Here is a 71,645-nt window from a genome sequence, read left to right as displayed (position 1 = left end):
TTTGAGACAGGGTTTCTCTGTGTAGCCCTGGAACTCACTCTGTAGACCAGGCTGTCCTTGAACTCAGAAATCTGCCTGCCTCTGCCTCCTACCTCCAAGTGTTGGGATTAAAGGCATGTGCCACCACCGCCTGATTTATACCCCTTGTTCTTAATAGAAGGTCCCAGTGTTCTGAGGCTTCCTGGGTAGGCTCTAGCCCCGTCTCACCTGGCAAGTATAATACTATAAATAGCCCTGTTGTAGTTTGTATATCTGAATGCTTGGACCTCAAGTGGTAGAACTGTTTGGGAAGGATTAGGAGGTGTGGCCTTGTTAGAGGAGATGTATCCTGGGCCTGGCCTTTGGGGTTTTTGTTTAGTTTAGTTTTTTTTGGGACAGGATTTCTCAGTGTAGCCATGGCTGTCCTGGAACTCACTTTGTAGACCAGGCTGGCCTCAAACTCAGAAATCTGCCTGCTTCTGCCTCCCAAGTGCTGGGACTAAAGGTGTGCGCCACCACCGCCCTGCTTGGGCTTTGAGGTTTTAATAGCCCACACCATTCCTAGTTAGTTAGCTCTTACTTTCTTTTCTTTCTTTCTTTTTTTTTTTTTTTAAGATTTATTTATTATTATAAATAAGTACTCTGTAGCTGTCTTCAGATGCACCAGAAGAGGGCATCTGATCTCATTATGGGTGGTTGTGAGCCATCATGTGGTTGCTGGGATTTGAACTCAGGACCTTCGGAAGAGCAGTCAGTGCTCTTACCCGCTGAGCCATCTCACCAGCCGCAGCTCTTACTTTCTATTTGCTGATATGTGAGCTCTCAACTGTTCCTATCAACCATGCCTTTGCCCCACCTCCATCATGAACCCTCTGAAACCATAAGCCCAATTACATGATTTCTTTTATAAGCTGCCTTGGTCATGGTATTTTGTCACAGCAATAGAAAATGATCTATGACAGACTCTTAAATGAGAAGGAATGCCATTTTTAAGTTTTTAGAATTAAAAACGTTTCTTTACTCATAAAATGATGATGATAACACATGGTCATTATTTAGCTGCCTGTCATCTGAAAACTGAACAAGCAAGCAAAAATATTGCAATGGAATTCTTGCTGTTTGAGAGAGAAGAGACCAGTTCCATATCACTTATTTTCCTCCATGAGAATTTTATGGAGCAGAGAGTTGCTAGATCTCTCTCTCTCTCTCTCTCTCTCTCTCTCTCTCTCTCTCTCTCTCTCTCCTCCCTACTTACTCCCCTCCCTCCATCCCTCCCTTTTTTTCCTTGTTTTAGAGACAGGGTCTCTGTACCTAGCCAGGCTTGTTCTGAACTCATTAGCTAGACCAGGCTGGCCTGCTTTTAACTCCTTTCATTCTTTCTATATCTCCTTTTCTTGAGGAGTGGGGGTTGGGGGGGTTGTTAATTAAATAATTTAAAAGTCTGGAGACCACTGTTAGACGCAAAAGGGGGGTAGTTCTATGAAAATTTTCTCATTTTTATTTATTTTTTTAACCTGTACAGTGAGAGAAAGAAAAGGATGTATTTATCATGTACAGCATGCTATTTTGAAGCATATAAATTGTGAAATAACTAAATCCAGCTAATTCATAGGATGGTCGTCCCTCACAAGTTAGAACTCTGTGATATGAGTACTTTGTCTCTTCGAGAATCTTTCCGACTACAATGTATTATTAACTATAGTTACCATGTTGCAAGCAGGCCCCCTTGGACTTAACACCTGCCATCTAACTGACATTTTGTATCCTTTCTTCAGTATCTCTACTGCCTTGTTAGCTCCTACCCCTACCCCTGCAGCTCTCCTCTTCCATCAACTCAAGTCTTTTTTCGTTAGTTTCCAGGGATGAGTGAAAATGAACAGCGTTTGTTCTTTCTGGGCTTTAATTATTATGTGACTTAATGCCTTCCCTGTTCATCTGTGTTCTGTCTGCCAAAGGTAGAATTATTTCACACACACAAACACTAAGATGAACATACTATATATGTATGTGCGTATGTATATATGTATCAAATTTTCCTTATCCATTTGTTCTTTCATGGACATTTATGTTCCTTCATATCTTACCATAAAAATGATAACTACACAAGCCAACATGTGCATTACTTAGCTAGCTTTAGTCATTGTACAGTGTATGTGCTTCAAAATATGTTGTACAAGGGCAGTGATGGCTCAGCTGGTGGTTGGGCCTGTGGCTAATAGGCCCATTATCAGCCTTCTTTTACTAAGCTGTGGGCTGGTTTTGTGTTGAGTGACAGGTAGGCAAATAAAAGATGAAAGACGGAAGAGGATGAAGGTTTAACTTCACATCTCCAGTGTTTTCACATAGCATACTTGCCTGCATGGGTGGGAGGTTTTAATAGCTTTGAAGAGCCAGTGCTCAGCTCCATCTGAGGTGACCTCCTCTGCCATCAGGCATCACCATACATGTGGCCCACAAGAGCCCTTTTGATATTAAAAGACAAGAGCAGAAAAAGAGGCAAGGGGAGAGTTCCATGTTTAGTGTGAGATATGTGTCTTTACTGCAAAAGCCCAAAGCAAACAGCTCAGCCCTGCTCTCTGTTAGCTTGACTGGGTGTTTTATGTTGAGGTCTCCTTCTGGCTTCTCCGGCCCACCTAACTTCTTGTGACAGGAGAACAAATAATAGACTATCCTCTGTAGATCAGAAGTGTAGAAGTGACTCCTCAGATGCCTCTGAGGCCACAGGCAGATTGAGTGCATTCTCCTCTTGCCACGTGTGGCAGTAGGGAGGTGTCCCACCCCAGAATCCACACACAGCAGACCTCTGAATGATAAGCTTATTTAACCCTACTGCGTCTTTAACCTGAACATTTGGACAGGAAAGAATGCTTAAGCAAGACTTTAGTGAGAACCTTAGTTTGAAACTTCCCTCTCAAAGCTTCTTGGTACTGTATTAACAAATACTTCCTTTTAAGTGTAAAAATGCTCAAAGTATGAGTGTGTGTCTACAGTTCAAAGTGGACCTTCAGGGAAGGCCCTAGATGGTTTCTGTGAATCTTTCTTTCCTTGGTAGTGCCATACTGACTGACCATCTAAAAGCTCCTGGCTGGTCAGTCTGCCTCCTTCAGAAGTAACCTTCCTGCCCTGTGTGGTGATATTCACCTCAGTGAGTTGGTGTAGCAGTGTCCTTGGCGTGTAGCTTACATTGAATGCTAAATCACCCACAGCAGACAACAAATAGCAACAGTGGGCCACACATGGCTAGGGGATAATGGTGGGCTCCCAGTGTGCCCTGGCTAGGGGATAATGGTGGGCTCTCAGTGTGCCCTGGCTAGGGGATAATGGTGGGCTCCCAGTGTGCCCTGGCTAGGGGCAACGGTGGGCTCTCAGTCTGTCCCCGTTATGTGTTTAAGCTTTGAAATTGAGCTGTAAGACAGTTGTCAAGGGAGGGCTCTTACCAGTACATTTTCTGTTCCGGTTCAAGTTCAGCTCTGACTCATATTTTTTCTAGTTCAATCCAATTTTGGGTAGATTTAAAATAAATTATTTTATTTTTGTATTAGAAAAATGTCACTTTCATCTAGAGATTGAGAATCAGAAAAGATAGTAGTGATGATCTGATGCTACTTTTGACTCAAGGGGAAAAAATAACAGAATCCTCATAGAGTGTTGTAGGATTCAAGGTGTTTTTTATAACTAGGCAGAGGAAAGGAAACTCCACGTCTGAGACTTACTGTAGGAAAACATAAAGGGGAGGAAGAGAATCTCTATAGAATTTCCATACATGGTCGTGGGAGGGTAGCAGGTAGCTTCTGGACTTCCCCAAATGTTTCCCTTGTCACTAAAACAGCCCTGTGAACTGGCTTGTGATTGATGTCTGAGTGGGAAACCACTGGAACGTCCAACCTGACTGTGAGTGGCCGTCTTCACATAGAACCCACAGGTGTCTGTGCTCATCCCGGGAAAGAGCATGATGTGACTTTGCAGGGCTGGCTCGCACAGTCCCAGAATATAATTAAAAGTCCATGCGATTAGCAGTAAACACTGAGGTTTGTGCTGGGTTTGTACAAGGCTGTGGCAGAAACTAAAAGCACATTCTAGTGGCTTAGGCCCTCCCTCTGCCCCTCCTTTTCTCTCTCCCTCCTTCTTTTGTCTTTTCCTTCACTCCCTTTTTCTTTCTTCCTTCTTCTTTGGAATGAAAAGGAAACTCCAGGTCCCAACAGTTTTCTCTCCTTTTTAATGTGTGTGTATGAGGTGTATGTATGCATGTTCATGTGCACATGAATGTTTGTGTATGTGAACAGAGTTACATCCATGGGGTCCTTCTCTTCCACCTAGTTGAGGCAGGGACTCCTGTTCATGCTGTGTGCCAGGCTAACTGGCCCACAGGCCTCTGGTGTGCTCTTCCCCCAGCCTTGAGCTGGCTAAATAGACATTAAGTGCTTGCCACAGTTGGACCTTAATGACCCAAGTGGAGTCAACTTCCTACAGGAGTAGACTGCCCACTGAGCTTGCTTTGCAAGTCAATCCAGCTGAAACAAAGGATGGGTCTGTGGGCTCCCCTTATATAAACAGAGTGCTGAATATTAAACTTTGAGCCTTGATCAGAAACTGTTGTCTTGGCTTCATCCTTCTCTCGCACCCCTTCATTTTTCATTCCCAGCCTCTCTTCCAGGAACCCAGTTCATCCATGGCTGCTGGACAGCTATAGTCTTGGGTCTCTCTCCGGCCCCTTCATCATGTGGAGGTGTGCAAGGCTGCAAACTAAGTACACCTGGCTTGTCTGTGGACTCGGGGCCCAAACGCCAGCCCTACACGTGCAGACTTTGGCTACCGCCCAACCCTATTCTTTTTTTAAACTGGATATTTTTAGTCTGTTCATAGATTCATTTTCATTTATATTTTTCTCAGACAGTACTTGAGATTGTACTACATGATTCTTTATTTCATCCTTCAAATAAGTTCTTGTAAGTGAAGATGTCTTCTGTCACCTTTTCATTACGTCAAACAGATGGGAAGTTGTGTGGATGGTAACTCTGGGGAAGGACCTGAGGGAATGTGCTTTAGGTCAGTAACTGCTGCTCTATATAGAGCCAAATGCTCAGATAACCCACTGTGCTGCCTAAAGAATTTCTTATTTAAATCTAGTCCCTATCTCTAAACTGCAATGTATACCTCTTTTAAATTTAGTAGACTGGTTTTTGGGCTACAGATGAGATAGCCTTTGTTTGCAAAAATAATCATAAAAGGTAAATTGTAAATTTAACTTGTAATATTGGGACACAGACACACAAGCATACCCACCACACACACACACACACACACACACACATATACACACACATACACACACACACAGAGAACACTATAGCCTTCCTTCTGACAATGAAGAATTCTTACATAAGTCTCCAGCTGTTTATTTATATTGTTGGAACTTAAAGTGAATAATTTTCTGAAGTAATTTTCTGTACTTTTCATTTATTCCCATTTCTCATATATATTCTCAAGAATAAAACATAAATGGCCCTCTTCTTGAGCCAACTTGTAAACTTGGAGGTTCCCACTATTAAACTTGAGCCTGGTCATTCCTTCCCAGATACGGTGCTGTAGGAGGCAGAGTCTTGTGCAGTCATCTGATAGCTTGATTTCAATTGTGAAAAGAATCTGGCAGCAGCACTCGGAGCTTCCTTGAAGATGGTTGTGCTCAGTGTCTGGCTCTGCGTCTGGTGATGGGCGTGGTCTTCAGTTTCCAAAGTGCTTTATTTCTCTTTTCTTATGTCAGCCTGAGATGTGACTTTCTGCTTTTGAGAGTTTGTGTTTCTTATGTCTTCCTTCTAACTTAAAAACTGCATGTCATCCTCCTCTGACCTCAGAGAAACAAGGAAAAGTATTTTCTATGGATTGTGTATTTGGGATTTCATTTTTCTTGTTAATAAGTCTTCAAAATTGAACAGGGTATGTAGAGCATTGTCAGTATGCCTAAAAGTCCACAATGATTCTGATGAGCTTCCCCATTTCAGACAGACAGATACCTGCTGTTGCTATGAGACCAGTTCCTGCATTGACCCCAACTCACCAACTGTGACCTGGGAAAGTAGGTGCTGAAGGCATGACTTTTGGTGACTCCTAGAGTCACCCCTGTTCCACTCTCCGAGTTAAGTTACTGCCTTCTGGCTCTGACTGTAGGTCATTGTGAGATGTGCTTTATGGGAATTGTAATACAGTGATACACAGATTTAATTTTAAAATACATTTATATATTTTCATTTCTGTTGATTAAGGTAGTCTAGAACTTGTCTTGGAGTTCCTCACCAAACTGCTTGAGTTTCAGAGATATTAAAAACCGTCTCTGGCTAACAGTAGTTTTGTTTTCATAACCCAGCATTTTTTTTTCCTGAAAACTGAAGTGAAAATTGGCAGAAGATGCAGAGGAACCATATTATACTGACTCTCACAGATTTGTATTACCCAAGAGTCCATATGAAAGCCCTCACCATGAGATGGATTTTCCTTCTCGGCCATTTCTCTTATGTGTTATCTGCCTGGCTTCTCCCTTCTTGAATGAGTATATAAATGTTTTGATGCAGTTTTTAAGTATTGCGTCGTCCTGCCAGAAAGTTTTGATTTCTCAAATATGTGTCTCCTTCTTTAGCCAAAAGATGGTGTCAGAGCAGCTGGCCTGGCTGCTGCCTCAGTGGAGCATTTTCCCCCAGGAAAGGTGGGGTTCTCTCTGGTCACAGAGATGTTGATTACACGGGCGTTTCTCTTGGTGTTGCTGAGTCAGAGTCTCTCTCACTTCATTTTGTTATTTGTGCTCACGATAGCTCCTTTCCTGTAAAGAAGGAGTAATCAAACAGCTTATCAAAGAGGGTCCATATAATTAGTCAGGAGAAAGGAACACAGATGTACTGCCAAGAGACTGGCAAAGAGATGGTAGGACTGGGTCCCCTGATGGGAGGTCTTAGTGTAATGAGAGTGACAGTTCTGTATGATGCTTTTCCTGTTATGCATTAGATGTGACAATATAGGTTCTTTATATCTAAAAAAAATTGAATATAGAGGTTTTCAATCAGAAATTTCTTTTGTTTCTTTCCCCCTCCTCTCTTCTTCCCTCCCTCTCTTTCCACAGTCTTGGTACTTAGCCCAGGCTAGCTCCAAACTCTAATTCCTCCTGTGATTTGGTAGTGCTGGGATTATGGGTGCTTTTATTCAGCTCACTCTGGGACTTTGTAATCTTCCCTGATATTTATTCTAATAGCAATTTGGGTGTTTAATTTTAGTTTCCTGTGAATTGCACTGAGCTTTTAGATTTCCAGAGGAGACCTCATCTGAGTGCATTGCATGGTGGCACCGGGCATAACGCTTTCAGGTCCTTAGCCAGGTTTGGAGAGTCACGTGTGGCTGTTCAAAACCAAGGTGGAGAAGAAAGGACTAGTGATTCTTGGATACTTGAAGCCAGAGAAGGCTCCCATCATGAAGGTGTCTGGTGTGTGAGTGCTGTTCTCTCCAATGGAGAATTAAGTCACCGATTACACTAATGTGCTTTCCTTTACTTCTTTTTATAAATTGAAAAATAATATAAAGTAAAATCTGACAAAGACAGACTTTTCAGAAGAGGAAGGGTTATATTGCATTTGTACAACTTTGTATCAGTAGCCAATATTCATGTCAAAAAGGAAACTCTCATTTTGAAATTCATCTTAATTGCAACTTTCTTTTTTCCAGACAGACAGTTGAGAGCTCACCCAGTAATAAGTGCTTCTAAAACAGACATGAGGATTCAACTAGTTGAGCTTGTTTTGCCAGCCCTCTCATGTTAGTACATGGTTTTAAGCAAGATACTTACCTGAATTTGCCTTTCCTCTTGTCTTCAGTGGAGATAATACCCCTGGTGCAGGTTCCTTAGTTAGCTGGTTGGCTGGTTTTGAGAATGGTGAGGGGTGTTAAGGACTTATTACACTGCCTGGCACTAAGAGCTGTTGGGAAGTACTAATGGTTTTTAAAAGTATATAAAACCTATTCTTTGAGAATAGGTTTTATAAAATAAATAAATTTAAATATATCCTCTGAGAATTTTATTTACAAATATACTGTATTTGATTGTATCTATGCCCCTCCTCTCTTCCACCTCATCCCTTCTGTTCTTCTCCCAACTTTATGACCTCTTTTTATTTTTTAACTCCAAATCTTTTTATTTTGAGGAGTATGAAAATCCAATGCTTTCTATTTCTTTCATATACATTTTATTTTATATTAATCTTTGAAAATCCAGAGAATCATAAGGGGATATTAATAAATAACTTTCTTTTTAATAGAGTATGATTTTAATATTTCCAACTGTTAGTATTCAACAGACAGAATAATTATCTTAAGATATATTTTGTTGATATATCTCCCTTTTCTTGTTAATTTGGATACTGTCTCTGTGCCCTCTGGTTAATCTGACTAAGGGTTTATCTATCTTGTTGATTTTCTCAAAGAACCAGCTCCTGGTTTTGTTGATTCTTTGTATAATTCTTTTTGTTTCTACTTGGTTGATTTCAGCCCTGAGTTTGATTATTTCCTGCCGTCTACTCCTCTTGGGTGTAATTACTTCTAGAGCTTTCAGGTGTGCTGTCAAGCTGCTAGTGTAAGCTCTCTTCAGTTTCTTTTTGGAGACACTTAGAGCTATGAGTTTGCTTCTTAGGACTGCTTTCATTGTGTCCCATAAGTTTTAGGATGATGTGTATTTATTTTCATTCAATTCTAAAAGGTCTTTAATTTCTTTCTTTCTTTTTTCCTTATAAATAAAAAGTTATCATTTAGTAGAGCATTGTTCAGCTTCCATGTGTATGTGTGCTTTCCGTTGTTTTTGTTGGTATTTGTATTTAAGACCAGCCTTAGTCCATGGTGATCTGATAGAGTGCATGGGATTATTTCAGTCTTCTTGTATCTGATGAGGCCTGTTTTGTGATCAATTATATGGTCAATTTTGGAGAGGATACCATGAGGTGCTAAGAAGAAGGGATATTCTTTTGCTTTAGGATGAAATGTTCTATAAATATCTGTTAGATCCATTTGGTTCATAATTTGTATTAGTTTCACTGTGTCTCTGTTTAGTTTCTGTTTCCATGATCTGTCTATTGCTGAGAGTGGAGTGTTGAAGTCTCCCACTATTACTGTGTGGGGTGGTGTGATGTGTGCTTTGAGCTTTAGTAAAGTTTCTTTTATGAATGTGGGTGCCCTTGCATTTGGAGCATAGATGTTCAGAATCGAGAGTTCATCTTGGTAGACTTTTCCTTTGACCAGTACGAAATGTGCTTCTTTATCTTCTTTGATAACTTTTGGTTGAAAGTTAATTTTATTTCATATTAGAATGGCTACTCCAGCTTGTTTCTTGGGACCATTTGCTTGGAAAATTCTTTTCTAACCTTCTACTCTGAGGTCTTTGTCACCGAGGTGCGTTTCCTGTATGCAGCAAAATATTGGGTCTTGTTTACGTATCCAGTCTGTTAGTCTATGTCTTTTTATTGGGGAACTGAGTCCATTGATGTTAAGAGATATTAAGGAAAAGTGATTGTTACTTCCTGTTGTTTTTGTTGTTAGAGGTGGAATTATGTTTGTGTGGCTATCTTCTTTTGAGTTTGTTGAAAGATTCCTTTCTTGCTTTTCTCTAGGGTGTAGTTTCCGTCCTTATGTTTTCCAATTATTATCCTTTGTAGGGCTGGATTTATAGAAAGATATTGTATAAATTTGGTTTTGTCATGGAATATCTTGTTTTCTCCATCTATGGTAATTGAGAGTTTTGCTGGGTATAGTAGCCTGGGCTGGCATTTGTGTTCTCTTAGGGTCTGTATGACATCTGCCCAGGATCTTCTAGCTTTCATAGTCTCTGGTGAGAAGTCTGGTATAATTCTGATAGTCTGCCTTGGTATGTTACTAGACCTTTTTTCCTTACTGCTTTTAATATTCTTTCTTTGTTTAATGCATTTGGTGTTTTGATTATTATGTGACAGGAGGAATTTCTTTTCTGGTCCAGTCTATTTGGAGTTCTGTAGCTTTCTTGTATGTTAATGGACATCTCTTTCTTTCGGTTAGGGAAGTTTTCTTTTATAATTTTGTTGAAGATGTTTACTGGCCCTTTAAGATGGGAATCTTTGCTCTCTTCTATACCTATTATCCTTAGGTGTCGCCTTCTCATTGTGTACTGGATTTCCTGGATGTTTGGGGTTAGGAGCTTTTTGCTTTTTGCATTTTCTTTGACTGTTGTGTCAATGTTTTCTATGGTATCCTCTGCACCTGAGATTCTCTCTTCTATCTCTTGTATTCTGGTGGTAATGCTTGCATCTATGACTCCTGATCTCTTTCCTAGGTTTTCTAACTCCAGGTTTGTCTCCCTTTGTGATTTCTTTATTGTTTCTATTTCCATTTTTAGATCTTGGATGGTTTTATTCATTTCCTCCGCCTGTTTGACTGTGTTTTCCTGTAATTCTTTAAGGGATTTTTGTGTTTCCTCTTTAAGGGCTTCTAGCTGTTTACCTGTGTTGTCCTGTATTTCTTTAAGGGATTTATGTCCTTCTTAATGTCCTCTATCATCATCATGAGAAGTGATTTTTGAGCCGAATCTTGATTTTCCTGTGTGATGGTATATCCAAGTCTTGCTGTGGGGGGAGAATTGGGTTCTGATGATGCCAAGTAATCTTTGTTTCTGTTGCTATGTTCTTATGCTTGCCTCCCGCCATCTGATTATCTCTAGTGCTGTCTGCCCTTACTCTAACTGGGGCCTGTTCTTCCTGTGATCCTGGCTGTATCAGAACTCCTGAGAGTTCAGTTGTCTCTGTGATCATGTGATCCTGTGATTCTGGGATCCTGAGATCCTGGGATCCTGGGCATGTTAAAGCACCTGGGAGCTTCCTCTGGGTGTTGTGGGACTGGCTGCAGAGTTCGCATTCAAGGTCTGCTCAGGGCACCGGCCCAGACTAGAAGGAACCTGTGCCAGTGGTCAGGCAGAGTTCCTGGGTACCTAGGTCCTGCTTGTCCAGTTACTTCCAGTGTTGGGGCAGATGTTGTGTCCTCCCTTTATGACCTCTTATTTAAAGTTTTTCTTTTTCATAACCTACAGAGTCAAAGTAGTACTACTTGTTTGCACATGAATTCATTAGAGCCTGAGCAGCCTTCCAGGGGATATACCACTGAGGAGAACGATTCTCCCTACCCTAGTGCTAGCAACTGCTGGTAGCTCTTAGCTAGGAGTGGGCCTCATGAGCCACTCTCCCATCCAAGCTGGCTTCTTGAGTAGCTTGATCTTTGCAGGCAGCCACACTGCTATGAGTAGCTTGATCTTTGCAGGCAGCCACACTGCTATGAGTAGCTTGATCTTTGCAGGCAGCCACACTGCTATGAGTAGCTTGATCTTTGCAGGTAGCCACATAGCCACACTGCTGTGAGTTTGAGTGCAATGGCCCTGTTATGTACTTCTTAGCAATCTTTCCCAACCTCTGGCTCTGAAAGTCGTTATGCCCACTCGTTTGCTTAGCCTTTGGGAAAGAGGGGGTGATAAAGATGTCCCATTTATGGCTGAGCACTCCATAGTCTCTTATTGTCTCTGTATTAACCACTGTCCACTGGTGGGGGTGGGAGGGAGGAAGCTTCCCTGATCGGGGCTGAGAGTTGCATCAGCATATGCTATAGTTTTGTGTCAGTGTGACACAAGCTACAGTCACTGGAGAAGAGAGAAACTCAATTGAGAATTTGTCTCATAAGAACCTGCTGTAGGGCATTTTCTTAATTAGTACTTGATCAGGATGGCCCAGCCCATTGTGGGTGGTAACAACCTTGGTCTGGTGGTCTTGGGTTTTATAAGAAAGCAGCCTTTAGTTCCAGCCTGGTCTATAGAGTGAGTTCCAGGACTGCTAAGGCTACACAGAGAAACCCTGTCCCAAAAAAAAACAAACACAAAGAGCAGGAGAGAGAGAGAGAGAGAGAGCACAAATTAGTTAGCAGTATCCCTCCATACTCTCTGCATCAGGGTGTTCTTTCCTTGTTTGAATTCCTGTCCTGGCTTTTTAAAATAATGACTACAATGTAGGAGTATAAGCCCAATAAGTTTTCTATCCCAACTTGTTTTTTGTTTCATTACAACAATAGAAATCCTTAGCTAAGACATATGGGTATAAAGATAAGTACTTAGAAAGTAGTTGGATATTAAACTATAATATTAGCAAAATAGTAGAATTTTCTCTCTTAGGGCCTATAAGCTATAAATACCCATGAGGCTTTTTGCCAGGTTTATAAGACCAGGCATAAATTCCCTCCTGTGGAGTACACTACTCCAATCAGCAGTAGGCTGGTTACCCCGTAGCATCTGTGCCACTGTTACACCGATGGGCATATCATGTCGGGACAGTTACTGTTGTAGCTCACAGTGTTTATGGCTGGACAAGATGGCTGATGACTTCTCTTCCAGCAAGCACTAGTGGTTTTTAATAATGATGGTCTATCCCATTATAGCTGAGTTGCGAGGTCTCAAGAGACAGTCTTGAGAGCTATTATTTGATTCCATTCTGCAGGGTGATCTAATCTGAAGCTCATCTTATTTGTACAATATGTGCCCTAGCCATCCTGAACTGACTTCAGCTGGAGCTTGTGGTTTTGCAGGCAATCGCTCCCTCATGTAAAGGATGTGGTTCATTCCATTCATTTACAGTAAGGTCAGTTACCAAACTCTGTCAAACTCTTCTGCATTTTTTGTGATGGTCCTTTTTTCTCTGGTAAAGCTGGTGGATGAGAGCATCTCAGGGGGAGGAGGGCTTGGGCAGGCACCTTGCTGGGGCAGGATTTCTACTGCTGGGATTCTCTTAAGTCTGATCTTTCCCCCGTCTTTTCTGTGTTCCTTTCCCTACAAAATACAGAGAACATACTAAATTATTGCCCTCCTAAATTTCATACATGTTTTCGTTTCCACTACATTTAAGGTTCTAAAGTCATTTCCCCTCCCTTCATCAAAGAGATGTCTTTTCTTACCAGCAATAGATTTTAAAGAACAAAAAAAAAATTTTTTTCCATGTGAATTGCAATTGGGTCATGAAGTCAATTTAGTGTGTCCATAACAACCTTTTGCTTTTAATGTAAGGGAAGAAAATAGTCCAAAATGTAAGAATAGAAAGTAGAGTCTACTTCATGTACAAGGTCAGCCAGGCACAATGGCTCACCCTTTGAGTCCAGCACTCAGGAGACTGATACGTGCTTCACGTTTGAAGCCAGCTTGTTCTATATAAGATGTTTTAAGCCAACCAAAGCTATATTAGTGAGACAATGTTGGGGGGAAAAGTATAAATCAACTACAGTTTTATCAGATTTTGGGGTGTGTGTGTGTGAGAGAGAGAGAGAGAGAGAGACACTGCTACCCAATTCTATTTCTACCCTGTGGGTCAAAAAAGCTCCACAGCCATTACTGTCCCTTCATCTTGCCATGCAAGATTCAGCTCATTTTTAAAACAAGCCCTTTCAACAGAGGCTGCATTTGACAGGGCAGAGCCCTTTTCCTTGAAAGAAACTGGCCCTTTCACTCTCAAGGCTCTATTGACAGAGCTTTGGCTGCTGGCTTGACTGACTGTGTTTTTTGTTTAGGTCTCTGGGGTAATGAGCTTATTGTCTCTCTTGGTTTTGGGCTTCCTGCTTTTTGGGCTTTCTCAGTGGACCCTGGAAGCCCCTCTGGTGGCTAGAGCAATGGCAACCGTTCCCACACAGCACACAGACTTCTATGGCTTCCAGCCGAGACTTTTTTCTAAGTTTTCAGAAAAGGTGGCTTCTGAGGAAAGCAAGATTTTCTTAGCTAACAGGAAGTCATCAGCTCTGACTTTGCTGGTGGTAGTGCAATGCGTTAGTCTAACTGATGTAATCACACATTGGGGTTTAGCTCATTGTGGGTATGTTTTACTGTATGTGGATTGAAAAAATTACTCAAACCCCAAGGCTGTTTAAATTGTGATTTCAGGGGTCAGAGTGGGACCGTGCATGGTGCAGAAGTCTTCATTTTTTTTTTTCAATTTTGTTCATGCTGCAGTGCTCTCTTCTCCATTCTTGAATGAAGAAGACATCTATTTTATGTGTACTAATTACTGTGCTTTGATTTGTACTTTTGCTAATAACTTAAATGACTCAAACGGACTTGTGTGTGTTTATACCCTAAAGTTGTCCAAATGTGTAACTTCAGAGCATCATTAAGATGCCTCCCAGTAGGATCAATTTAGAGCTTCGAGAACCTGACTGTATTCCAAAGTAATTAATCAATGTCAGGAAGTATTTACTGAGTGCCCGGCACTCACTTGGCAAGCAGAACGGAGGCTGCAAATGAAGGGCTCGAAGTAAAAGGTTGGACTCTCTTTTAAAGGGGTCCCTTTTCACCCATTCATTCAAACGGCCACCAGGACTTTCTCACTGAGCTGCTTTCAGTGCCCAGCCTCTTGCTCAAGTCAAATTGGGAAGGTGAAACTAACCAGGTACAACAACAAAAGTAACCAAACGCATCCAACGATACCCATCCTAGATCCTCTGGGGTTTGGATTAGAGCGCAGCAAGTGGGGTACTTGGGGACCAGAGGCCAGAGTTGTTGAGAATCGAGGCACACCAGTGTCAGGGTTCAGGCAGGATGAATACCACTGCAAACAGCAGAGAATCCTGTCCCTTAGAGATAGGAATACCCACACACCAGAGGATAGAGGTGGCATTTCTGAGATGCTGTCCTAAGGAATTGTGACAAATAGGGTTGGCTATGTTGGGTGGGGCTTTATATTTTAAGGTGGGTAATTACACAAGCTAAAAAGGCCGCTCATGGCCAGCCGTGCTTCTTTCCACTTTGGGAGGAGAGAATGTAAGTTACCAACAAGGCTGTGCTGGACTTAGATGGAAGCGGTATAACCAAATAGCACTGGAGGCACTGGCCGTGCCCATGAGCTGCAGCAGTGCTGCTTGACCACATCGCTGACTCAGGGACAGACTTCCTTTTTAGAGGGCCTGACTTGACAGCATATGACATTCGGGTCATTGGGTCAGCCTATCCCAAACTGCCCAGTTGACTGTGAAGCTTCCATAGTCATGATCAGGGCTGCTTTTTGCTTCTACTGGGGCCCTCCACTTGTTAGTCACTTGCTGGCTAGACCTGTCCTTTGGTACCAGAGCATGGCTGAGGCGTGGTCTGCGTACTTACTTGTTCCTGGCCTTTGGCTCACAAGTGAACAGTGGAAGTGTTGGAGGGAATTGTTGCCTCTCTTCACCTTCTATTCTCTATTTCTTTTCTCTCTCTGCTTGTTTATTTTTACCTAGTCAGTATTGTGGAGATCTGTCCATCAACTTCTGCTGGGGTTTGTTAACCCCAAACCTCAGGGGATTACACAGAACCTGACAGTTGAGTGCTGACTGGAGCCCACAGTTTCACCTCAGATCTCTCTGCCCTTCCTTTGCTGTCCAAGCTCCTAGTGGCAGGCCTCAGACTGGGCTTAGCTGCTTAGTGACTGGGTAAAAGGTTATGCAAGAGGAGGAAAAGCCTGAGGGCCCCAGCCCCAGCCCCCTCCCACCTGGTGGCTTCTTCCATGGAGATAGTTTCAGTGTGGCCCTGTTTCCTACTGCACAAATCTACCACACTAATATGCTCCTTTCAAGAGACCCCAGGCTTTCAGCCCCAGTAGCACCATTGAGTACTCTGGTCTCTGGCTCAGGGGTTGTATGCTCCCTGTTAATGCTAAACCATCTACCACTTTGGCTCTCAGCAACTTCATGGCTTGTATAACCAATTCCATTTCTTAAATTCTTTCTGCTGTGGGCTGAAGATAGGAGCACAGTGGGAAAGGGCCTGTCTAATATTTGCAAAGATCTGGGTTCCATTGCTAGCACCACAGAATAAACAGCTCTGTTTTTGAAATAAAGTTCACATGCTGATACCTTTTTAGTATACAATAAATTCCTTTTGTTTTAAATTCATGAAATGATTTGTTAGACCCTGACTGAGAGATACTTATTTAAAGAAGAAAATTTCCTTTGCCCATCATCTGTTTTTCCTAAAGTACAGCCTTAGAAACAGGTATAAAAACAGTGTTTATTTTCCCACACAAATGTATCCTAATGAAGTAGCATGATATATAATAGGGCGAGTAATTGGCTTAAGTCCTGAGATTCAGGTGAGGGCACTTGCTCCATGGTGTCTTTGGCCTCTGTGTCTTTATGTGTAAATAAATAACTGTTATCCCTACCTTCATCTGCAGGTAGTCTGTGATGATCAAAACAAAGAAATGTATTATAAACTATGTTTATTTTATTTTGTAGTTTATAAACTATCATTATTAGGTAACACAGGGAACTTCAGTGATGTCACAGAATCAGGCTGCTCATTTTTAAATTGTTACGGACATTTTTTATTTGCAGTGTAGTGTCTTTCTCATTATAAACTTAGAATTGGGAAGATATAACAGTTAGACAAAATTATACCAAGCATCCATCTCATTGTAGAAGATATTTATATCTATTTAAGAGATACCTCTAAATGCCAAGAACAATTCAACCACAGATAATATACCCTAGTTTCTGGTTCTTCATAGCTTCATTGTGGAACCAGGCACTGTTTGAAAACAGCTTGTCACAGTCCCTGTAGGCTTGCATGAGCTATTTCAGTCATGAGACCAGAAAATTCTCTGCCCATCCCAACCTTTCATTCGAGTCTCGCTGTAAAGGAGAGTTCACTCTAACTCAAAGTATATCTTTATTGATAGCATCCATTCTAGTTCAAAGGAGGCCGTGACCAGGCTGGGGATGTAGCTCTGTGATAGGTAGGTTCTATGTATGCTACAGCCCCAATATTGCCTCTAGTAATAAAAAAAATGTTAGGATGATCAAGTCACTTTTGATTTATCTAGAGCTATGTTTCAAAAATACATCTATTGATTGATTGTGTCTATGTGTTGGTGTGGATATATGTGTATGCACAAGCAGTTGCCACAGCATGTAAAGGTTGACTGTCTTCTGTGGTTTATTGCATGTCTGTATCTAAAGCCATCAGTGATACGGTATACTGGAAGTGCTAGTTCACATCCTCACAGCAGCCTCTCTGACAGAGCTGCATCGTGTTACTGGGTGCTGCTACTGCCAGGTATCAAAAGCAGGAAGCACCCCCCCCCCCAAAAAAAAAGACAGGAAAGGATAAGAATTCAAAATACCACTTCTGTTGGGTACATATGTCTCACACTATGATGGTCAGGGGCTGTCTGTAGCTAGGGTTTGATACTGTCAGAGTTTTCAGGCATCCATCGACTTGGGATGATTCCCTCATGAGTAGAGGCTACTATGGCATCACACACAAGCTACTTAACCTGTTGGAGTCTCAGGTTCTTTATTGCAGGGGATGAGAATGGCCATTGATAACGCAGTCGCATCGTTTATGTCACTGTGCTCATCACACAAGTGATGTTGGCGTCAGAAGTTCAATATTATCTGTAGGCTGATTTACTATAAAACAAAACCAATAGGTTTCTGTTGTTGTTTGTTTTTAAACATTATTCTTTATTTTTCTTCTGCTTTTTTGAGAGCAGGGAATTACTGTGTAGTCCAGGCTAACCTCAAACTCATTGCCCTCTTGCTTCAACCTCCTGAATGCTGGGGGTTACAGGCATGCCCATCATATCTGGCTAATATTATCATTGTATGTGTTTGATAATATTCAATTCCAGCTAATCATCAAAACCCTTAGTGCATTTAGTGAGAATTTCAATCTTGACCCAGAGTGTAGTTCATCTGCTGGGCTGCTAAGAGGCAACATGAAGGGGGAAGGAGAGTGAATACTATGTTGTCTTAAATTTTAAGTCAAATTTGTTTATAAACAAGAAGGAAAGTTTTACCTTGCTATACTTTCCATTTGTGACAGGCAGGTGACACTTGTTTAGTCCCACCTTTGAGGGAAATAGTCCTGCAGAAGCTTGTGGAAACAGCTTTCGAGCAGGCAGTTTGACATCTTAGCTTCCTCATCTGTCTTAGTTAGTTCCTGCTGCTGAAGACACCCAAGTGTGGAACAGGCTTTGCAGACAGTCTGCTGTTAGCCTGGAGCTGCTCAGCACCCAGCACTCTTCTTGCAGTGTACTCGGTGTCTCTGTAAAGTGAAACCTTGACATTTGCCCTCATTAGTCACAAAAGCATGTCTTTTATATTTGCGTCAGCAAAAACTTCCTGTCTGCATCCTATGAAGCAGCCGTAGTGTGTTCCTGTCTGGTGTGCTGAGACCACTTCCCACTAAGGCTGCAAACTCTGAACAGTGCTAAGCCGGCCACTTCTCAACTTAAGTCTCAGTCTCTGAATGTCTGCTTCAGCCTTTAGCCTGGAGGCCAGTAAATGTATACCGCTTACCCAAAGTAGATTGAATGTCAGCTTTCCAGAATGTGTGGGGTTTTTTGTTCGGTTGGTTTTGTTTTGTTTTGTTTTGTTTTGTTTTGTTTGCATTCTTCTGTCACCCTCAGAATTCCTGCCGTCCTATGGTGGTGCTCTCCTGTTGTCCACTCGCCCAGCACCATTTTCCTTCATGCTCTTTCTGCTTGCAGACCATTTACAGCTCTAGCCACACCATCATTGTGCTGTGTTTCTTAATGCCTTTGCATCATGGTCATGTGTGTTTCCCACCCTAATGACTGTGCTGGGCCAAACTGGGAGCATGAAAATTGTGGCCACTAGATTAGGAAATCCTGCCCCAGGCTTGCCTGCGTACACCTTGAAATGACAGTGAGTCTGTGTCAGATAGTTGTGTTTGTTTTCTGTCACTAACTTAGGCTTCCAGTGCTGCCAGAGCAGCTTGGGTAAGCCACAAACTAGGAAAATGAGCTTGACATTGGAAATCAACTTCAAGTGCAGAGGTAACAGTTTCAAGTGATGTTCTTTTTGCTTTCAAACGAACAAACAAACAAACAAACAAACAAACAAACTCTCTCGACTGTATATATATGAAATCATTCTGGCTGTCTTTCCCGACAAATAAAAGCTTAGAATTCTCCATGCTCTGCACCCATGGATTTACTTTAAAATAATATGTGTGCCTAGTTCTGTTTTGTTTTATTTTGTTTTAGGTTTAACATCCCCTTGTTAATAATCTTAGGAATAGAAAGATAAGCTAAAATACATCAAACAAGCCAGGTGTGGTTGCAAATGACTGTAATTCCAGCACTCAGGAGGCTAAAGCATGAAGAACATGAATTTGAGTTTGAGATTGTCCAACCTCAACTCCTTGCCCCCATCTCCCCCCCCCAAAAAAAAACCCAAAACCAAAATTAAAAAAACCGAAACCAAAAACACCCCCAAAGTAACTTTTGTCCTTTATGTGGAAGTTAAATATGATCCGCAGGCAAGCAGCTTTTAAAAGCCAAAAGAATTCACTTTATCAAATATTGTACTGTTGTCATCTTCTGTTCATAGCAGATTCGAGTAATTGGATAAATTATAGGATGGCAAACTTGGAATTATCTGAGCTAATCACAGCTAGGGATAGACTGGACGAATAGTGTCTACAGATGATGTCTGCATGCCTGGGTCCTTTCATACAGAAGCCACGAAGCACAGGTTCTGCAGGGAAGCTGGTGCTTAGCCTTCCCTTTGTCTTCACACATTCTCTTGCAGGTGGCAGCAGGTAAACTGGAAATATAGGATTAGGGAGTGGGGGACAAGTTTGGGCAGTCGATAGATAGACAATGTATATAGCTACAGCTGCCATAGTTCCTGGGAAATAGCTGCTGCCCTTTTACTTCTGATTAATTCTATTTCTTTCCCATTTCCACTCTTATCAGCTATGCTTCTGGCCAGCTCACTTCCCTGAGGAGTCTTGATAACAACAGAAACACTAACAAATGGAGAACTGACTCCCCAAGTGGCAGTCCTCTCCTTCACACAGAGTGAGTGAGCTGGTTGCTTGGTGTGGCTCTTTATTGCCCCATGTAAACAACATGTTTGATGTTGAAATCTGCAGGGATAGCCACCTAGAGCTGCTCTAATCCATAATTTTAGGAATATTCATATTGAGTGCTGTTTCAGTTACAGTGTATGTAATATTTTCCTCAGAATTACTTAAGGCAAGAATAGCGTAAGAGTGGGCACCAGTTTCATCTTCATGGTTTTGAAAATCCTCCGATGTAGACACACTGCCCTAATGTAAACTACGCTGTGGTTACATGTCACTTTTCATAGCTACATAGCTGTGGACATGGTAAACCTTATATTTTGGTACTTTTATAATGTTTAATCTTAATAATGTTCAAAGATTACTTTTAACAGCTTCAAAGCATTTCTCCATGTTGGGTAAGGTCTTATGGCTACTGTAGGAAGGAGAAGTAAGGGGTGGGGTGGAATGGAGACCGAAAGCTATTTTCAAGGAAGTTGTTCCCCAGCTATTGTGAGAATCAAGTCCATCTCCCTCTGGAGCTCAAGAGCTCACATTAGAGATCTCCAAATGAGTCTTGTATTTCTGTATTTCATGCCTGTCAGTTGGGGCAGCTAATTGCCTGGGGACAACATGTCTAAAAAGCATATGTTTTGTAATTGAAATGTGTGCTGGAGAAAAGCAGGTGCTGATAGATACTGGGAAATTGTTAACATCCATCTCCAAGATCAAATGAAGAACTGCCAGTTTTGACAGAATTGGAAAAGGCAGATAAATTGGATAATTCTCTTACCCAAGACTGGAAACAAGTCAGTGGAAATACCTGTGCATTGAAAAAAAATCATATTATATATTTTATATTTTTAAGTATTAAATTAAGTATTAAATTTAAGTATTTATATTAAGTATTTAAGTATTAAATTAAGTATCATATTATATATTTTAAAGTATTTTGCACAAAATAAAATATATGGTGAGCATATTACCTTGTCCTCTTCCCCCCCCCCCACACTGTCAGACAACTCCACCCCCTCAATAGTTTTACTGTGCTTTCATGGTGAACACACACACATGACACACATGATTTTATGGGACTCTAAAGTCTAGGAACCACAAAGGAGAGAAAGCATAGGTTATCTGTCTTTCTAAGGCCAGCTTAATTTACCTAACGTGATCACTTCTAGCTGCAGCCATTTTCCTGCAAATGGCCTAACTTCCTTCTTCATTATGACATTGTGTGCGTATTATATGCTTTCTTTGCCCTCTGCCCCACTGATAGATACTTAGGTTCGTTACAAAAGTTAGCTGTTGTGAATAGTTTCACAGTAAACGTTGATGGATGCCTGAATAGGATTGTGCAATGGCCTCTTCTTAGCTACTGGAGGGGTAGAAGGGCCTTTATCTCAATTTCAATTTGGTTTTATTTTTAAAAGGCTGAAAAATAATTTGAAATATCTTTGGTCACTTTGTTTGTTTGTTTGTTTTTTGAGATAGGGTTTCTCTGTGTAGCTCGGGTTGTCCTGGAACTCACTCTTTTGACCATGCTGACCTTGAACTCACAGAGATTTGCCTACTTCTGTCTCCCAAGTGCTAGAAATTAAAGGTGTGCACCGTCACTGTCTGGCTATCTTTGGTCCCTTTTAAGAGAATGAATGAAATATGGTACTAACTGACTCTAAACCATTTTAGTATTAGGCTGCTTTATAAAACATCTCTGATGAGAATGCTGCAAGATCTTTCCTCCTTTCCCACTCTTCTCTTGTTTGCATACTGGAATCTTGCAGCAGAGAAATACGGAAATATGGATTAAATGCAAAATCTGCTGCAGCATGTGTCGACAACGCCTACATTTTAGACTTTAAATATAGTTGTTCCTCATTCTCTGTGTTCTTGAAGCTCAAGGCAAATCACTGGGTGAACAAAAGAAGTGAAAGAAAATGTGTGTTCGTCTCCATCACTGGGTCAGACCAGACTGTACCCCTAGATCTGCAGCTTAGAGTAAAGATTTTAGATTTATCAAGGTAGTTGCTTTATTATAAATCCTTTTGTTTTTCTTCTTCCTCCTCCTCCTTTTTTCTTTAAAGAATAAACCAGGGAAGAGATTTGTACAGAATCCTCTAGTGTTTGTAAAGTTTGGAAACTGAGTTACTCATCTTCAGGTGGAGACTGACTACATACATAGGTAGGCGCCATTGGGCACATGGAGGGTATAAAGCGTGTTGATTACTTTCACATGGCTGTGACCAGATACTTGACAGCTTAAAGGAGGAATATGACTTATTTGGGCTCATGGTTTCAGAGGGTCTCCGTTGACCATGGCAGCAAAGGCATGACTACTTTCCTGAGCCTTTTATGCCTCACATTGTGGCCAGAGACCCCAGGTGAGTATGACCTAATTAGTAAACTACTTCCAGTAGCCAGAACCTACCTTCTAAAGGCTCCACGGCCTCCAGGGTACCGCCAACAAGCCGGGAGAACATGAGCCTTCAAGAGACAGTTCCAATTCAAAACATGACTCTCACTGTGGTGAGTTTTAAATTATTGTATCACAGGGATTTGCGCTTACAAGTCAGAATATGTAATCAGTAATAGTTTTCCATTTCTTATGAGAGAAATAATATTCTGCTTGTGCCATTTCTGCTAATTTTGTCTTACTTCACTGTTGCATATGCCATCTTTTTGCTTTAACATTGTTATCTGTCACTTGTTCCAGTTATCCACCTGTTGTCAGGTGCGGTGGGCGGTGGAGCTGCTTGATCTGACTGCGCTTCGGCAGCACAAGCTAGCATTAGCTTGATGAGGCAGAGGCTTCGCTGACTGATTCAGAGTGCTGTGTTTGCCCTTAGGTTGATTTCACAGCCTCTCGTTTCTGCAGAAAAGGTAGCTGGGAAGCAGCAGCAGCTTGGGCTTGCAGGACTGAGTCTTTAGATCCCCTTTCTGCCTCCAGTAATTTGGTACAGGCTCCTCCCCTGCTCCCCACCCCCAGTTTGTTGACTTGTATTAATTGGATGGGGTGAATTTTAAGTTTTACATTTTGCACTATATAACCTGAAATTCTTCTAAACAAAGTGACTGGGAATTTTCCCAGAAAATAATCAAATTATTGCTAAAGTTGTTTCAGCCCTAGGGCATGAATACTTGTTTTTTATAGTTCCTGTTTAAAGAATTTAGTCTGAGAGGGAACTCAGCTCATTTTTTGTTTTCGGATTGTACACTGTGTCATATTGTGACTTAATTCTGTTACTTTTTAGCCTTTACTCATTTCTAAGTGAATGGGTAGTATAACGAACATCTAGTACTTGGGCAGATCTAAGAGATCTACTCCATGTCTTACAGCTTGTATGTATGTATGTGTGTGTGTGTGTGTGTGTGTGTGTGCATGTGTATGTGCGTGCACACAGCATTGTTGGAATGTAGTTTTAATTTTTCCCTGAATTAAGTGATTTGGCAATCTGGTTTTTTTTGCCCATGGTGATAATGTGTAAAATGAGGGATTTGCTCTTTGTTTTTAAAATCATTTTTTCGGTGACTACAGTTTTCCCTTCACCTCAAGTGGAAATAAAATAAAATAAAAAACGACTGAATTGTCAAGTACAGACCGGACAACTCCAGGTTTAAAGGGTCTGATGACTCACGTCGCAGGGGTTTCCTGCTGCAGAGGCATCTTTCTTGGCAGCAGTGGATGGAGCAGAGGACACGCAGCTTGGTTTCATTTTGGAGAAGTTTTGTTCTTGGGATGGTCATGAACCAATCATGGGGAGAAAAATGGAAGTCTCAGAGCCTTCCGAACTTTAATTTTTCAGGAAGAGTAGTTCTCTTATTTAACCTTTTGTGAACAGAGATTAAAGACAGAACATCTGTTCACAGAGAATCTGTAAAATCTCTCTTGATAATATTAAACTCATTGTCACTTCTGGACTTACACTAAGGCACAGTTCTCGTGTGTGTGTGTGTGTGTGTGTGTGTGTGTATGTGTGTTATATGTGTATGTATGTGCAGGTACAAGCTTTCAAACGCCCATGTCATTCCCGGTTAGCTCTCTCTGCCTTGTGCTTGTGAGTCAGGACCAAGCCCTGAGCTACTGCTCCAGTGCCATGTGTCTATGAAGACCAGAGGCCAACTCTGGGTCGTTGCTCAGGAGCTGCCCATGTTGTTCCTTGAGACAGCCTTTAAGGCCTGGGGCTGGCTGGTAGGACTAGGCAGGGATCTCCCATCTCTGCTTTCCCATCGCTGGAATCACAAGCACGCACTGTCACACTCAGCTTGTTGCATGGCTTCTGAGGCTTGAACTCAGACTTGTGCTTGCAGGGCTAGAACTTTATTGACTGAGCCATCCTTTCAGCCCCTTCATCTTGGTTTGAAATCACAAGGATTGCAATTGCTTAGTCACCTGCAAGTGGTGAGCTGAATGCTGGGTAAATTCTGCTACCTCCTTAATTGGATTTAGCATAGTCACTGATACCTGAATGTTTCTGCAAATGTTACCTGTGCTGTAGCTATTATTATGCTTCATTTGCTATTTCTAGGTCTTGACACAGGTGGTTATCATTTGATTTACTTCCCCTTCATCTCCCCCAAAACATTTTAAGGGTTAATTATGTCATTGTATTTTAATGTTATGGGTTAAAGACCTTTGAAATTCTAAAATACAGACATTATTTAAAAGTTTGGGCACTGGCAATATGGCTCAGTTATTAAAACTGTGTACTGCCTTCGTAGAGGACCCACAGTGGGTTCCCAGCACTTGTCTTAGGCAGCTCACAGCCACCTATAATTCTGATGCCTTCTGGCCTCCATGGGCACCTGCACACATGTGGTACATATAAACTCATGCAGCCTTTGGTGATAGCTTTCATTCTCATTAGGTGCAAATATTTGAATAGTTCCCAGTTGATAGAACTGTTTGGGAAGGATTGGGAAGAATTGCATATAGAAGTGTCACTGGGGACATGTGATGAGGTTATAAAATCCCATTCCATTCCCAGCATTTCTATGCTTTGTGCTTATGGATCAAGATGTAAGCTCTGAGCTACTACTTCAGGGTCATGCCTGCCTATTGCCGTGTTCCTCTCCATGATGATGATCTGCTCACCCTCTGAACTGAAAGTCCTCGATGAACTCTGTCTTCTATTAAGTTGCCTTGGTCATGGAGTTTCTGCACATAATAGGAAAGTACTAAGACAGAGTTGGTATTAGGAATAGGGTCTTACCCTGAGTGCAGCACTCCCTTTATTCTATTTAACATGAGGCCGTTCTCTAAACTTCTCATATCTTTGAGCATAAGACTTGGCTCCAACATTAAATTGCCTAATGTTCTTTTTCTCCTCCAACTGTATAATTTTTAATTCTTTTTGCTCTGCTTGTTTTCTTTAACTGTAGATCTGCATAAGAATAATACAAGACAGAGTCAATAATAGGCTGTCTTGAAATCTCCTCTACCAACAAAGTTAGTCCTAAACTCTTCAGTTTAGCCTCAAGCAGATTCTTAGGACAAGGGCAAAAGGCAACCACATTCTTTGCCAATATATCACAATAATGGTCTCTAGACTGGTTGCTAACATTGTTCTCCTCTGAAAGCTCTTAAGCCAGGTCTTTATATTCTACATAGCTCTGAGCACTACTGTCTTCCAAGCTCCAACAGGGATGGCCTGTTAAACCTGCTTATAGTGTTCAGTTGCTTTTTAGGTCTTCCACAGACCTCCACACACACATGCACATAAAAGAAAGCTCTTAAAGTAAAAGCATGCATATGGGTTCAGGACACAGTTCAGTGGTGCACAGTTCAGTGGTACACAGTTCAGTGGTACACAGTTCAGTGGTACACAGTTCAGTGGTGCACAGTTCAGCAGTACACAGTTCAGGGGTACACAGTTCAGCGGTGCACAGTTCAGTGGTGCACAGTTTAGCGGTGCACAGTTCAGCGGTGCACAGTTCAGCGGTGCACAGTTCAGCGGTGCACAGTTCAGCGGTGCACAGTTCAGCGGTACACAGTTCAGCGGTGCAGTGCTTGTTTAGTATTTACATAGCTCAGGTTCTATCCCCAACACTGCCAAACAAATTAAACAGTGCATAAATAAGCACAGTGGTTTTTATTCAGTCCTGTATGTTTGTGGCCTAAGGAAACAGGATTCTTCCTCAGTTTCTAGAATGAATTCTTGAGTTTGTTATCTCTTGCTAGCACAGTCAGATCTAATAGGTACAGCTGCCTTATGAAGTAGTTTTATGTCAAGTTACACTGAATTGAGTTATAAGTAGAAAATTCTGAAATAGTGCAAAGCTATGCAGCTTTTTTGAGCAGGAAATGGCATTTTGTGTTACTGTTTATTTCTACCCACAAATCGCTTCTCGGCCTTTTGGCTAAGATCAAGTGTATTTCTACCCACAAATGGGGCTTAGCTTACCACTTCCTCTTCATAGAATAGAACTGAAGAAATAGGAAAGAAAGGTCCAGTGCATCTCTGAGGATGTCAGGTGTCTTTGTAAAGGGTAAGTTGTATTTTCTGATATCTTGTTAGTAGAGTATATGTAGATTTCTTTAAAGTAGATTCCTCTCAGTGAGTAAGAGCACGGACTGCTTTTCTGAAGGTCCTGAGTTCAATCCCAGCAACCACATGGTGGCTCACAACCATCTGTAATGAGATCTGACGCCCTCTTCTGGTGCATCTGAAGACAGCTACAGTATACTTATTTATAATAATAAATAAGCAAGACCGGTTAGAGCAAGACCGGTTAGAGCAAGTGGGGTCGACTAGAGCAAGCAGAAGTCCTAAATTCAATTCCCAACAACCACATGAAGGCTCACAACCATCTGTACAGCTACAGTGTACTCAACATACATAAAATAAATAAATAAAGCTTTAAAGTAGATATCAACATTTGAGAAGCTTTCCCCCACCCCCATTTCTGAAATAGTTCAGGAATGTAAATAGATAAACTACATAACCCATATGCAGATAGCCTGGGGCTGGCTTGTTTGTTCTTAAAGATTTATTTATTTATTTAATGTATGTGAGTACACTGTTGCTCTCTTCAGACACACCAGAAGAGGGAATCAGATCTTATTACAGATGGTTGTGAGCTATCGTGTGGTTGCTGAGAATTGAACTTAGGAAGAGCAACCAGTGCCCTTAACTGCTGAGCCATCTCTCCAGCCCCATCAAGTGTGCTTTTAAACTGGAGTACATCTTTCCTTTTATCTTCATAAAAGCACAATGCTAAATTTCTGCCTCTTAAAGTGCATCAAAGGGCATAGACAATCCACGTAGGTTCAGCACTTTGAGTAAACCTGTCTTGAAATTCTACATTGCCGTCATTTATTGAAAGGCCGAGTGATGCAGAAAATGGACTTTCCCACCACACTTCTAGTGCCTGCAGCTGGAAGATCAGATCATAAAATAAAACAAAATAATGTGTGAGTGACAACAGCAACCCCTAAACTTCAGTAGGAACCAGGTAGGGAAAGCGAAGCTGAAGAAGGCCCCTCACCTCTCCCCACTCCTCATTTCCACGATTCAGGCTGCAGTTTCCCCTGAGTGTCCCAGGACAGAATGCATCAAGTCACAGCTCATGCTGAAGGTCAGGAGAGCTGGCCTGCTGCCCCCCAGAGAGCATTCCCAGGGCCAGGCTAAAAGCAGTCTTTCCCACACTCGGCTGGCTTTCCCCCTCACTCACCCAGGGATGCCCCTCTTCTCTTGTCGGAGGTTCTTTGGTTGTTAGTATCTGTCAACTAGTTGGACTTCAGTGTAGAAGACGTTACCACTCTGTCCCTTCTGCGTGTTAAATTATTTCTAACTTGCAGGATGAAAGGTGGCCCATTCTTTTCTTCCATCCGAGATCCTTTTCCCTGTGAGGTCTAGCAACTGTGGGTTGGGCTAGGCTCAGTGTTTTCTCCTAGGCTCTGGTGAAATCTGTCTCTCCAGCTGGCTCCAGCTGCCTCACTGGTTTCGTAGAACCAACCGTATTATAAGCAGTATTGTGAATGAACACACTCCACATCACACCTTTCTGGTGTCTTGAAGTCCAGTGTTCTGTGGATATTCCCAGAAAATGCTTTTTCCTCAGAGATGTAAGCACAGCCCAGGGGAAGCAATTGGGGGCGGGGGGGGGGTCTTCCTTCTCTCATTGAATGGAAAATCAGGCCTCCTTTGTTTTGTCCAGTTCCCCTACCCAACACAGAGAGCCTTCTCAACATGGTAACTCACTACAGCAGCAGTTCTTTCTTTTTTTCTTTTTTCTTTTTTGGTGTTTGTTTGTTTGTTTGTTTGTTTTCAAGACAGGGTTTCTCTGTATAGCCCTGGCCATCCTGGAACTCACTTTGTAGACCAGAACTCAGAAATCCGCCTGCCTCTGTCCCCCAAGTGCTGGGACTAAAGGCGTGTGCCACCATGCCTGGCTCACAGCAGCAGTTCTTAACCTGTAGGTCTCAACCCCTTTGGGGGTCAAATGACCCTTTCTTAGGGGTCACCTAAGACCATTGGAAAACACAGATACTTGCATTATGATTCATAACAGTAGCAACGTTACAGTTATGAAGTGGCAATGAAAATAATTTTATGATTGCAGTCACCACAACACAGGAACTGAATTAAGGGGCCGCAGCGTGGAAGGTTGAAAACCACTGCACCTAGAGGCTCACAGGCCCTCTATATTGAACAGGGGTGATAGGCCTGCTTGTCTGCAGCTAAGTCTTTTTAAGTACCTTTCATTACTAAAACTTGACTTGGCTTTCCTAAATGTGGTGAATGGATATCTCCCTTCATATTTGTTTTCCAAACCTCTAATGTTTGCTTTAAATTTCTATTATTTATCTTTTATTTTATATGTATGTGTGGGTCAGATTTCAGTGTCAGGTGTTTTCCTCTGTCACTTTTGACTATTTTTTTGAAGCATACTAAACAAACCTGTAGCTTATTGTTTTGGCTATGTTGCTTGGCCTAAGAAGAACACACCCACCCCAGAGCATCCCTGACCCCACAGTGCTGGGGTCATAGTGCCACATCTAATGTTTAGTTTTGTTTTTTAACATGTATTTGAGGTCCTTATGCTTGACTAGTAAGCACTTTATCCTCTGAGCCATCACCCCAGCCATGATTTACTTTCAAAAAAATCATGTTTGTTTGCTTGGTTTTTTTTTGAGACAAGGTCTCACTCAGTATGTAGCCCTGGCTGTCCTGGAACTCACTAAGTAGACTAGGCTGACCTCAAATTCACAGAGATCTGCCTGCCACTGCCTCCTAAGTGCTGGGATGAAAGGCGTGCACTACCACATCCAGTTTTCAAAGATGCTTTTTAAAAAAAAATGTAAATGAAAAGGGTTGGAGAGACGACTGGGCAGTTAAGAGCATTTTCTGTTCTTCTAGAGGACCCTAGTTCAGTTCCCAGCATCCTCATAGAGCAGATAACAACTGCCTATAATTGCAGCTCCAAGGGATCTGACACCCTCTTTTAGCCTCTATAAATACCCACATGCCTGTGCACACCACACACATGTACACATACCTTCACAGGCAGCACAGATATACACATAAATAAAAATAAAGAAATTGTACATGTACATGAAAGTATTGCTAATACAAAATACTCCTATATCCATGTACCTATTACTTGATTTTAAAAATAATAAATTAAAGGGCTGGGATGGCTCAGCAGGTAGGAACACATACTGATCGCTGAGAGGATCTGAGTTCAGTTCTTAGCACCTATCGCAGGTAGTTCACAGCTGTCTAAGTCCATCCCCAGGGGACACTACATCTCTGGCCTCCGTAAGCACCTGCACTGATGTGCATATAGGTGTACACACACACACACACACACACACAATTGAAAGATAAATCTTTTTTAAAAATTAGTGAGTTAAAAATAGAATCATCCTCTTGTGAATCCTTACTCCTTTCATTTCTTTCCAGAAGTAATTGTTATCCTTAATTTGTTACCAATCATTCTCATGCATGTTTTTATGCTTTATTATATTTTATTATTTTATGTGTATGCTATTTTACCTGTACCTGTATTTGTGCATCTTCTGTATTAGTGCTCAGGGTAGCCAGAAGAGGGCATTGGATCCCCTGAGTCTAGAGTTACAGACAGTTGTGAGCTGACATGTGGGTGCTGGGAATTGAACCCCCAGGTCCTCCGGAAAAGCAACCATTGCTCTTAACTGCTGAGCCATCATATTTATGGAGATATTTTACACTTTAATTATCCTCTGGCGTAAGTATAAATGATACTACTTCACACATGGATGTACGTGCTAATGAAACAGACTTTATTTGTAGTGGTTTTAGAGAATTCCAGTAATAATTTGACTGTATTTCTGAACTTATTTTTTTTCCAGTTAATGTTATGTTTTGTTAAATTCAGCCCTGTTGACAGGTATGTTGACAGGTGTGGCATAGCTAAGTGCCTCAGTGCAGTCACTCTTTGAATGACAAGAGTGTATTCTTAGTGTTCTCTCCTGGTGGTGGGCATCTCAGGTGTTGCCCTTTAGTGAATAGGCATCACAGGCCTGGGCTTCTTGTTCATGTCTCTTGGGGCAGTCCTTTGTTTGTTTGTTTGTTTGTTTGTTTGTTTGTTTGAGACAGAGTTCCCCTGTATAAGCTCAGACTGTCCAGGAACTCACTGTTTAGACCAGGCTGGCCTCTAACTAACAGAGATTTGCCTGCCTCTACCTCCTGAGTGCTAGAATTGAAGATGTGCAGCATCATGTCAGGCTGCAGTTGTGATCTTAAAATGTAAAAAATTTGATCTTTAATCCATCATGCATGAGTCTTTATGACTGATGAAATTCCCACATTTATCTGGGGCCATTTTCTTAGCCATGAGAACAAACCTGTGCTCTCCAGCGTTCTTGCCAGGCCTGTGATTCTGTGGTTCTATTTCCTCTCCTGCCTTTTATAGTGAATAGCACGAATCAATTGTGAGCTGCCATTTCTATGAGAATCATTCAGAAAAAAATTGTCAAAATGAAAATGGCTTTGAGTCCCTTGGGAGTGTTTTCTTACAGTTTGTTTCTTATGTTGTTGGGATAGATAAATACTAATGGGGAAGCCAAGTCAGTTTAAGACTATGAAGAAGAAAAATTGTAGTGGGCATATTTGAGCAGTGCAGCCTCGACCGTGGAGTCTGGTCTCCCAAGGTAGATGATGGTTTGGATTGCCAGCTGGATGAGCCTCCACATTGCTATGGGTAACTCATGAAGTGTTCTCAAGTCAGGGCGACACAAAGCTATCATTTTGAACACGAATTATTATATTATTCATTGCCAAAAGCTGATGCTCTTTAAAAGTCTATTGAAATAGACTTTTTGACCTTAAACATAGTTAGCTCCTTCAGAAAGCTGTGCTTTTTAGAGATGTAATAGCCCTCTTCAGTCTTACTCTTTTTCAAAATGTTTATTTATTTTATCTGCATGTAAAGGTGTTTTCCCACACAGCTCACAGAAACCTGTACTGTGGTTGCTGATGCTGGCCATTTGTGGCAGCTCTTCCTCCTCCTCTCCACAGCTCATTGGGGAATTGGAACAGGACAGGAGGGCTAGAGGACTGGCCTGGCTCTCACCATCACAGTTTAGCAGAAGTGGTAGCAGAGTCTTGGATTGTGCATATCTTGCCTATGTATTTTCAGTTTCTTGATTAAGCAGTGGTTGAAGTGAACATCAGAGAAGTACAGCTGGCACCAGTCAGTGGAGTGGACTGACGTGCGTGACGGCAGCATGACTCTGGTTATGGCTTACCCACTTCACACAGATGCAAATATGAAATTGTATTAATGAAACAAATTTGAATATTATAAAAGATATGATTTATGCCAAGCAGGCTTTCCACTCTTGAGCTATTTTTAGTAGCCCTGTGTACTGGGAGGTAACTCAGCTTCAGTACTGCAAGGATGGGCCTTAACCTGAATCTCGGGGTGAATTAAGATGAGTTCAATCTTGGTAAGTCCCAAGGCCGTGGTTACTGCAGGAAGTAGGACTTAGCCCACCAGAACATGATGTTCCAATGACAAGTCCTTGAGAAATAAGACAGGGGGCTGGAGAGAGAACTTATTAGTAAAGTTCCAAGTACAGGGACTTGAGTTTAATCTTAATCCTATGTTTAAAAAAAAAAAAAAGCTGAATGTTGAGCTGTACATGCTTGGAAGGTGGGATTCTGGGGCTCCCTGGCCAGCCAGCCTCGCTTTCCTCTCCAGGCCCAGTAAGAAGTAAGAGAGAGGCTGGTGAGATGCTTTGATGGATAAAAGTGTTTACTGCAAGGGACTCTGGGCAGCGGAAGCTGAGACCCAGGCAGTGGGAGGAGTGACCAGATTCCCACAAGTTGTCCTCTGATTCCCACTGTGGCATACCCTACCTTCAGTCAATAAATACAGGGATTTTTAAAAAGGTGAATCATGCCAGAGGATCTGCATTTTAGGCTGAACTCTGATCTTTTCACACACACACACACACACACACACACACACACACACACATACACACATACACTGATGTGCACCCACTCCATACATGAATACACATAAAATAAAAAGAGATATTACTGGCATTTTTATTAATGTTACAGTTTTTCTCTTACCTAGCGAGTTTCCAAATACTTGAGACTGTTCTATTATATTTATTTACAGCTTTAAGGCACAGTAACTGAGCAGTATTACTTTATATTTATTTTAATCCTCTAAGCTACTCTGCCTACCTCCCAGCCAAAGTTCCTGAGATACTTGCATTTTCTGCCTATCTTTGCACCAGCTGTTTTCTCATGGTGTTTCCTAGACCCTCTCCGTGTAGCTGAATTCCTATTTCCTCTCTATCCTGCCCCCTCCTCTAACTGGGAAGAAGTCCTGTTCTAGTCTCTCCCCTGCTCAGTTATTGGGTGATCAGCTAGCTTTATTGTCCAATCAGGGGATAATTGGGGAACAAAAAACACAACATCAAGACTGGAGATTCTTAGAGTAAGGATTGCAATCACATTTGGGGGCACCAAAATCAGCATTTGAATCATACAAGGATAATCTTTACACTGTGCACAAGGATAATCTTTACATTATGCCTCCAGAGGGGAGAGATGAAGGAAGGAAAAAAGAAAGGAAGAGTCATGAAGACGAGAGCATCATAGAAGGGAATAGGTAGCTGGACTGTTTTCTTCTCATCTTGCTTTTGTTGTCAGGAGCTGACATAAGTCAGAGGATAAACTGGAACCTTTAGAAAGACAGAGATGAGGGAGGTACAGAGAAAAGAGCTGCTGGGACCACTGGACTGAGGGGTCTCTGACATGTCTCCGCTGGGCTTACTCTGAGTTAAGAGAGTACATTAAGCTAATTGGAGTTGAAGTCTGTTACTTGTAGTTCATAGTATCCTAACCAATATAATTCTATTGGTAATTACTCTTTTGTCTCAGAAAAGGAAATATTAAAGTGAATGTTGGCTTACTGCATTTCTATTGATATTATTGTCAAGCTAGTTATAAATATCTTCATTTTTAGGGGGAGAGATTTTGTATCACTGTAACTATTATGAGAACATGCATGTTTGTCTGTGTTTGGGTGTGCATACATGTGTGTGCACTTGTCAGTAATATTAATACCCTTCATTTCTAGTGAAAGATCCTGATTGTGTTTCCACGTTAGCTAATCAACTATACTCTGTAGCTAAAGCAATGCCAAATACCACCATTCACAAAGAAGTTGTCCTCTGACCTCCACATTCTGCTATGGAGATAGCTTGTTCCCACACATATTTAAGGAAAGAAAGAAAAACAAGCTTTAAACAAATTAAATTTAATAGTATTTATGAGCCCAGAATGATTCATGAGTCTGGTGGACCCCAGAATAGGACAGGTTCAGTGATGCTCCAAGGCTACCATGTGGCTGGATAGCAGTTACAGGTCAGGGCAAGAGAGAGAGGGAGAAGCCCTCTTAACTACAACTTGGCATTTGCCTTATTTTGAACCTGGTTTGACTAAAGCTTGGCTGATGGGATTGACTGAGACCATTTTTCCTTATAAGGCAAATCACCGAGGTAGCCTAGTGCTGAGTGAAGTTGGATTTTCCTGTCTCTGGAGCATCTGAGAATGGAGGCTTTCTCAAGCCACATTTGTTTGGGGTTAAAGAGGTCAAGCACATTTCACAGATCCACTGTCTCTCCATTCTGAAGCACACATGCACCTCAGTGCTGGGTGATGCCTTCCTGATTTGTGAGGTACTCAGCAGAACTTGCAAATCTGAAGTCTCACTTCTTACCCTCCAGTCCTCCTTGCCACTCCTATTAGTGGGTTTTATTTCTGTGATGTGGCTCACTAGTTAAGAGCACGTACTCTTCCAGAGGACTTGGGTTCTTTCCTTTCTTTCTTTCTTTTTTTCTTTCCTTGTTGTGTTTGTTTGTTTGTTTGTTTGTTTCTGAGACAGGGTCTCTCTACATATAGCCCTGGCTCTCCAGGCTGGCCTTGAACTCACCTGCCTCAGCCTCCCAAGTGCCATTACATTTTTGAATGTTAGTTTTAGGAAACACTGAATGCCTACTGAGTGTTAGGCATTATTCTTTATGTGGGGGCTAGAAAGAGCTAAAGACTGGAAGAAAGATTTTTTGTTTTGTTTTAATTTATTATACACTTGAGCTTTATGTGTGTTACACACACACATGCCATGTCCATGTATGGAAGTCAAAGGACAGCCTTAAGGAATTAGTTCTTCTACTTGTGGGATCCCAGATTGAACTCAGGCTGACAAGTACTTTTCTTTCTTTTTTTTTTTTTTTTACCAATTTGAGTCACATTGTGTGGCAAAAGAGGATCTCTATGGGGTCATTGTTATACTGGATTTGGGGGTATTTTAAAAAGTCAAATGACAATAAAGACTGGTGTCTACACCTGAAACAAGTGAGGACAGACACAGGTGCTATGGGATGCTTGCAGCACTAGTCACACTACTAAGTTTTGCTTACAGTTCCAACTGCTCCTGCAAAGCCAACTACCAGAGAGGAGGAAACACGAGCCGTGTAACCTCGGAACACTGGTATCAGATTGTATTGCTCACAGTCCAGGGCCATTAGTGAGAGAGGAGAATGATTAAGAGGCTAGTTTGTTAGATCGGCTTGGGTGGGATTTTTGTGTGTTTCCAAATGCAGAAAGCTAAGAAGGCTCCCGCATGGAAAAGTACCACACAGGGAAGAGGATGAAATCCAGTTGGTTTATGCATATGCATTACTGAAAGCAGGAGCTGGGAAACAGTCTTTTTGGGTGCTTTCCACCTCCCTGTGAAGAAGTATTATACATGGCTGCGTGATACCCCTCCACACCCCAAATGCTGCAGTTACTGTTCAAGACCATTTATAGGACACAGTTTATAAATGTTCTTGAAAAGTATTGGAAACTGAGTTTAGTGTAAAAGGTAAAAGAGTGGGGAAAAAAATCTAAATACAGCTGAGTGGCCAGAGGAGGGCGATCTAGTGCATTGCTGCCCAGTTGTATTTCTCTCTGATCCCTACAGAAGCCCTTCCTCATTCCTGGGGCTGGGGCTATAGCTCAGTTGGTAGAGTGTTTACCTGTAGAAAGCCCTTGCTTCCCTGGCACTGCATAAACCGGGGTGGTGGAGTGGTGGTGCATGTGTGCAGTTTCAGCACTTGGAAGGGAGAGGCAGAAAAGTCAATTCAGGGTCATCTTCAGCTCCACAGTGATCTGAAACCAGCTTTAGCTAATGACACCTTGTCTCAAAGGTAAAAATGAAAATAAAGCCTGCTTCCCAATTAATGATAAAGCATGCTACTGAGACAGGGACTATGCGCTGCTGTGTGGTAGAGTCCTAAGTAAGTTTTGATTGTCATGGCTTGCAGATACATAGGTGAAGAGATGTCCAACTTTTGAAGTGCCAAAGTCCTAAATGCTTTCCCTTTCTTGTCACCCTTTGGGCTTGCTGGGCTTTGGATTCAGTTTCAAATTACTCAGGGAGTTTTGAAAATCACCAGCTAACCAGACTAACCAGCTAAGTCAGTCTCAGGATTGGGGAGGAGGAAGCCTAGTCAAGAGAGTTGTTGTTGTTGTTGTTGTTGTTGTCTCTGGAATTCCAAAATGTGGCCAGGGCTAAAAAGCATTTTAGCCCTTTCAGTTCTATGCAGTAACTCTGAGGGGATATTAATTGAGATGTCTATGGAGTCCCTGCTAACTGTATAACATAGAATCAGCTTTCCCTCCCTGGACATCAAATGAGTCTCATTTTCTTTTTCCTAATTGGGTAGGTTCTAACAAAATAAATGAAGGGAGGGGAGGAAAATTGTTTTAAAGAGTCTCTACAGTTTTCTGTAGGGAAGGTTGGGGCACTAGGACTGAAAATATTGTGTGTATGTATTTCAGGAAGGAGAAAATATGTTATGTTCTCAGTCCTTCTGAATTATGTAATTCTGAAGGATGTGGTCCATTTGTGCCCAAATCATGAGGCCTGTAATCCTGCACTTCACATGTGTGGGAATGCTTTGCAGAGTGACTAGCATTCCTTTCTCCAGCCTGCATTCAGAGGAAACATGCCATTCACACCCTCTGTGTGCTCACATTTTCCAGTGCGTTGGAGAGCTTTTTTTTTTTTCAATAGGAATCTTTGTTCCCTCCCTAATAAGACTTGGATTGAATTTAAGGAACTTAGCATATCCTTTTTTGTTTTCTGGCAGGAATTGATTTTAAAATCAGAACGATAGAACTCGATGGAAAGAAAATTAAACTTCAGATATGGTAAGTTAAGAAAAAAAAAATGAAGGCCTATGGAATCTCTCCTGGAATTGGAAGTCTAAGGTTAAAATGTGACTCAAGACATTCGAAACATCATCCAGGCACTTAGACCTTTCCTTTGGAAAACCAGAGCGGGAAGGAAGTCCAGAGTCCGCCTGTTCTTTTTTTTTTTTTAAGATTTATTTATTTACTATATGTAAGTACACTGTAGCTGTCTTCAGACACACCAGAAGAGGCCATCAGATCTCATTTCGGGTGGTTGTGAGCCACCATGCGGTTGCTGGGATTTGAACTCTGGACCTTCTGAAGAGCAGTCGGGTGCTCTTACCCACTGAGCCATCTCATCAGCCCCGAGTCCGGCTGTTCTAAGCTCTGGACAAGGAAAAAAAAAAAAAACAGATTCTCAAAAGCATATACACCTGCATTGTAGTCGCAGCTGTGACTCAGACACAGCAAAATGGTACAGACCCTGGGCTGAAAGTCAGGCCTGGCTTCTAGCCACAGCCTTGTAAATTGGGGACTTTGGGGAAAGTACTTGCTTTCTGTCCATCCCTAACACAGTGTCACAGAACATGTGAGACACTGCATTTATGAAGAGAGATGCTTTGCTTGGGCTTCCAGTTGGACCTAGATTAGGTGGGACCGTTGGTTTGGGTCTCTGATGAGGGGCTGGGTGGCAGTGGCAGGGAGTGCTTGGCAGAGCATGGAGAAGGGCCCAGGGCCCTACAATCCACTTGAAGAACATGCTCCCAGTGACCTCAGGACTTCCCACTCAGCCCAGCCCCCAAAGATTCCACTGCCCCGAAGACCAGGCCTTTAAGATGTGACCTGCAGGGGAAACTTCTCCAAACCATTGCACCTTCTCAGGCTCTGCTTTTTTTTTTTTTTTTTTTTTTTCACTTATAAATGAGCCTGGATTGATGAGATTGGAGGTTCGATAGCTCTGTTATTTTATAATTTATCAAGTAGGGCCTATTTAATGGAGAAATAAGGAAAAATAAGTACTGTGAGTTTTTAAAAATATTTAAACACTTTGGATACCAAATGTATCCAAGGTATTTGGCATACTCTCTATGCCTACCCTAATGAAGAGATACCGACCCTCCGAACGATACTATGTAGGCGTTCCATGACTTAACTGAATTCTGGCACTGTTCACTTAGAGATAGCATCAGCTATCAAAAGTCAAGGGCCCAATCCCACAGACTGCCATAAACTACGGATGCTACTTGCAAGCAGTAAGTTGTCACCTGTTACTGCCATTCACACCCCCTTGTTCCATCACAGAACTCAGAGAAACACATTCAACCTTAAAGTTTTTTTATTATATTTGTGTGTGTGTGTGTGTGTATGTATGTGTGTGTAAGTGTGTGTGTGTATATGCTGTTTCTAAATCAGTAATGTATTTGAGTCAAGGAAATATGATTAATCCACTCAAGGGTACTTGATTTCTCTGTTCCTCCTTGTTGCTGAGCACAAAATAAGTTCGTCACATTTCTAATGCTGATAGGGAAGAGAATAACAAGATTTGGGTTTGGTGTGAGTCTCATCCCAACAGCTGAGACCTGTACTGTTTGAGTCTCACTCAAGGCTGAGAGCTGTTTAGTTGCAGAGATGAGGCCATAGCTCTCCTGAGCCTGCTGCATCTTTTACAGAGTAAAGATGATAATATCACCCACTTCACTCTGGGCTGTGGAGGCATCATGTTTGGAAGTATTTTATAAAGTAGATATAAATAAATATGAAGATATTTGCTGTTTAATTGGCTATATTTCCCTGAACCTTTATCCTTTGGTGGGGTTTACTGTATATTAGATCTTTAATATAGTTCCAGAAATCTCTCTGTTCTTTGCAATTAAATTGTATAATTTAGTTTATTTTAGTATCACAGGAAGTGAATTAGTTCCGGCTATAAATGGAAAATTTAAAACAAATGACTTTCTCCCAATATCAAGGAAATTCTTCTGTATGATTGAAGCTATGAATTTAATTAGAAATGTCCGTTTTTCTTGGAGTGTGTCAGTGTGAAGCACACATGTGCTCCCCCTCACAAAGCCCTGGATTAATGCCAGAGACTGAACCTAGGGCCTTGCAAGGCCAGTGCCCTACTATTGAGCCACACTCCCATCCTAGAATCCTGCATATTTTAACGGTATGCCTTCAGCTCAAAAAAGGAAGGGTAGCTGAAAGATTGTGTAATTCCAACATGTTTATGTTTATTCTTTAGAAACTTGGAGAATGATGTTGGACTCCAGGTTCCTCTGTAATTAACTGCAGGCTGTGCTCTGAAAGTGCTCTAGAAGAGACATATTTTGTTCTGCTCTGCTGAGCAGAATGCATGTAGTCATTCAGCAGTGTGCTTTGTGCTGAAATCACCCATGCAGTCAAGAAAGCAAAATGGCTCACTAATGTAGCACTTATAGATAGGTTATCACTGCCTCTGGGAGTCCAAGAATTTAGAGCCATTCTGCCTCCTCCCATAGCCCAGTTCCTAGTGGGATCTCATTGCTGCTTTTACAACAAGTCTGAGTTTTTCATCCAAGTCTTTGTGAGTTCTGACAGGCTCCTGTGGCCACTGCTGCCTCCAGCTCTCAAGGCACGATGTGCCATCTTTGTGTGTGTTCTCCTTCCCCCTGCCTCAGTGCACTGTGGGCAGATCAGAATTTTATCTGCTGTGACTTGGGGTCCTTACCCGTGTGGCTGGTAACTTAAAACCATTCTTTCCTTTCTTTGTTTCACTTTTTAGGGACACGGCGGGCCAGGAAAGATTCCGAACAATTACGACAGCATACTATAGAGGAGCCATGGTGAGTGTGTTTCAAAGGTTCTAACCTTTCAGGTGAAAATAAAACAGGGAAACAGGGCTATTCATTGCCTGTCTATGGATATGAAGCTTGAGCCTAGGACTAATGCATTCTGCATGGCTGGCTTGGTCCTGGAAACCTGATGGGGCAAATGAGAGAAGGAAGGAAGGACAGACATACAGACACACCGACAGAAAAGCTGGGAGCAGTGACCCTTGCTTACTTTGATAGAGCAGCACTTACACTCGACATTCAGAGCGCTGATTATGGACAGAAGACTGGGGCTAGCTTGTCTTGGTGGGAGCATTACAAGAGCAGTTCAGGCAGTAAACATCTGGATGAGGAAGCTGCCGTCTTCATTCATGCTTCCTGGACACTCCGTCAACATTCACACACAGACCAGAGAAAGGCTTTGCCAGGTCCCTGAGCCCATCCTGGGGGAGGCTTGCTTATTCCCTGAGCCTGATCCAGGGTAGACTTTGCTAATTCCCGTGAGCCCAAGGCATTGGTGTCCTTATCAATAATACCCATTCAGCCAGGACTTCATCTGATTCTTATAAACTCTCCTCCCTGCATCGTAAACTGAAGGAAAATACATTTTTTAAATGTAAAATCAAGAGGGTTTGTTTTTTGTTTTTTTTGTTTTGTTTTGTTTTTGTTGTTGTTGTTTGTTTTGTTTTGTTTTGTTTTTGAGACAGGGTTTCTCTGTGTAGCCCTAACAAGAGATTTTAAAGGATTTTTTAAAAAACTGTATTTGGTTTTTAGAAGTTATATTTTTCTATTAGTCTTTATAATAAGTAATTAAGCCATTAGCTCTTAGCTATTCTAGAACTCCTCTACTTTCAACTGAGCTATTTCTACATTTTTGTGGTCTCTTTTCCTTTTATGAGCACTTGAGAGCAGTCTTAGAAGACCCGAGACCCTGAGACTGAGTGTTCCTTTCCTGTTCCCTTGTGTCCCTCTGCACTGTAGCCATGTCAGCCTGCATCCTCTCTAGCCCCACTACCTGGCCTTGCATATGGCTTATCTCTCTGGAGTCCCCTTGACTGACGAGGAGTGGCTGAGTGATTAATAACTCTAGAGGACCTTGGCTGCCAGAGCCCTCTTGGCTACTCCTGGCCATGTCCTTTTTGTCATAGCTCTGTTACATGACTGTTTTCTGTCCTTACGTGCTTCTCAAATGCACTTAGAGTGCCTATTGGCTCTGGGTGGGACGTAACATGCTGCTGGGAGCTCAATGGTGGACAAGCAACTTGGAATCAGAGGCATGTGAGCTATGCCTGGGCTGTGAGGCCCACATCAGAACTTCAGTGCGAGCTAGCTTTTAGGTCCGAGTCTGGGGATGTAGCTTAGTGGTAGAATGTGTCTTTAACATTCCTGATGTTAAATCTCTAGCACCAAAAAAAAAAAAAAATAATAATAATAATAATTAAGTAGGCATAAGCCAAGCCCAAGTTTGAGCCTTGAATTTTGATGATGAAGCCTGATATGGTCTGACAGTCTATGAAAGCTAAACCATTAAGCTCATGGGGCCCATGGCAGGTTGTAGGGTACAGCTGTTGTGACTCTGGTAGTCCTAGGAGTGCTGGGGTAACAGAGTTGAAGGGGTACAAGGCTATCCTTTGCATCCAGGAGGATGCGACCAAGGTCCACAGGTCTTTCCACTGTCATTCTATCAGCCCCTTCATCCCCCACTTACCCTTGTCCACTATTATTTGAGTATCAGTAACGTCTCCCTTCCACACAAGATTGAAGCTGCCTTTTAACCCTAGCATACCACTAGCCACGTAGTGTGTTCTCCACCCTTGGCCTTGTGATACTATCTGAGTTAAGGTTTCTGTTGCTGTGAGAAAGATGGTGACCTAGGGTAACTTGGGAAGGAAAGCATTTGTTGTGCCTTATAACTTGTAGACCTGTCTGTCATGCAGGGAAGCTGGGGCCGGAACTCAAGGCCATGGAGAAGTTCTGTTTCCTTGCTTTTTCCTCATGGCATGCTCAGTTTGCTTTCTTATCCACCTCAGGACTGCCTCCCCACCTCCCAGTGGGCGGAACCCTCCCATATCAATTTTCAATAAGAAGATGCTCTGCAGGCCTTCCCTATAGGCTGATCTTCTGAGATTCTTAGGGGATCTTCAATCGAGATTCCCTCCTCTCAGATGACTCTAGCATATGTCAAGTTGACCAAAAAATAAAACAGACTTGCCAGAGGAGATAACTTTCAGATTGTAAAGAATTTTGTTGTCATAAAGACAGTGGTTGCTGCTCTCTTATTTTGCTTAGATTCGGAATCAGAAGATAGGGACTTCCTGTGGGTTCCAGGGAATACATTTGTCGATGTTTGTTTCTTTCAGGGAAAATGAAAAAGAACATTTTAACAGGTAAAGTTTGGTATAGCCCACAGGTAACTTTGATTAGAAGTATTTTAGACGCACTAGTGTTTCTGTTGGTCAGTGTTTTCTATTCTGGGGCTAGGCAGTCATGCCGTTCCCACGTTCCCTTCCCTTGAGAGTAGGCAGGAACACTACCTTGGAGCAGGCGTCTCCCTTGGCTGTCTAGCTCTATCTAGTTCACGGTGTGAAGAAATAGGCCAGTGGGATGTGTTACTTAATTTAGACTCAGGATTACCTGGCTTTCTCATGTTCCTATGCCTCATCTTCCTTCCTATTCATATGGTTACGATCATTGCTCTACAGGACAGTTTCGGCTTTCTATTCTGAAGGTAGGGCCCGTGCTTCACTATTCTCTTATGTTTTGCTGTGTACAGTGTTAATTCCTGACATAGTAGTTACCCAGTAAATACGTGCTGACAGTATGAATCGGTGGAAGCGTCTCCAGGAAATGCTTGTTGAAGCCTTGGGTCTCTCAGGCTGTCTGTGTCAGTGAGCCGTAGGGCTATTGTGTTTGCATGGAGAATGCTGTTCCCAGCAGGTGGTGGTCATGGCAAGCTCTATCTAGGTGGTTGGATCAGGCATGTGACATTCTTGCCACTATGTAGATTTCTTGGTTTCATTTTAAACATGTCAGCAACTTTACAGGCTTTCCCATGTTCCTACTGCCTTCACAGTAAACCTTGATTGGACAATTAGGCTGCAAGGGAAAGAGGGCCTTGCCATTACTTTATTGTTGTTTCTCATAGACCAAAACCTTTTCTGAATTCTTAGGCAGCTGTTCTCACTGTAGACTATACTAGATCCATAAAGTTTAACTGGTATACTTAATTTTTATTTCTAGAAGACCCATATTAATTTTATAAACACAGGAAATAGTGAAATGGCTTTTGCTGTTGAAATCAAAGAGGCAAGTTGGTAATAAATAGCTGCTGTTTGTTGAGTCCAAGTTACATACTAGGATCTGGGTTAGGTGGCATACAGATAACATCTCAGTAGCTCCTCAGAGCAGCCTCATGTTAAAGACTGAGAAAGCTAAAGTACTGCCTTCTAGGGTCCCTTGTTAATTACGTAGTAGCACCTGAGCTGGAAGCTTCTAGCTTGAGAGCCTCTGCCTCACACCACACTGTGTTACCAAGGGAAGAGACATTTGAGGCAGACAGGGCACATGAATCATAAAGCTTGATTAATTAGCCCAAAGGATAATAGCACTATAGAGATTACTTGGTTAATTTTAACTGTAGATATCTAGCTAAATACTCTGTAGCGGTAATTATTGTTATTTGGTTTTTTATTGTGGTAAAGTATAAAAAGCATAAAACTTAAATACTTTTTCATTTTAAAATATACACTTTTCCACTTTTAAGATTTATTTATTATATCAAAGTACACTGTAGCTGTCTTCAGATGCACCAGCAGAGGGTGTCAGAGCCCATTACCGATGGTTGTAAGCCACCATGTGGTTGCTGGGATTTGAACTCAGGACCTTTGAAAGAACAGTTAGTGCTCTTAACCGCTGAGCCCCCTAAAATTTTTTTATTTAAAATTAAAAAAAATTTTTTACAGTGTATATCTGAAGTGAAATGTGCATTTGAGGCAAGGGGGGTGGGGTAGAAGAGAATCTTGCTTGTCATTTAAACAATAGCATGCCTTTACTCCCAACACTTATGAGGCATAGGCAGGCAGGTCTCTATGAGTTGGAAGTCAGCCTGGTTTATTTAGGAAGTTCAGGCCAGCCAAAGCTCATGGTCAACCAAGGCTCATAGTGACTCTGTCCCAATAAAGGGGGGGGGGGGCGGGGGGAGGAGGATGAAGGAAGGGAGGAAGGAAGGAAGGCCACAATATTTTTCTCCTGGCTGTTAAAAAGTGTAGCTAAGTGGTATAAAAATGCTTTAAGAATTCCAATCAATCATCCCAAATCCTACTACCATGAGAAATATTTTTTTTTGTTTTGGTTTTGTTTGTTTGTTTTTGTTTTGTTGAGAGGGTTTCTCTGTATAGCTCTGGCTATCTTGGAACTCACTCTGTAGACCAGACCTCTGGCCTCAAACTCAGAGATCTGCCTGCCTCTGCCTTCCAAGTGCTGGGATTAAAAGTGTGTGCCACCACAGCCCAGCTGAGAGATAAACTTAATGTTGTTTTATTTCCTGGCTTTTTTGTTTGTGTTTTATGTGACTTGTATATATTTGGACAGTTGGAAGCCAGCTTGTGCAGGACTTTGCTGTGGAATTTAATTCTGAGAACAGTGGGGGGACTGCAAATGTTTGAATATTGAATGACCACTGTACCTTACAGAGAAGAGGCGCTAGGAGGTTCAGAGTAAAAGCAGGAAACAGGAAGCCTGGCTCAGCAGCTCCAGGCAAGCTAACCAAGGAGAAGCTAATAAGCCAGTGCAGGGAAAGAGAATCCTGAGTCATGGGACCTCCAGGACCCGCCCGGGGACTCCTATGAGGGAAAGAGCCAGGTGTTGACACAGCTGCCGGGTTTTATTGCCCTTCCCCACAAGATAGTGCAGGAAAAGCAGAAGATTGGGAGGGACTTACTTCCTCCGTTTTACTTAGGAGAATTTGTAGGACTATAGGAAATCCCTAACAGCTGCTGTCTAGCCAGTGCTCACCTGTTTGCCTGTTTGAACCCATCTTGTCCCTCTTCCCAATAGATCCGTACATCTTGCTAAGCTTTCTTTGAGTCAGTCGAGTGTACCCTGGACCTTCAATACAGAAAGCTATTTATCCCCTCCCCCATTTTCTTTTTGTGCTGTGTGGCAGGTACCATGGGCTCTTTCCTCACCAGTCCTAGCCCCTTGTCAGATTAACTCTACTTGATCTTCATCCCTTGGCTGTACTCGTTTTTTCAAAGAAACTGCCCCTCACTGCTTGAGCCACATAGCCAGATAAGATTATGTCCCCTGTGTTTTAGTTCAAAGTTCCCCCATGCTTCTTTGTAGCAATTGTCTCGTTAATTGTATATTGGTCTGTTTTCTTTGCTAGCTGTTAATGAAAAGGAGAGATCTTGGTTTTCCTGTTCACTGCTTATAATGCATAGTTAAGTATAGTATTTGGTACATAGTAGATAGATACTTAACAAATTCTTGGGAGTTGGTAAGGTTTGTTTGGTTTTTTTTTTAAGTGGGGTCTGTGTATGTTTAAATAAAGTTTTATTGTGTGGCTCAGGCTGGCCTGAAATCCTTCTCTGCTTCCTAAGCATTGGGATTTCAAACATGTGCACCATCAGCCTTAGACGCAGCATCACTGTCTCTCTCTCTCTCTCTCTCTCTCTCTCACTCTCTCTCTCTCTCTCTCTATCTATCTATCTACCCTCTCTTATGATTTGGGAGCTCAAGCCCAGAATCCTTACCCATGCTGGGCAAGCACTCTGCCACTGGACCACCGCCCACTACACATTGCTGAATGGGTTGATGCTTAGTAGATGTAGCACTTAGTACTGAAAGTCCTGGAGAATGTCCTGGAGATTCCATGGCTCAGTATTTTCAGAGCCTGACCTCTTCTCGTGCACTAGCTTATTAGATTCTCCTCAATTTGCTTCCCGGGAGCTGGCGCCCTGGTCTTCAGCTGTCTTCCTGTTTTCATCCTTAACCTCTTCCAGTCTCTTTTCTGTAAGGGCCATGATCAGCTCACATGGTATTGTTTGGATACTTAACATAGAGGTGGGTAATCTTTAAAAGCATGATAGCAATCCTTTAATTAACCTATATACTAAAGGCATTATATTTTCATGATTTATTAGTGTTAAACAAATGGTAACGTTGTGATTAGCCTGTAATAAAAGAAAGAAACTAAAAACTGTATGGTCTCAGCCTCTGTAGGAGGAGTAAGAACAACCATTCTCATTTGTAACAAGCAAGTGTGCCCTGGAAGTGCCCCTCTTCCTCTTCCTTCCCCTGTCTATCTCAGCCTCAGCTGAAACTCCAGTTGGTGCCAATCATTATCACCTGAGTCAGGTAGAAAGAGCTCACGTTCCCACAATTGCTAATTCACTAAAGTTAACTGTGACGATGCTAACAGTTCATAGGTAGAGTGACACGAGAGTGGAAGTCATTTGTTTTTGCCTCATTGTATTTTTCAAGCTTATTATGAATTTCTCTTTAAAGATCAAAATAGACAAAAGAGAGGCAGGTAGGCATGGCCTGCATTGGGAGCTGTTAGTATATGAAGTATGACATAAAGCTTTTTTATTTCTCCCACAGGGAATTATGCTGGTCTATGACATCACCAATGAAAAATCCTTTGACAATATTAAAAATTGGATAAGAAACATTGAAGAGGTGTGTATGGAAGGAGCAGGGCAATTCTGGACAGAAGCTTGCTGGGGACATGTGGCAGGCTGTTGCTTTCTCCAGGAAGTGAGAGGCCCACCCTGTCCACTGGGGGGGTGGGGAGCACCTAGATCCCCAGTGGTGCCAGGTGGACTGCCTTCTATAGCCCATGAACAGAGGAGCATTTTCATACTTAAACTAATCCAGGTCCTGTTTTGTTCGTGAGGAAACAGGCAAGGAAGAAGAGACTTGCCAGTGTCCGTGCAGCTCTTAAGACAGGGCCACAGCTGAGATGTCTGATTCCTGGCTGTTTCACCAGCAGAAATAAGTATATTTCTGCAACTTATTTGCCTTTCTCCTTAGATATTTGAAAATTGAGTTAGTTCCAGGATAGTTGGTATTGTTTTCTTTAAAACCTCCGCAGCATTTTTAGAAAAAACAAAAAAAACAAAAAAACAAAACCCTGACTGCTATGTTTTGTAAAATGCTGTCTGTTGTGGCAGGAAGGGTACCTTAGGGGGCCCATGCCGAGGCACACCCCTAACAGGTCTAGTTTAAAATGAAGTTTACTTGGGGGATACGAGAAGAGAGTAGAGGCAGAGAAAGAGAGGGGACATAGAAGGATAGAGAGAGGAGAAAGAAGAGGCTGGCCTGGAACAAGTGCGTGCGTGGGTCGGGGGCGGGGGTAAGGAAAAAGAAAGGCCAGAGAGAGAAAGAGAGAGGAGTCAGAGAGAGAGGCCAAACAGTCCTTTTATAGCAAGCCAGGCAGTTACCTGGCTGTTGCTAGGTAACTGTTGGGCGGAGCATAGAAGAAAGGTTAACTTGCTAACACTGACTAGGAAATAACACACATTTGAGTGATCCCGTCCATAGTAGATCTTTTTTTTTTTTTTTTTTTTTTTTTTTTGGTTTTTCGAGACAGGGTTTCTCTGTGTAGTCTGGCTGTCCTGGAACTCACTCTGTAGACCAGGCTGGCCTCAAACTCAGAAATCGGCCTGCCTCTGCCTCCCGAGTGCTGGGATTAAAGGCATTTGCCCCACCACGCCCGGCTCATAGTAGATCTTTTTAATAGTCCAGAATCCAGATTACTTTCTCTACTGATGACCCAGTACTTAAGTGGGTTTTTGTGGGTTTCTTTTTTTCTTTTTTGTCTTTGACTAGAATAATTGTTTGATAAGCTTGACTGTTAGGTAACCATAAGATATATTTATTGTATGAGTTATGCAAAAGAGTGTGAGCCTTTGGGGGAAATGTTTGCATGGGCTCTGTGAAGGCTCTGAGCTAAAGTAATTTCTCTGACTGGGCCTTGTGTTGAATGAAGGGTGGTCTTGTCATTGAACACACATTTCTGACAGGTTATGATTCTCCCATTGAATTGCCGTGGTCTTTCTCGGGCTGTTTTTATAAGGTACTGTTTTAACCCTGCAGCACGCCTCTTCAGATGTTGAAAGAATGATCCTGGGTAACAAATGTGATATGAACGACAAAAGACAAGTGTCGAAAGAGAGAGGGGAGAAGGTAAGTGTGAGCCCAGTGGATAAAGGATGGGGCCCAGAGACCTATCCAACAGCCCTGAGAAGTAGTCTGTGCTTGAACTGTGGGAATTAGCATTCAAATCCGCCCTGTTTATACCATCCCGTCATGACTCACCCTAAAGAATCCGCTGAGATACAGATTGGCCTTTCTTAAGATCCCTGCAGCTTTGAGTTCAGGCTTTCTTTTAGATCTGTGTAAAAAGCCCAGCTTTGAAGTTAAGACAATTCAGTTCCTGAAAAAACATACTAGAGTAGGTGAAATTTCAACCACAATCACTTTCCAGCTTGTTGTTTTCCCTAAGAGTTTACTACAGGTTAGCTGATTCGTATAAGGGGTGACATTTACAGGGGCCTGTCTGCCTTGAGTCTATAGAGCAAACAATTATTTTTTATGTGTATTTACTCCTATGGTATTTTCTCAAGTCTTAAGAAGGCTTTCCTTTTCAAGTCTGGAACTTTTCTCCAGTGATAGGTGCAAAATGTGTTTTGTTTTTCAGTCTGACTATCAACTTGCTCTTAAAAATCTACATTTAATTTGAGTAGTGTTATATGGATGGGGTCTCTGAGGATAGATGGAAATGTAAAAAGAGTTGACATTTGTCATCATTACTGATGGATTATTTCTCCACCAGTGAGATGAGCTAATTCAAGCTAGATTGGGTTAGGCAGGTTTATCGGGAAGCTGCTCTCAGGCCAATTCACTAGCCCCAAGGCTTGATGCCAGGAGAGTTGCCAAGAAGAGGCCAGGTGAGGGTGGGGGTGGGATGGAGTGGTAAGAGAAAGAAAGAAAGGGTGTGAACACAGAGAGAAGAAAAGGAGAGAAGGAAGAAGGAAGGGAGAGAGGGAGAGGAGAAGGAGGAAAGGAAAAGAGAAAGAGAGCACAAAATGTCTGGATTATATAGGGAAGAGTCTCTTGGGGAAGGGCGGTCCACTCTCTGGTCTGGAAATTCAGGGTTGGGGGCAAGGTACCCCAGTAGGGTCTGAGGGATGCTGAGAGAACCTGGAGGCCAGGCCTGCTTTGATAGGTAAAGTATGCAGCTCAGCCCCTTGTCAGGGGTCCTTCACAGAGCAGATCTTTCAGAGAGCGGAATGAGGGTGGTTACCTTGGAGAGCTCTGCTCTCAGAGACTAGATAGAGGAAGAGGAGTAAATGAATCCTGGGCGGAGCTAACAGGGAGACTCCGTCTGCTGGTTTTTCTTGTGTGTTTTCGAGACCCACAAGTACAACAGCACACATTTCTAACATAATATTTTAAGTCGATGCTGTGTCGTTTTTAGATTAAGTTAAACTGGAAAATGTAAAACACAGTACAAAAAAAACAAAAAACTTGAAAACCATAGGAGTTCTGTCATATACTCTTGACACATGTGCAATCTGCTAAGTGCTTTGTGTGTCCAAGCCACTCTCACAAAATTTCATTTTCTGTTTGTCTTTCAGTTAGCAATTGACTATGGGATTAAATTTTTGGAGACAAGTGCAAAGTCGAGTACAAATGTAGAAGAGGTAAGGAATGTGGGGTGCGTGGGAGCCTCCTGTGTCCTTCTGTGGGGTGCATGGGAGCCTCCTGTGTCCTTCTGGGCCTTGGGCTGTCACATGGGTTCTGCTCGCTAGACTTCTAGCAAGCAGCCTCCATGTGGGTTATGTCAAGATCACTCAGTTAAAGTTCTTGGGAGAGAGGAGATCCAAGTTCATCCTAAGTTCAGAGCTGCCCTTTGTTTGGAGGTTGGGAGTGCAGACTCCAGTGTCCTCTGTCATTTGTCATCACCCTGCACTAGTCTGTGGCAGACAAGCTGAACCACTTGCAGTAAGCTGCTGTCTCTTGAATTTATTCCCTTCGTGTACACATTAGGAGTAGATTGTGCATGGCACTGTAATGCATTTAGTAGATATAAGGAAGTTTTCTCAGAGTTGAGTCTTAATAAACTTTCATTACGTAAGCCATTAAAGCCAGATTATCTGGGGGGCTGGCAAGATGGCCCAGAGGGTAAAAGAGCTTGCCGGAGGCCCTGAGTTTGAGCTCTGGGATCCATGTCCTTTGACTGCCATGTGTGTGCTATGGCAAAAATACTCAGAAACACAAACATAATAAGGAAATAAGATGTAATAATTATTTAAAGGTCACTTAAGGTTTTAAAAGAGGAGATGGAAAGTATACTTTATGATCAACTTAAAAAACACACAGAATGCTATCGGTATTTCTACTCTGTAAAGAAAATCTGTTGTACAAACCTCTAGATGCTCTGTTTTCTTAACTTATGTGTAGTAGGAGATGGGACTGGACCTGATGATCCTGATGCTGTTTTCTGGGTCTTAGACTCTTCACTCTTTTCTCCTTACCAAGACTAAAGGGCCTCAGTAGTCACTGGAAAATGCCGCAGCTTTTCTTTCTTTAAAATAACCAGCACTCATGTTTTAGGTTGGCTACTGAGTGTTGAGAAACAGAAAACTGCCACTGATTTATTTTCATAGGCATGGATAAAAAGAAAACAAAAAAAAAAAAAAAAGAAAAGTGAGTTTCCTTCTGCTATGGAAGAATTTCTTGCACCAAAAGAGGGACATTTTTTATGCCAGCCCCTCTACACCCCAGTCATGGCCACAAAACAAAATTCATACCTCTGTGAAAACAAAGTAAAAATAATGAAAGTTTTTTTTAAGTCAGTAATTTGAATTTTCTTGGCTTCCTTTAAACTGATTTCCACGGGGCTGGGAGTTTGGAATAGGGTTGAGTTGAGTTCTGAGGACCAGCAGTTTTGGAGTGTTAAGGCACGGAAGACTCTGCATACTTAGGTATTCCTCAGAAGAGGTCAGAAAGAAAAGGTAGAGTTTAATACATAATTGTTCATTCACTTCTTAAGTAGATTTTAGCAATGTGCTAGATAGTTTTATGTCATCCTAACACAAGCTAAAGTCATCTGAGAAGAGGAGACTTCAATTAATATATGCCTCCATAAGATCAGGTTATGGGCAAGCCTGTAGAGCATTTTGTTAATTAGTGATTGATGGAGATGTGTTTTATAAGGTCAAGGATGTGTTCTGTAGAACATGGTATGATTAGTGTGGGAATGGGGACCTCAGCGGACCCATGCTACTCCCCACCCCCAGATACCAGCCGTACACTGGGTTTAGTGTAGAATAGAGTGTATTTTGGGATATGGGAATGGGAGTTGGGAAGGGAGCAGAGGCAGAAAAAGAAGAAGGGAGAGGAGAAGAGGCTAGCTAGGAACACATGGAGAGGGGAAGGATAGAGGGGGAAAAGGGTCAGAGAGAGAAAGGGGGCAGAGAGAGAAGAGAGACCAAATAATCCCTTTTATAGCAGGCCAGGCTTACCTGGCTATTGCCAGGTAACTGTTGGGCAGAGCCTACAAGGAATGCTAACACAGGCCACTGTGGAGGTGCCATCCCTGAGTTGGTAGTCCTGGGTTTTTATAAGAAAGTAGGCTGAGCAAGCAGTAAGCATCACTCCTCCATGGCCTCTGCATCAGCTCCTGCTTCTAGGTTCCTGCCCTGACTTCCCTTTGATGGTGAACTGTGACATAGAAGCAGAAGCTGAATAAACCGTTTCCTCCTCAAGTCATGGTGTTTCATTAGAGCAACAGTAACCTTAACTAAGACAAATATCTGGGCTAGAGATTGCATCTTTCCCTATAGGAAAAGGGCAGTGTAGACAAGAGCCCCTGTCCTAATCTTGGTGTGTTGACGAAGCTACCTATAACTCAGTGTATGCCGTATTAGGAAGCTGTGGCAACCTTACATGTATAAAATATTTTATGAATGAAGTGACAATGTGACAACATTGGAAAATATGATGTAACTGAAAAAGCAAATAGCATGGATATGCTAAGATTTTAATTATACTTTTTTTCAATTAAAAACCCAGAAGTGGTATATTGACAAACAAATAATAAAAATTCTATATTTCTATTTTGAAATATAACTATTAACAATATTCTTTGTTTGACCTTTAGGCATTTTTTACACTTGCACGGGATATAATGACAAAACTCAACAGGAAAATGGTATGTACCACTTCCGGCTTTTATCTCCATGATACAGCCTTTAGCTTGTCACTCAACAGGACGGACAGCATGTTTATAATATGCTCGCCTTAAACCTACTTGTTTCTTAGGCTTTCATATGATTGTACCATGGTTATAATTTCTATGGCTTTAGGGTTGTTTCTGCATCACATCTGTCTCAGCTCTTTCCTCTGGCTTCTTAAGGGGTAGTTAATTGAATTTTTATCAGAATAGTAAAAATAATAATGACAGAAATTGCTTTTTTCATAAGATTATCTAGTTCACTTCTCATATCATACATACTTTTATCTATATAATGATGATCTTGGAATTGCTCAAGTTGGCTTCAATTTGAAACTGTCAGTGATGAATCTTTAGAACACCCTGAAGTTCATTTTAATATAGGTCCTGATGAAACTTATCTTCCTTCTACTAACAATTCTTCTTCCTCTAAGCAGAATGTCTACTGTGTTAACCCTGTCTCCATCACTATCTTTGGCACCCTTCAGGCCATGGCTGAAATTTCTTTGAACGATACAAGAGCATTCTACCTAACCCATGATTAAAACAGAAGTGCTAGCTAGCCTCTGAATGTTTTTCTCTTTTTAATCCACCACATGCAAAGAAGACAGCCTTAACTAATTTTCCTTCTGAGAGAACTTTCCAGTGTGTACAAGTGAAAGTGTGGTAGCTTCTATTCCCCACTCTGCTTTTACTTCGTAGGTAATTGGGGTCAAACCATGAAATCTTGGTTTCCGTAGCAACTTCACACTCTCTTTTTCAGAACGACAGCAATTCATCAGGAGCAGGTGGGCCAGTGAAGATAACAGAGAGCCGGTCTAAGAAGACCAGTTTCTTCCGCTGTTCTCTGCTTTGATGAACTCCTCATTTCTGAGAGACTGCAGAATACCTAGAGGGCCCTTCCCTGCCTCTCTGAAAGCACAGGCTACCCAGCCTCAGAGTCACTTCGCCCGGCTGCTGCGGAGAGCACCCCCGGAACTCACACAGACCGCCAAGTGGATTCCAGCCTTGTGGCCTAGCAAAAGAGCGGACTCCTTTCTTTAAAAAACAGAAGCAGTGATGTGGAGACACACATAGGACCTAACTGGTTTTTCCTTGTTTTACTGCCTGTCCTGGAAGCTGCTGTCTTTCTTTGCACATGCGTGTCAGCCTTTCCCTGGTACAGCGTAATCTTAGACTCTTAACTGAGCACTTTAGTGGCATAAAGTTCTACACTTGTATATTTGGGGATGCTTAAAGACAGCAGAGCATTAAACAGAGGTTGACCTGCTACAATTAAAGGATGGTTGGCTTGGGTCACATGGCCAAAAGTTCTTCTGTTGGTAGATTTATTGAAGGGCTTTGATTTATAGTATTCCTAATTTGATAAATGTTCAAAATTTATAAAAATGCTCATCTATCCAGAGGCCATGGCATTGCTGTCTTTTCAGGGAGCGATCAGCCATGCTCACCCCTGAGTAGCTGTGTCCCCTTTGAAGTTGGCTGTCCTGCCTCCTCCATGGACTCGGCCTCTAGAAAGCACTGCAGGCTCACTGTTCAAGGGTTCTGTTTGCTGTCCCTTCTCCTGTGTGACTTGCTGTTGTTATTACTTATCTAAAACCCATAGTATATGAGCACTGCTGTCTGCCTGGGCACTTCATGAGCAGCAATCTCACATAGGTAGCGCCGTGGTCATAACAGCTATCTGTCCACATCCACCTATGGTCTTGTCACATTAGATTATGTAGTACATTCTTTCTGCGTTTCACCCATTAGCTTATATCACCCAGTTCTTAACCAGAATCCCCATCGGCGAGAGTTAACAAAGGTTAGATTTAGATTTTAGTTTGCAGAAAACATACATAACATATACGGAGAGAGATTAAACATGTTGATATAACTTTAAAAGACAGCTATTTGTAATGCTGAAAGAAATGACTTTTGGGGTTTTGTTTTTTTTTTAAGTAATTAGACCTAGCACATCCTCCAGAAATCTTGTCTTTTCATTGGAGCACATATGATTCAGGTTTCATTAGAGCACATATGATTCAGGTTCCAGCTTTCAAATAGCCATTACTGGGTATCTAAGACCTAGCCCTGTTTGCTTAGGTTTGTCATTAGAGAAGTGGTGTGGCCATCCAGGCCAAAGCCCACCATAGGCGTCACTGCCTTTCTCACCAAATGCTGGTTCTGATGTTTCTGCTGTGGGTGAAGCCACTGCACTGGGGACGGGGAGGGTGTTCAGTGTTAACTTTTGTGCCAACTATAGATCATAATATCACTGCTGTCCTAACACAGAGAGCATAAAAACAGGTGACAGTGGCAGGCACTTGTGCCTTAAGGTGGATGTGGATAGCTGGTTACACAGACGATTCGGCCTCAGATTAAGATCTGTGGTTTCAGCGTTTGGACCAGTCAGGCCTTCCCATCTGTTGGGAAGCTCAGAGACATTCCAGTGGCTGCCAGTGCCCCAGAGTTACCTTAAGTGGATATGCTGACTTCACTGTTGACAAACTTCAGCCTTTTCTTCTTTAGTTACCTATTGGCTTAAAATCACACATTACTACCCCCGTGCAAGCAGTTTACTCATTGAGAACTTATTACAAGTCTAACATTGTGAAATTAAATACATATTTGAAAAGAACAAGTATTTTCTTAGAAATGTCTTATCACTACTTTTCTGGAAAAAAAAGTTCAAGCAGTTACATTGGTCACAAAGTACTTTGCAAAAAGCACAGGCCGTGACACCACATACGAATGTAATTCTCTTAGTATTTACCTCTGACTGTTTGGTGTCTTAACACTTCGGTTTCTATCTCAGGGGTTGTCTGCAAACCAAAACTGACATGTTCTGTGGTCAGCTTTTTCTTTTCTTTTCTTCTTTTTTGTTTCTGTTTTTTTTTTTTTTAAACAAACAAAACCAGAATGCTTTGCTTTTGATATCTTCACCCTTCTCGTGTCTTTTGTGGGTTAATAACTAGTCTCCATGAACTTCTCTTTGAAAGAGCCTATAAATGTTAGGTGAGTCTGAAAGTGCTCTTTGAAGCAGCAGCAATCGGGGAGTATATCCTTGTTATATAGAAATACATTGTCCTTGCTATTTTCTTACATTTAACTTTGCTAAATTGTATATAATTTGAGCTCAGACCATAGGAAAGTCACTTTCTGCATGGTAGAAACAACCCAGCAAATCGTCTACTTTGCTTAATAATGTACATATGTGCATTATTTTTTCTACTTGTAGATGAATTTAGTGACAGAGAATTGTCTGTTCCCTGCTGAGGCTGAAGATATCTAGAAGTGTGTGTGTGTGTGTGTGTGTGAGAGAGAGAGAGAGAGAGAGAGAGAGAGAGAGAGGGAGAGAGAACCTTTCTGTGGTCTTCTGGATAGGGTACATAGGGATTTTTGCAGCAGTATTAGTGGTTCAGTGGCTGCACTTTATTATTGTGCTAATTTTTGACGATTGGACTCGAAATTTTCAACTAGAGCCTGAGGGTATCAAACAGTGAAATGTACTGTAACTAAGTAGCATGTGAATCAGTTGATTGTAAACTGTTCCACTGGGAACTTATTCTAGCCTCCTGTAGTTCAGGCAGATGATAACAAAGCGATCTACCTGTGCACCAGTTGCTGCCACAGGCCTTCTTACTGTTCATGTGGACATTTTATGCAGTCTTTGTTATAAATTTCCTGAAGACTATGCTCTTTACTTTGAAGGACTATTTTTTTTATTATACCTCATTTAGCTAACTGATATTCTAATAACCAGTAGAAAACAGTGAGCCCGCCTCCAAGCATTCAACACATTTAGGCTGCATGTTTTGTTTTGTCTTGTTTTGAACTGGAGGAAAAGAGAAATACTTTCGAATAAAGCATGCATGTCAATACCCAGTAGCATACAAAAATATTACTTTCCTGTCCATCCATTAATGCATTTAGTTGTGCAATATAATAGGTTGTCCTGCAGTTTATGAGTAAGAAATTGTAACTGCATTTTTCAGGCTCCAAATGTTGAGATCTGTATTATGGCTTATAAAGTGTCTTCCTATGAGCAGTAAAAGGACAAATTAGACAGACTTTCTTTTCAAGCTTGTGACTTAGATTCTTTTATAAATATAGCTCTTAATCTTTAAAGATGAGATTCTAAGCCTAGAATTTTAAAACCACATTTCATTATGGTGGTTTACTGATCTCAGATTTTCTACAATTCAATTTTTTTAGACTTAAGAACAGCTAAACAAAAGCTTCCTTTAGCTTTCTCATCACATCCAGTGGCAGAGAGGAGTGTCTGAGCATGAGATCCCGGGATTCCGAAGGACATAGCAGGTCAGGATATACTAATAAAAGTTATGAATTTCCTGTTAGTTATAAAGAAACTAAACGACTGAGCATAGAAATGGAGAGCAGCGAGCATTTGTTTTAAGGATTTTCTGGATTTTACTGTGTATCTTGAAGTGTGTGCCATATGCCAAGAACTAACAGAACTTCATGTCTCCTCTTTGTACCTTTTTCTTTTTTTTAAAGTGAACTTATGGTCGTTCATTCCTGTGGCCTTACGGATGGGTTTGTCTTGACTGTTTGCAACTGATGCTGCAGTTCCCTTAATGCAAAATGCCATGAACTGTCTGACTACAGTCATGCCCCACCATGGGAACTATGGAGTTTCTTCATAGACTTCTACTTGTGTGCTTAAACATTTTCTTTTGCTTCAGTGGCTTACTGTGGGAAGCTCCTGTGGATAGTATGGACCTGCCATGTGGCTAGTCTGTTGAAGCCAGTTCATTAACTGTACTGATACTGATGTTGTGTTTTTTAAAAATGAATTTTATTCCAGGTGAACTTTTTTTTATAATAATGTTCATCTAAAATAAAAACTACATGTTGAAAAATGATTATGACTCTTAAGTGGATTGTACATTTTAGCATCTATATGGATTTTAAACCCTATTTTAATTGGTCTATGTTTGTTTTACATGATAGCGAGTTTCATAAGAACATTTTAATTCAAGTCTATAAAGTATGTCAAGCGTATTTCCTCCCTGTCCCCTTAGGCTTGCCCATCATTTCCTTCCCTCTTCCACTCGCCCCCTTTAGAATAACCTTAGACAGATGTCATATTCATTTTCTTTCAAATGACAATGTTCTCTGTGGCTGAAAAAAAAAAGTATATATGTGCCACATTTTCTTTATTCATTCCTCTGTAATTGGACACCTAGGTTGGTTTAGATGACCCAGCTACTGTGAAGAGTCCTGCAGTAAACACTGATGTGCAACTGTCTCTGTGGTATGTTGACTTAAAGTCCTTCAGGCAGCTGGGTCATGAGGAATATGTACTTGAAAGTTTCTGAGGAGCCTCCACACTAACTTCCATAGTTGACATTCCCACCAACAGTGTCTAAGAGTCCCTGCCAGCAAATACTTTTCTTTTCTTTCTTTTTTAAAAGATGGTCTCACTGTGTACTCCTGGCTAGCCTTGCACAGTACTTCAGATTTAGAGAGATCCCCTTGCCTTCTAAGACCCAAGTGCCAGAATTAAAAATGTGTGAACCTTTGATTTTGTTTTCTTAACTAAGTCAGCCGTTCAGACTGGGGTGAGATAATATCTCACTGTCGTTTATTTTTCCTCCCAAAGATTCAGGTTTATTAAGGGTGAGACAGACTATTGAGCGCCCCCCCTCCCCCCGCCCAGTGTCTAGGAGCCTAACATATAACTGGAAATAGGGTTTCCACAACCTGGGACTACTTGCAAGTGTGGCTTTCAGCTCTCCTGTGCTCAATTTGAGCCTGAACATACCTGAGAAATAGGATAGTTGCAGTAGGGCTTGCCTGCATGAGTGACATGGCCCTCAGAGGTTAGTGTGTTTTCAGTTTTTCACGTCAGAGGTTTGTATCTTCAGGCAGGCTGTGCCAGTCCTTGTCCAGTCACCCACTCAGTGATGTACACCTCTGTATTAGGGTTCTCTAGAGTAATAGTTATAGTGTCTCTCTCTCTCTCTCTCTCTCTCTCTCTCTCTCTCTCTCTCTCTCTCTCACATATATTCTTATATACATACCATATATATAAATATATATAGGATTTATTGAAATGACTTATAGGCTAATCTAACAATGGCTGTGAAGGAAAGTCTAAAAATCCAGTCGTTGCTCAGTTCTACAAGGCTAGATGTCTCAGCTGGTCTTCAGTGTGTGCTGGAATCCTGAAGAAGCAGGCTCCAATACCAGTGAAGGTATGGAATGTGTTAAGGGCAAGTGAGCAAAGAGCAAAGGCCTCTTCCATGTCCTTAGACAGGCTTCCAGCAGGAAATACAGCCCCCATTAAAACTGGGTCTTTCCTACTCAAGATCAGAATCAAAAACATGTCTCTTCCCACCTCAAGATCCAGGTCAAAGGTCTGTGTCTTCCTACCTCAAAGGGCCAGACTAGAAGTGGATTCACCCAAACAAAAAATAGTCTCTCACAGGATGCCCTTCATTTCTGGATTGTCATTCATTCCATGTGTAGTTAGGCTGACAAACAAGAATAGCCACCACAACCTCCTTGCTGCACTTCCAGTCCTCTACACAGTCTGAGGAACTTTCCTAGTAAGGAGTTATAGGCGTGATCCCTGAAAGTATGTCTTCTTGTGTAGTTTTCATTTTTATTTCTTTGATGACTAGTGAGGTTGAATATTTGTTTAAATGTTCATTGGTTATTTGTACCTCATCTTTTGAAAAGATGTAATTTCTTTAGCCCACTTATTGACTGGGTCGTCTTGAATTCCTATTTAATTTTTTGTATTATTCTAAATTTTATCTTTGTATAGTCTAGATACTGTCTTCCATAACTATGGCTGCCAAAGAGCCTTTATCTCCCCCATTGATTGTTTCCTTTGTTGGAATCACACATTTAAAACATGCTTCTTCGGTTTTTCTAAGAGTGTGATTTGAACCATGGTGGGTTTGTAAAACTTTAGCAAACTTCATACCTCAGCCTGATGTGTTTAAAGACAAAATGACCAGACGCTCTGCTTGTTCATAGTCAGACTACACCATGGTTTTCCTGTTGTTGAATCTCCAGCCTGTCATTACTTGTTCTGCCTTCTTTAGTCCTTGCAAAGTTAGTTTCTCCTGTTTGTGTTCTAACTGATAAATAACACTTTGATGACACCAGGCCTGTTGGCTATCCCACTGTTTGTTGTACCTGTTCCTGTCTCAGCTGTCCATCTTTCCCAGTCTTCTCAAAATTATTTCACACTTTAATCAACCTGTTTCCTTAAGGTCTCCTAGGGAAAAATAGCAACAATCTTGAAGCATTTAGCTCTCTCTCTGATCTATTCATCCCCATTCTGTCTTCTTGATGACAGAGCATTTTCCTACCCTGATTCTTCCCCTGCCCCCCCCCTCCCAGATTCATCTTCCTAAGCCTATCTTGCTTTCAGGGAACTCAGAGCTCATGTCTTCAAACCCATCCTACTCTGTCCCTTTCCCCTCCACATCTAAGCATGCTGGCCCTCCTGCCATATCCTCACCCCACCTCCACCCCTGACCCTGAGCAAGAATGTTACAGAGTTTTTAAGCTCCAAAACCACAAACATCTGTTCCAAGTTATCCCACCAATCAGGATTTAGGGATAGGAGATTTCTGTAAGAACATGTCTTTGTGGTACACTTATGTTGTTCCCATTGGTTGGGTTATTCAGCTGTGGTAGGGCAACTTGACTAGCATCCATGTCTCAAACTGAGGATGTCAGTTACCCAGGGAGGTCTTGGGAACTTAAATTTTATTTGACTACTATTCTAAATGGAAGTTTTATTCAAAATGGCTTCAGTTTAGTTCCTTCTTATGAGACCTGTCTCAGAAAAAAGTACACCACACAAGAGACTTGCCTATTAAAACTCTGCCTGCCTGCCTTTCTTCCTGCCTGCCTGCCTTTCTTCCTGCCTGCCTTCCTTCCTTCCTTCCTTCCTTCCTTCCTTCCTTCCTTCCTTCCTTCCTTCCTTCCTTCTCCTGAGACAGGGTTTCTTTGCATAGCCCTAGCATCCTGGAACTCACTCTGTAGACCAGTCTGACCTTGAACTCACAGAAATCCATCTACTTCTGCTTTCCAAGTGCTTAGATTTAAAGGCACGTGCCACCACTGCCCAGCCAAGTTGTTTCATTTTTATAGATTGATGTGTGTATTTGTGTGTGTGGAAATCAAAAGATAACTTACAGGAATCAGTTCTCTCCTTCTGTCATGTGGATATCAGGATCTAACTCGGGTCACCAGGCTTAGTGGCAAGTGCCCTTCCTCACTGAACTATCTTGCCAACCCCATAATTACCACCTTCATTTGTTTATTTTCCATTTCTTCTTTAACTAGTCTAGATTCCCACCACTTCATTGATGCTGTGATAGTTTGTATATGCCCAGCCCAGGGAGTGGCATGATTAGAAGGTGTGTCACTTTGGGTGTGGGCTAAAAGACCCTTACCCTAGCTGCCTGAAGTCAGTCTTCCAATAGAAACCTTCAGATGAAGATGTTGAACTCTCAGCTCTGCCTGCACCATGCTTGCCTGGACACTGCCATGCTCCTGCCTTGGTGATAACCGACTGAACCTCTGAACCTGTAAGCCAGCCCCAATTAAATGGTGTCCTTATAAGAGCTGCCTTGGTCATGGTATTGGTTACTGTTCCCAGCAGTAAAACCCTAAAACTAATACAGATGCTTGAAACAGCTTAGTTGGCAAACTAGTGACAATTTTTAGTCCTTGTCCTTACTAACTTTCCTGTCTGTCAAAGACATGTTTCCTTCTCTTAACTTCAGTGACAGCATCCTGATTCCTACTCTTCCTGAATAATTCCATCTTCTTTCATGGATCTTTAAATGACTCCTGGATAAGGACAAATAATGCAACCCACTAGGTCAAAGTCCTAATCCCTGGAACCTGAGTTACTTTATATGTCAAGGGGACTTTGCAGATGTGGTCAGGTGAGAATTATCAGATGAGCCACTAACCTCGGCTATTTAGATGGGTCCAATGAAGTCCCAAGGGGCCTTCCTATGAGAGGGACACAAGGGCTTAGAAGAAAGCTATAAGACCATGGAAGCAAAGCAAGAAAAGGTGATGTGAACCGAGGAATGTAAGCCACCTCTAGGACCTGAAAGAGGATCCCCATCACAAAGCTGTCTATAGGAACCAGCCTCCCCAACACCTTGGTCTTATCCTCCAAGACCTTTGCATAGAACAAGAGTATACGATTGTACTTTTCTGACCAGAACATTTGTGGAAATTTGGTGTAGTATCTCTACCGCAAGCCTCCTATGTTCTCTTAGATTTCTGCCCCTCAATCTACACCATTTCTAATCCGCAGCTCCATCCTCCCTGCTCCTCAGCACCTCTACCAGAATCACAGGCCCAGAAGGGAAATTTTTTTCCTGTTTTCTTCACGATAGTAAATAACACCATCGCCTGTCTAGCTCCCTGGTTAGTCAACTTCTAATCTTATAGCTCCTACAGAAATAGGGAGGCTGAATCTTTAATTTTGAATCCTCGGTCTGCATAGTAAGTTCCAGGCCAGCCAGAGCTATGTAATGAGACCCTGTTTCAAACTAATAAATATACAGTGGAATAATTGCGGAATAAATGTACATGTGACTGTTTAAGGTGGCAAAGATGACAGCTTCCGTAAGAAATAATTATTTCTTATTTTCAGACATGATAAACAAAATGCCTTAAACTAGTTCCCAGCTTTTTCTACCAGTGAGAAAGTGTCTTTTCTCAGTGTCTTTTTACTGAGGCTTTCCCAGAACTATTTGTGATGGGTGCATTAGTTATGTTTCTTATTGCTGTTGACAAGACACCTGACACGAAGCAGCTTCAGGGATGAAGGGTTTCTTTTGGCTTACAGTTGAGGAGGGGAGGCAGCTGGTCACATTGCATCTACAATCACGAAGCCAATGATGACCAGGAAATCAGACTGGGTTATAAAACCTCAAGCCCATCCCTAATGAACCACTTCTTCCATCAATGCTCTACCTCCTGAAGAGTCAACAACCTTCCTGAACAGTGCCACCAATTGGGGTCCAAGTGTTCAAACTTGGCCAGAGGGAGACAGGTCAGATGCAGACTATAGCAATGGATATTCAGAATGTATAGGTGTGTCAGGCTTGGTCCTCAAGATAACTCATGAGGTAGTCTCACTTAACATGAATAAAGATGTATCTTAAATATGAATGGCCAGAGAACTTTATAATCTTTATTCTTAAGCTTCTTAGAAATTATGAAATTAATAGATTTCAGATGCTTCAATGCTTCATCTTCAAAATTATTCTATTCCTTACTTTAGTTTCTTCTAGGCACTGGGAAATAACAAAGTCTTTTCCCTCTGGAAGTTTACATTTAAACAGGAAGACAGATGCATCACTGAAATTGACTTGTGATTGAACGTATAGCAAAGCGATGTTACTATAAAAAATGTCCAAGCAAAACACAGCTCTCATTTCAAAATTGTTTATTCTGCAGCCAAATTTGAGTGATCTTGGCCTGGGGAACAGAGAATTGGGGTTGCCCCAAATACTGTGTTCCCACATGGAAATAAATGAGTACATGAAGTTTTTACAGTTACAAAAGAAAGTAATAAATCAAGGCCCCTTTCAGATGCATTAGTGGAAATATCAGGTAAGTGGGTCAGAGCAGAGCAGGGAAATCTCTGCTACAGGTGTCAGATGCTGCAATCCGACGACATTCTTAGCTTTTGGGTTGGTGGAGGCTAGTAGTAAATATGAAGGAAAAAACCTGTCACGTGATAGTCACAAGGGCATTAGAGCAGATGCACAGGTGGTAATGAATAGCTGTTAAAGAGGCTAGATAGCCCAAGATAATTTGGCTCTGTATCTACAACATTTCAATTCTCCACAAACATGAATGTAATTAGTCAATATCAACCTTGTAGAATTCTTAACATAGCTGTGGTTGTTTGTCCTGAAATTTAAATTCAGATATGATTAGAGAATGCCTTAAAAAAAAATTAAGTTTTTGGAGATCAGGGGTTAGTGGCACGGAAACCAACTTGTCAGAACAACTCGTCAGTATTTCATTATTCCTTTTCCATAAGGGATGATTCACCTGGGTCATACCAGCCCAGTTGTATCTTTACATAGGATGGGAGCCCCACATTCCTGCAACCACGGACAAAGAAAAAAATACTTACTTTAAAAGGAACCGTGCTCCTGTCCTGCTGTTTACTTCAGTTGACCTTCAGCACAAAAGTGGTCTGGTAATCTCCCTTAGACCACCTCACAGTTGGCCAGCACCAGGGACAATGTGTACCTACGAGCAAGAGGGCTGGGGCACAGCTTTTAAGTCTTCAGTGAGCCATGCTTTGGAATAAGGATCTGCAGCGCTGGCAAGTCTGAGGCTTGATGTAGCTCTTTGCCTCTCAAGTCTAGGTCTAGGCGCCTGCCCAGTTCGGCGGGCAACTTTCATTGCCCCGAGAAACCTAGAGAAGAAACCTTGAAGGACCCTTTTCCATTCTCAGCACCCCGAGTGCTCTGAAGAACTGCCCAGCTCCTCAAGGCCCCGCCCCGCAGTCTGACGGCACGTGGAGTCCTAGGAGGCCGCGTTGCTGCCCAGCCTGCCCTCACACCGAATCCTTCCAGGCTGCACTCTCCAGGTCTGCTCTGACCGCTTATGAAGCCCCTCGAGGCCCTGTCCCCTGCGCTGAACGCACGCAGAGACCCTAGAGGCCACCCCGGTTCTGACAGCACGTGGTCCCTCGAGGAACCGCCTCTCTGACAGCGTACCAAGCTTCTCGATGCCGCTGCACAGGTTCTAACAGTACTCTGAGCCCCTCAAGAAACAGCTTCCCGAATCCTGCACCGCCATTCGCTCTCAGCGCCTGGCGCACCTCCTGGAACTACCTCCCGAGCTCCGCCTGGACACCCCTCAGCGATTGACCGTTGAGCACTACAGGCTCTGTTTTTCGAGCTCCGCCCCCCGCCCGATCCTGCCTTGCTGTGGAGCAGCTCGAGGACCCGCCTCCTCGACTCCACCCCGCCCTCTGCAAAAACAAGCAGCAGAGCATCTCCATCTCAAGGCCCTTCATCACGAGCGCCGCTCCGCCCTCTGCTCTGACTGGCTGTGTCCTGCACCGCCCCCAGGCTCTGATTGGCCAGAAAACGCCCCTAAGGCACCGCCTATCGTACGTCCCGCCCTCCGCTCAAAAAAGCCTCCGAGCACCTCGAGGCCCCGCCTCCCGGGCTTTGCTCCGCCCCCTTCTCTGATCCAGCCGGGAGCACCTGGCAGGCCTGCCCCGCCCCGCATTCCGCTAAGAAATCTTCCCAGTCACCTCGGATCCACTCAGTTCCCCCGGGACTGGCTTCTGCGGGTACCATGACGGTGCCTGTGTTCTTCGGTTGCGCCTTCATCGCCTTCGGGCCGGCGTTCGCACTCTACCTCTTCACCATCGCCACCGACCCTTTGCGCGTCATTTTCCTCATCGCCGGGTGAGGTTGAGCCGAGTCCGGGACACCGCGGGTCCCTCCCTCTCCTGGGTTTCCACGACCCCGGGATCCCTATCTCCCAGTGGCTCCAGCTTGTGGGACCGTCCAAGACTGGGGTGGGGGGGGTTTCAGGCTGAGCAGGCGAGCCCTGCGGGTCTTGGCTTCTGTGGAATTAGATGGGAATAAGTGGATACATTCGTGTATGGAGCCTTAGTCTTTCCGTAGGAATCTCTCATTTCACTCAGTGCTCAGCGGCATCGAAGAGCTGTTCTCACTCTCTGCCATTAAAGACACCTGGGGATCAGTTGTCCACCTCCTCAACCCCCCGTTCTTGGACTCAGAATGCCTGTGAGGTATTTGGGCTCAGATTTTTCTTGTAGGCCCCTGGGTAATGGTTGGGGTGCAGCCAATGGTGAAAGTCTGAGAAAACGCTGCAACACCTCACCAGTCTTTCTGGGAACTTGGTAAATATCGAATTCTGCTGGTGACTGCGGTCTTGATCCCTTTGCACCTGCTGAGACTTGAGTTTCTGAGACTTGGCACCCAGGCAGCTCAATAGCTAGCCAGGAACTCCAGCCTCTCTGCGTTCTTTTTTCCTGTAATAAATAGTGCTCCTTCGCTGTTGGCATTAAAGATCAATAGAGTCTGTTGAACGTAAAACTTGCTGTGTCCTTAAAGTCCACAGGAAAGTTATAAGGACCGGGCCTGGAAAACAACTAGACCACAGCATGGGTTTGCAACTTCTGAGTTTTCCATGGTGCACACAATAAATACAGGTGTAGGTATTTGTTTTCCTTCAGAAAAGATACTTATCTTTACAGTCAGCTACGCCATTAAATTCATATTTTCTAGGATATGAAAATTTTAACAACCACTGGTTATATGTTTCTATGGCACACCAATGAGGCAAAGCAGTAGCCAACTTCCTTGTTGCCAGTCCCTGGCAGATAGTGTTCTGGTGTACACTGACTCGTTCTCGTTGAGGGCATCTGACGTTCCTCTTGGACTGTTTTTTCATTAGGAGGAAAATGGACCATTGATTAGCAAATGCTGATTCGGAATACCATGTGAAGGGTTTCTTTCCTAAAAAAAGATCAAGATATTTGTTTCCTGTGCTTCTGTTAACTTGTGACTTTTGTCTTCTACGTTCCAGTGCTTTCTTCTGGTTGGTGTCTCTCCTGCTTTCGTCCATGTTTTGGTTCCTAGTGAGAGTCATTACTGACAACAGAGATGAATCAGTACAGAATTACCTGCTCATCTTCGGAGCGTTGCTCTCTGTCTGTATCCAAGAGCTGTTCAGGCTCGCATATTATAAGCTGTTAAAGTAAGTTAAGTGTTTGTTTTATTTTCCCAGTTAGACTTGAATTACGATTTGGTGGTTGTTACATTTCTAGCCTGAAAATTGTATTTAAATTTATGACCTGGCTTGCCTGCCTGCCCGCCCTCCTGCCCTCCTGCTCCCTTGCTCCCTTGTCTTTCCCTCCTTCTCCTTCCTCCCAAAAGTGTTTCTTGAGAATTTTCCCAGATACTTTGTCAGAACTGGAGGTGCAAAGGTAAGACAGAAGCTCTGGTGGTGCTCACCTTAATCCCCAGAGACAGGCAGAGATCTGTGAGTTTGAGGCCAGTCTGGTTTACAAAGTGAGTTCCTTGACATCCACAGAGTATAGTGAAGCCTCTCTTAGGGAAAAAAAAAAAAAAAAAAAAACAGAGAGAGGGAGAGACTGTCATGAGGTCTGGCTTGTGTGTGTGTGTGTGATGAGCTTTCATTTGGGGCTAGGATATGATCAGCTGAAGGACCCATGAGGACGTCACATGAAACCAGTAATTTGAGTCAGAGCTTGGACTTGGAGCCCTATGTTCTTGTGTTCTTTCAGGAAGTTATGAGTTTAGCTTTGCTTCTGTGGTAAGGTCAGTGGAGTGACAAATGTTTTCGTTCCTGCCACTCAGACTCTCCACGAAGTTCATAGATAAAACCTAAAGTAAGCCTCAGCAACACCCCCAGGGACAGGCTTCTGGTCATCTCCCTTCCTAACATGTTGTTATTCTGGATTTTTAAAAACATCTTGCTTTTAGCAGTAGATACTGAGTTCCCTTTCCATAATGAGGCAATTTAAGTTACAAACTGAAAACCAGGAAGCCATTTCTTAGTAGCAAAAAAGCATAGCTTTGGAGTACCTGGCAAGATGATGGTTCAGTGGGTAAACGTGCTTGCCACCAAGCCTGATGACCTGAGTTCAAGCCCTGGCACGCATTTAAAGGTAGGAAAAATGAAAGAACTTCAAGTTGTCTCTTGACCGTCACATGTATACCATGGCATTTATGTGATCAGGAGTATGCACATACAGAAAATAAATAATAAATAAATGTAACTTTAAAAATATACTTTTGAAAAGGTTTAACATGAAAATTTGTAGTCTCTGGGAAAAATGTAAAGAGCATTAAGTAAATGTTGGAAGTAATGTTAAGGACAGAGAATGTAGCTCAGTTGGTAGCTTGCCCAGAGCCTGTGGATTTGATCTCCAGTATTGTTTTAAAAATTAAAGAAAGAGAGGAAAAACTAACATTTTAAGCTGGGCGTGGTAGCCATGAAAAGAGCCCAGAGCTTTCAAAGAAACAAAATGTAACATTTAAGTTGTTTACAGGGAGGACATCTAATTGTGTTGAATATTTGTGATATGCAAAAGTTAGTTATTACCATCATAAAGATTTAATTTATTGTTGCTTTTTATTTTAAAGTACTGGGGGTTGAGGGCAGGGTATTGTACCCTGTACTCTTAGCTCTCTCCAACAACAGTGAGGCCAGCCAGTGACACGAGACTAGCTCAAAAACCAAGCAAACAAGCAAGAAAAACCTCAAATATCTTAGATACATAAATCCAGAAGTGGAATAAACTTCCTCTTGCTGTGTAGCAGTTTTGAGAAAGGAAATGTTGGGGCACCGACAGTTCCCTCTTAACATTAGGAAGTGAGAAAGCACAAAACATGACAGAGATTGGTACGATGTCTCCTCTGTTTACGCAAGTCTAAATTCTCCATTACATTTGTTAAGGTTCCCAGGAACAAAAATTAGAAGTTCCAAATTTTACAATATAAAATTGTGAAACTATTGATAAATCATTTTCTTCATGTTTGCTTGTTTAAGATAGCATCTCACTATGTAACACTGACTGGCCTGGAGCTTACTATATAAAGCCAGCCTAGCCTTGAACTCACAGAGCTCCAACTGCCTGTCACCCAAAGTGCTAGGATTAAAGGGGACTCCACCACCTCTGTCTTGTTTATTCTTTTTTGTGTGTATATGCGAGTGTGAGATTAACAAGGGTTCTGTATAGAAATACACCATTTGAGTTTTTGTTGTTGTTTTGTTTTATTTTGCTTTGTTTTACTCTGAAACAGGGTCTCCTGCATTCTCCCTTGGCCTCCAACCTAGTATATAATTGAGAATGGCCTTGAACTTCTGACCTTGCTGGAATTTCAGACATGGGCTATTATGGCTAGAAACTTCATATCTTCCTGATTGCAGTACCACAGTGTGTCCAATAGAGAAAAACAACTTACACAAAACAGAAATTCTCCCAACGTATTGATTAAACTGCACTGATACATTTGTCGATAATAGCTTATTGCTGTTGTATAACTCATAAGGTTTAACTAACATGTAAAAGAGTTCCTTGAATGGTAGGTTTATTTTATTAGTTGGTTTCTGCTGCAGAGGCAGTCACATAAACATCTGGGCCACATCCTTCCTACTAAACAGTGCTTCCAAATGGACAACACTGAAATAGCAGATTGTTCTTTTCGATTCTAGAAAAGCAGAGGACAGTATGCATCTGGCTATCTTGATTGAATTCTACATCACCAGAACAGTGATTAATAAAGCAATGATATTCATGCAGTATTTCTGTATTTATGCAATAAGTAGACCAACAGTAATAAGTGTCTGTTCCTTGATATTTAAAATGTATTTTATGTTGGCTTTTTGAGTAGCTATCACTGTATAGACCCGGATGGCCTTGAACATGCAGTAGTTCTAGTACCTCAGTCTCCCAAGTGCTACGACTACAAACCTGCACCCCACACCTGGCTCCCCTAGAGTTTCAATTCACACCGAGGCTGGGAAATAAGTATTCTCTGGTTGACAGGTCTGTTCTTAGAGTTCCTCTCACCTCCTTTTGTTTCAGCACTGACTGACAGGTCATTCCAAAGTGTTGGTTCTTTTGCTATTTTAGTAGATAGACTTTACAGTGAGTATAATTCAAATATTCTTTCAGTTGGCTTTTAAACGGTGGCAGAGCTTCTGGGCCACAGAGACAGCAGTATAATGAGCCACACCTAACATTCCTAATATGCCTGCACGGTGAAGCAGGGAGCAGAGGCAGCTGTTTCGTATGTTTGGGAATTGGCTGTAACAGAAGTGTGGATATTATGGCTCCAGATTGATTACTTACTGAGAAGTATTTGTTTTTTTCATTTAAGTACTTATATCCTATTCTAAAGGCAGCATTTTATCATATAGCATATTAGAAAAATAGCACACTGCATTTCTCTTGACGCTTAATTGGGAATATGAATCATATGTAAAATATTTTAAAATCATAAGATGGTATGGTTAAGTAGCAACATGAGACATTGGCCTCTCAGTCTATCAGTTATTACAATAAATTGCGATGGGGAGGAGTAGGACAAGCTGGGGGAGGGCAGGCTGCAGGTGCTGCTCAGTGATAGATGCTGTTCTTGGCGTGTGTGAAAAAAGTGCTAAAGAAGGGTGAGAAGGATTTTGGTTATTTGGACTGGAAGACAGAAGAGAGGCTGGGAGAATATAGCCACAGTGGAAAACACAACAGAATACCAAGAAGTTGGAGATGAAGATATAAGAGTTTGAGAAAAAGAAAATCCCAAGTGGTAGATCCCTCAGGATAATGAGAAGTATTTACTGATCTCGGAAATTAAAACATCGCTGTTAATTCCATTGAGCTTAATCCCTATTGGTTTATTACAAATATTTTAAATTTCTCCTCTTATGTAAACCTCAGCTAGGAGGAGTATAAATCTCCTTTGACTTAAGTTACCAAAAAATATGCTGGGTTTCAGGTAAGTGGATTCTGGACTTAGAGTGTAACCTGATCAGAAGCCTCATTAATATCTAGTTTTGAAGGGTCTTGTAAAAACCTAAACACACACACACACACACACACACAAAACCAAAAAAACAAAAAACCCACAGCTGAAATTTTTTAAAAAGGTATTTCTCTTTTAGAAAAGCCAGTGAGGGTTTGAAAAGCATAAACCCGGAGGAGGACATAGCACCCTCGATGCGACTGTTGGCCTATGGTAAGTTAGACCCTGTGGTGTCATGAAGAAAAAGAATAGAAGTGCTGGAAAGATGGCTCAGCCTTTAAGAGCACCTACTATTCAGTTCCCAACACCCACATAGTGGCTCACAACCACCTCTAACTCTACCTCTAGGGGACCCAACACCTGCAGATCCTACACATTGGTACACATAAACTCATGCAGGCACCAGTGTGCATGTCTACATACACAACACACACACACACACATGCACATGTAGCACGGACACACAACACACACACACACACACACACACACACACACGATCTAGGTCTCTATATAGAGTTAACTCAGTCTGGCCCAGGGGTCTCACCTTGCAAACAGTTAATCCCCCATATCCTCTCTTGTCCCTTCTGTGCCTGTCCCTTGTTCATTTACCCACTCATCCTCTCCACACTCCCTTTACCCTTCCACTTTCTCACGTAGCCTTCCAGAGCTGGCTGGCCAGTGCTTCAGCAACAGCAGGCTGTTTCCTTCCCTTCTTCCTTCCAGTCCAAAGACCCAACTCCTCCTCAGCCTTGCAGCAGCACTTTCTCTACAGCTGTAGGAACTACACCATGCCTTCCATATGCTGAGAAAGCAGACCCTATCCCTGCAGTGAAACAGCATTCCCCAGGCCTTGTGAATGAGAGCTGAAGTGGACGCCTAACAGGAAAAGGGTTTACCGGTGTTTTTCTTCCTCTTTAGTTTCTGGCTTGGGCTTTGGAATCATGAGTGGAGTGTTTTCCTTTGTGAACACCCTGTCTAACTCCTTGGGGCCAGGCACAGTGGGCATTCATGGTGATTCTCCTCAGTTCTTCCTTAATTCAGGTATGTGCCATAGCTGTGCGTGTTCAGGGTTCTGCTCTAAAGGATCATCTGTATTGCATTCATTGGCTTCAGAATTCAAGTGAATGATGATTTATGTTAAGCTTTTAAAGGCAAGATATTCTGAGGCACTGTAAGTGAAGGACCTGGGAGTGGGGGCTGGGGTTTGAGTGCTTTGGAATATGACAGAATTTATCATGCATAAGATCTATATCTTTATTTTGTCATTCTAAAATGTTAAAGTATATTTGAAATATTAGCAGTTCATTTGTATGAGATAAAGTCTTTTTGGTTTTGAAATTTTATATTCATCTTCAATGTAAGCCTATTAGTCTTAATATTTTTTCTTTATCTAGTTCTAGGGATTAAATACATGGCCCCCAGTTCTAAGTCTTAATATTTACTTAGTCTACATCTCAGTGCTTTTTAGATTTACATAGTATGGTTTAATCTTTAAGTTCAGAGAGAAGAAATGATAGATTAATTGTCTTTTATGCAGATACTATTAAAGGACACTCTTCACATTGCTTTTCAATCACCAGCAACAATGAAAACACATTTGTTTTATAATTAGAATATTTTTTCATTAAATTTCACATTTGTTTAAAAATAGAGGAAAATAAGTTTTATTTATTTATTTATTTATTTATTTATTTATTTATTTTTGTTTTTTGAGACAGAGTTTCTCTGTATAGCCCTGGCTGCCCTGGAACTCAATCTGTAGATCAGGCTGGCTTTGAACTCAGAAATTCGCCTGCCTCTGCCTCTGCCTCCCAAGTACTGGGATTAAAGGCGTGTGCCACCACGCCCGGCAACTGTTGTATTTATAATTGTCTGACCCACAGAAGTTATGTCATTGAAATACATGAACTCATAAATCTATTTTTTTTTCAACTAAATCAGTGTTTACACCCAGGCTAACGCTCATTAGGGAGGTGACCATCTTTAGGGAAATACAACCAAAAAATAGAGTTTCAGTAGATTTCAATAGAATAAAAAGGTTGTACAGAGAAATGGCCAATTTTAAAAGCTGTAGTGGCTTAGAGCCATCTGTTTATCATGCCATCCCTGAGCATGGTGACAGTCCTCCACCATTCTGTTTCCTTGTTAGTTCAAATCTTAGCCTCTCCTGTGGACATCAGTGCTATCAGCCTCTCCAGGGAATCCGTTCTCTGTGCAGCCAGCAAGTTAGTCTTCCCTGTTGGAAAGGTCTTTGCCTTTCTGAGGCCTGCAGCATACAGTTCAGACTATTTAACTCCAGCTCTGAGTTAAGGGAGAGTGTGTTAATAGGTCATGCTTAATGCTGCCTCCAACAGAGCAGATCACCTTTGTAAATATTTCTAAACTGGAATATTTGTGACATGAATTTTAATGAACATAATGCTAGATTTGTAAAAAAAGAATCAAATATAGTTTAAGTAGCTAAAGTCTGTTACTGGTTCAGTTTTATGAATCTTAAAGTTTACAGTG

General features: G+C 42.0%; 2 protein-coding genes across 2 annotated transcripts in view; both read left to right on the top strand.

Annotated features, from left to right (window-relative positions):
* Window positions 1–36,483: 36,483 nt before the first annotated feature.
* On the top strand, window positions 36,484–52,884 carry Rab8b (RAB8B, member RAS oncogene family). Its single transcript, XM_029481757.1, has 7 exons — window positions 36,484–36,540; window positions 39,284–39,344; window positions 45,936–46,013; window positions 47,433–47,522; window positions 48,977–49,042; window positions 51,505–51,555; window positions 52,340–52,884. The coding sequence occupies exons 2-7, from the start codon at window positions 39,342–39,344 to the stop codon at window positions 52,430–52,432; spliced, it is 381 nt and encodes a 126-aa protein (XP_029337617.1). The 5' UTR covers window positions 36,484–36,540; window positions 39,284–39,341; the 3' UTR covers window positions 52,433–52,884.
* Window positions 52,885–63,795: 10,911 nt separating this feature from the next.
* The window catches only part of LOC110302357 (putative gamma-secretase subunit APH-1C), a gene marked incomplete at its 3' end in the record, with an annotated part of 12,403 nt that continues 4,553 nt past the window's right edge, over window positions 63,796–71,645 (top strand). The window contains exons 1-4 of the mRNA XM_029481961.1: window positions 63,796–64,019; window positions 65,170–65,340; window positions 69,274–69,347; window positions 70,056–70,178. Coding sequence (XP_029337821.1) covers window positions 63,907–64,019; window positions 65,170–65,340; window positions 69,274–69,347; window positions 70,056–70,178 — 481 coding nt within the window. The remainder of the gene's footprint in view (window positions 64,020–65,169; window positions 65,341–69,273; window positions 69,348–70,055; window positions 70,179–71,645) is intronic.

Source organism: Mus caroli, chromosome 9, assembly GCF_900094665.2.
Source record: "Mus caroli chromosome 9, CAROLI_EIJ_v1.1, whole genome shotgun sequence".
NCBI lineage: Eukaryota > Metazoa > Chordata > Mammalia > Rodentia > Muridae > Mus > Mus caroli.
This window is presented reverse-complemented; position numbering and strand designations above follow the sequence as displayed.

Bases quoted from the DNA above. Each gene is read 5' to 3' on its own strand.
- Rab8b (XM_029481757.1), top strand. The intron at 47,523-48,976 runs GTAAGTGTGAGC...TTTGTCTTTCAG, and splicing joins CGAAAGAGAGAGGGGAGAAG to TTAGCAATTGACTATGGGAT. The intron at 51,556-52,339 runs GTATGTACCACT...TCTCTTTTTCAG, and splicing joins CAAAACTCAACAGGAAAATG to AACGACAGCAATTCATCAGG.